Source organism: Nicotiana sylvestris, chromosome 7, assembly GCF_000393655.2.
Source record: "Nicotiana sylvestris chromosome 7, ASM39365v2, whole genome shotgun sequence".
NCBI classification, from domain to species: Eukaryota; Viridiplantae; Streptophyta; class Magnoliopsida; order Solanales; family Solanaceae; genus Nicotiana; species Nicotiana sylvestris.
The window spans coordinates 151244527-151316615 of NC_091063.1; the positions used below are offsets into that span (position 1 = coordinate 151244527).

The 72089-nt window shown below is 40.4% G+C and overlaps 3 protein-coding genes across 3 annotated transcripts; all 3 read left to right on the plus strand.

The window, feature by feature from the left end:
• The first annotated feature begins 5219 nt into the window (after positions 1 to 5219).
• On the plus strand, positions 5220 to 17024 carry LOC138873961 (uncharacterized). Its single transcript, XM_070152453.1, has 6 exons — positions 5220 to 5307; positions 5368 to 5897; positions 6018 to 6194; positions 6294 to 6592; positions 16304 to 16359; positions 16933 to 17024. Exons 1-6 carry the CDS (start codon positions 5220 to 5222, stop codon positions 17022 to 17024), a joined length of 1242 nt encoding a protein of 413 aa, XP_070008554.1.
• A 935-nt stretch (positions 17025 to 17959) lies between these two features.
• LOC138873962 (uncharacterized) lies at positions 17960 to 18532 on the plus strand. The gene has a single exon (XM_070152455.1). The coding sequence runs from the start codon at positions 17960 to 17962 to the stop codon at positions 18530 to 18532; it is 573 nt and encodes a 190-aa protein (XP_070008556.1).
• Positions 18533 to 34643: 16111 nt separating this feature from the next.
• Positions 34644 to 34982, plus strand: LOC104232944 (uncharacterized). Its single transcript, XM_070152456.1, has one exon. It carries the CDS (start codon positions 34644 to 34646, stop codon positions 34980 to 34982), a length of 339 nt encoding a protein of 112 aa, XP_070008557.1.
• Positions 34983 to 72089: the final 37107 nt, after the last annotated feature.

Below are 72089 nucleotides of genomic sequence, written 5' to 3' on the forward strand. Positions count from 1 at the left end.
ATCACACAAGCAATTGGTGGCTTGCCCAGCTGGGACCACAGATACTGTCAGAGTCTCGCAGAAGCGGTGAGGAAGCGCAAAAGCGAAAGTGGCTGTCCAAGCCTAGGGTCGCAGCAGCGGAAAATTATCCGCATGAGCGCACTCATGGGTGCGAGATTTTATCCGCAGAAGTGGAATCCCCTGAGCTTGAGTGGAATCTGCAACTGTGATGGTTTTTCCACAGGTGCGGCATGCAGAAATGACACAAAGGCCGTAGAAGTAGTTTTGCTGGGCAGGAAAGAGGGATTTTTGGGGGTTTAATTCATAATCCATTTTTGGACTTAGAGAGCTCGGGGAAAGGTGAATTTTCAAAGGTTTTACAGAGAGATCATTGGGGTAAGCAATCCTAAATCATATTTGGTTAATTTACATGAATCTGTTGTTAATTTCATCATTTAATTAGTGAATTGAGTTGGAAAATTGGGGGAAAATAGTAGAAACTTCCTAGGCTAAAATTTTGAGTTTTGAAAGGTGATTTTTGGTCGGATTTGAGTAATTCTTGTATGGTTGGACTCACTATCGAATAGGTATTCAGATTTTGTAATTTTGGTCGGGTTCCGAGATGCTGGCACGGGTTGACTTTTTAAGTTTACTTTTTAATTCTTTGTAAAGACCATAATTTTATTGTTCGAATTAGGTTCCTATAGTTATATTTATAGTATATAGTTGTTTTGGCTAGATTCGAGCCGTTCAAAGTTGGATAATCGAGGGAAAGACCTACTAGTTATTTGAGTTAGCATTATTTGAGGTAAGTGACTTGCCTATGTTTGTGTGGGGGAGTTACCCCTTAGGATTGGTGCTGTTTGTGATATTTGTGATGTGTGGAAGCTGTGTACGCAAGGTGACGAGTGTGTATACGGGATAAATGTGGAAATTACCGATTTTAACTCTATAGATTCCTTCCATGTCTTATTTGAGTTGTCTTAATATGTTATCTTCATTATCAATAGTATAATTTCACATGCTCTACTTGTCTTATCCCTTACTTGGTATTTGCTCTACATGTTTTGTTGAAGTTCTTTTTTCCTTTATTCCGTATTCATTATTTAACTTTTGAAGTCTTTACTTGAAGTTACCATTCTCGAAATATCTTATTGCTGAAATTGGTATTGAGTTACAAAGATTGAGGCAAAGTGTTTAGTTGTGCAATATCATTCTGTTAAGTTATTCACTTTCTGTTGTTATTGTTGTTACTTTGTGTATATTGTGGCTGAGTCGTGGTCCCCTTATTATGAAAAATACTATATTTCTTAGTTTCTTTTGGCAAGTTGTGATATTGGGCACTTGAGATATGATTTGTGATACGTTGTGATATTGATACGCATGAGGTGGTATCAGGTTTTAGGGTTGAAACGCATACGGTGAGATAAGATGAGCTTGATACGTATGGCTAGTAGGGGAACTACTAGAAGCCATGCGACGTGATAAAGTGAGCTAAAATGCGGGATGCTATTTCCGAAAAAGGATTTTCAAAACTAAATGTAAAGGCTCCCCCGGTGATATAAGGAACGATTGTGACTTATTCTATGATTTGAGACTACGAGGTGATACCTCGGTAGTGACTCTTATTGGCATTTTCTCCATTGTTGCACTTGTCTTTGGTTGTTATTTCTTTAGCGTATTATATTTATTTTCTTCGTATTGCACTAATTGCTTAGTTCCGTTTAGCTAATCCTGATATGCTATTTGTTATTTCAATTTCATTACTGTCATTATTACACAGTCTTACACTTGCTCGGTCTTTTTATTTATTCCAGTAGGACCATGACCTGACCTCGTCACTACTTTACCGAGGTTAGGCTTGCACTTACTGGGTACTATTTTGGTGCACTCATGCTACTCTTCTGCACATCTTTTTATGCAAATCCAGGTACTTCCTATCATCCCAGGCATTAGCTAGGATTCTGTTGTGCAGACTTCAAGGTATACCTGTGTAATACCCTATATTCTTAAATAAGGGTGTATTGGTCATAATAATAATAATAATAATAATAATAATAATAATAATAATAATAATAATAATAATAATAATAATAATAATAATAATAATAATAATAATATAAAGTAACTACAAAAGAAGGGATAAGTAAGGTAAAAAGAGCCGAAGCCTAATTGCCAAAAGAAAAGAAAGGGCAAAGGAGGGCTACCGATTACATTGAAGCAGAAGCTTCAGAATGCCGAGAAAACAAAATTCCAAAAGGAAGAAGAAGAAGAAGAAGAAGGTTGGAACCAAACCTTGAGAAATTTTAAATACGCACTGGTTCTTACAGGTAATACTTGAATTTCTCATCTAGGTTCTTTTCTCCTGGTAATTGTTTTTAATCTCAGTTCATATATTTGAAGGGTTTCACAAGGTATAAGAAATTTAATACCAATTAGAGTTATTCTGGGCAAATTATGCAATTGCAAGTTGGTCAATATTATTGCAGGATAAATTCACTTGGAAAAAGAAGGGTATTGATGTATTTGTACTTAAACTAGTCTCATTATATATGATCTTTGTTAGGTGTAAATTAAGTTAGGGTACAAGGATTGAGTTTTGGTGTTTAACTGTATTGCAATGACAATATTGAATTTGGGATTGAATGTTATAAGTCTAGTATTAAGTAGAAAAGATAGGTACTAATTAAGAAGGAATATTATGGACAATAAAGTTATTTCAGTTTCAATTTATGCACACGATTAAAGAAATTGAACAGTAAAGGAAATAAACCATATAAATACCTTTTTATTTAAAAGATTTTGGACTAATTTAAATTACTCATAGCATAGGTAAATATAATTCGGCGAATTGATGATAAAGTATAAAACTCGGAGGATTGGGGTATTCTAAAATAGCTATGAATTAGCCTAAAAAGGGAAATTAACATGAGATCGATATTATGTAATTATAGATTGATGGGAGGAATTTGTACGAGTTACTTGAGGTGAAGCAGTTGGTATTTCGGTACGAGTACTGTGAGTAGTAATCTTACCGCAATTTGTGTTTTCATAACTTGCATGATTTACACATGATTTTAATATGAATATGGTACCGATTATTTTGAGTTACATGTGGGACAAGTCTTTTACTCGATATGATACCGAAATAGTTATTTGAGATGAATACCGTGGTTTTAAATATTTTCGTTGTCAGTAGATCTATTTTATCATTACTTGAATTTACTGTTATCGAAAAGAAATTATATGATTTGATAAGAACCGAAATTCCCTATATTAATTTAAAAACGTTTCTACTACGGATTACAGAGATAAGTATAAATGGGAGTAGACACTGAAGGATCTTGTAGCTAATGATGGGTTCTTTAGACCTGGTGCACCTTGTAATTACCGATTACTGTTATAGCTCTCGCTAGTGGGAAGGTAGAACTAGCATACCGTTACCGATTTCCCTCGAGTAGGGACTACCGTTACATATGACTTCTTACAAAGAAGTCTACAGTTATACTGATTACATGATCTGTTCATTGAAACTTCCCAAAATGTGAATATTGATATTATACAGTGGTTACCGAGCTTATTACTGAATTGTTAATTATATTATACTACAAGAAAAGTGTGATGAGACTGAAAATTATTTATTGTTTCTGAAAGGGCATTTTATGTTATTTTTGTTTGAGATACTAGCATGTTTCTGACTTGTCCCTAATAAAAACGGTTGTGGTTAAGTATTATTACCCACTGAGCTAGCGACTCATTCCCCGCTAATTTTTTTTACAGAGACAACAGTTAACGCGGGCGAGGATTTTGTTAATTAGAGCGCACATGTTGATAGTTCTTGGTGAGCCTTGCACTTGTTCGCGTAGACGGAGATTTTATTTATTGTTATGGTCTTTATTTGAACTCTTAGGGTCGCTCCATAGTCAATATTTTAGTGTCATGAGTATTATTTTGTTATTATAGTTTTATGTTAGTATCGTTCTTTAGTATCAAAGTTGGAGATAATTTGTATTTCTGGTTTTTAGTGGGTTGATTAGTAATGGTGGAGACTTGTTTTGATATATTTATAAGTTGTCAATTGTTTGGTATGATATTAAGATGTTTAGTTACTAATTTGAGATAGAAACTTTTTGGGATAGTCCAAAACAGGGGAAACTCTATCCGATTTTCTATAAAATACTGATGAGTCTTACTTGGGGGCACTTGATCCTAAGTGTCGGTCATGATCCTAAATTGGGTTGTGACAAAAATTGGTAACAGCTTAGGCTTTAAGTCCCGAGTCATGGAGCAATGTTTAGTAGAGTCTTGTTCATGGGTATGTAGGCGCCATACTTATGGTCTCGAGGCTACTGAACATTTAGGAATGTTTTCCCTTCTTTATTCTTTGATCGTGCGTTGAGATAACTTGCGATTGACTTTGAAATATTTCTTTCGTAGATGGCTAGGACACGCACACCCTCATCTGCTGGACGTGGTACTACCTGGGGTGGAGGTCAAGTTGGGATTCATCGAACTAGAAGACAGACTACTCCTCAACTTGATGTTAGGAACATGGCTCAACCCCAAGCTGTTATGCCAGATCAAGTGCAAGGGCATGGAGTTCAGGATGCTCCACCACCAGTGCCAACTATTGTACCTACTGTTGCCTTACCTGTAGATGCAGTGGCAAGGTTATTGAATGTGTTAGAGGCATTGGTGCCTACTCAGGGAGGAAGTTCAGCTCCTTAGACTACTTTACAAACACAAGCACCTGCACAGACTCAAACTTTTGAGAGTAAGGAAGTATTCCTACATTCCTGAAATTGAAATGACCAAAATTCACAAGTTCCAATAATTCAGCAGATCCTCAAAGTTTCTTGGATGGGACACTCAAAGCATTGCGTGCCCTAGGATGTTCTAGTGAGAGAGATATGGAGCTCGCAATATACAAACTAGAGGATATGGCCAACACATGGTATGAAACTGTATTGCTAGGAAGGCCAGCAGGAGCAGCACCACTAACATAGGACGAGTTCACTAAGTTGTTCAAGAATCATTTCCTTCCCGACAGCCTGATGCAAAAATATGCTAGAGACTTTGCGAGATTGGTTTAGACTCCAGATATTGATGCGTCACCATATAACACTAAGTTTTGTAAGCTGGATATATATGCTTCTTACTTAGTGCGTACTGAAGAAGCTTGAGTTCAAAGATGTGTTGATGGATTGGTTGGTCACCTATACACTGCAGTAGCCCCACAGATGAAAACTTTATCCTACTCTGATGTAGTTGACCTTGCTAGAAAGATTGAAAACAAGGGGCATGATGAGCGTGCAGCTAGTGATTTACGTAAGAAGGCCAAGATAGGAGGGTCTTTCAGTGGCAGTTTTAGTGAAAATTGAAGATCAGGAAATCAGGGTCAACAACAACAGGGTTCTCAGACAGGAACACACCTGTCTTCGCAGTCCATATACATACCACATTATAGACAGGGTACTAGGGGACCATCAGCATCTGGACATCGTAATTCTGGGCAGATATATGCCATTACTCCAGCCTGCCAGACCTGTGGTAGATCACATTTGGGCCAATGTCATGTTCTAACTAGAGAGTGCTTTCGGTGTGGCCAGTTGGGACATCACTTGAGGGATTGCCCTCAGCCTCCGAGAAGTTTCAACCAGGCTTCTATTAAGTCATCTGCACCGATTCAGACTACTCGTAATACTTCAGGTGCTACAAGTACAGGAAATAGAGGTCGAGGTGCTAGAGACCGTGCTATTATGAATCAAGGACAAGGGAATGCTAGTAGAGGTCAGGCGAGAGGTTTTGCATTTACTAGACAGGATGCTCAGGCCTCGAATGCGGTGGTTACAGGTATTCTTTCTATCTGTTCATTTGGTGCACTTGCGTTGATTGATCCGGGATCTACTCATGCCTATGTGTACTTGTACTTTGCTTTGAGGTTTAGTAGATAGCCTGAGCTATTGAATGATCATTTTCTAGTAGCTACTCATGTTGGATAGTCTCTATTAGCTGAATACATGTATCGTGCTTGTTAGATTCGGGTTGAGGGTAGAGATACTCTAGCTGACCTTATTGTACTTGATATGATTGACTTTGACATGTTGATGGAAATGGATTGGTTATCTTCTTTCTATGCTATAGTCGATTTTCATGCAAAGATAGTAAAGTTTGAGATACCAAATGAACCTAGTTTTATTTTAAGAGGGAGTCAGGTTCCAAAGACTTGCAAAATTGTATCTTTTATGAAGGCTCAACGACTTCTGAAGAAAGGTTTCTTGGGTCTCTGAGCTATTGTAAATGACACAATAAAGGAAACAGTTAGTATAGAAAATGTACCAGTAGTGAGAGAATTTTCTGATGTATTTCCTGAGGATTTACCAGGATTACCTCCAGTACAAGAACTAGATTTTGGTATTGATTTGCTACCTGACACGCAGCCCATATCGATACCCCCATATCGAATGGCACCAGTAGAGTTGAGGGAGCTAAAGCAACAATTACAAGATTTGTTAGATAAGGGTTTTATAAGACCTATTGTATCAACATGGGGTGCACCAGTACTGTTCGTAAAGAAGAAAGATGGATCCCTGAGAATGTGCATTAACTACAGGCAATTGAACAAGATAACAATACGCAATAAATATCCTTTGCCTCGTATACATGACATGTTTGATCAGTTACAAGGAGATGCCCACTTTTCAAAGATTGACCTCTGTTCTGGTTATCATCAACTTAGAATCAAAGATAAAGATATTTCTAAGACTGCTTTCAGAACTCGATACGGGCACTATGAGTTTCTTGTGATGCCTTTCGGACTGACAAATGCTCCAGCTGCATTCATGGATTTAATGAATAGGGTGTTCAAGTCGTTTCTGGATAGATTTGTAGTAGTATTTATTGATGCTATCCTGATATGTTCTTATAGCCAAGGAGAACACGAGAATCATCTCAGTACTTATCACGACCCCGGTTCGCCCTCCGTGAACCATCGTGACGACACCTAGTATCTATGACTAGATAAGCCTAACAATGCGGTAATATAAACCAACTCGCGAAAGAAATAATTAAAAACTGAAATAGTAAAATAAAACAACATTTAAAAGCGCCACTCGGGATACACAATATCAACTCTCAAAAACTAATACATTTCCCAAAACCCGAAATCTCATGATCACAAGCCTTTGAATGTCTACAAGCATCTAACTCCAGAATGTCTAACAAAGAAACAAAAAATACAGAAGGGCTAATACAATAGGGAGAGTAGAAAAAGACTCTTCGGTCTGCGAACACGAAAGATATACCTCGGAGTCTCTTCCAGTGCCTCGCAAGCGTGATAAGTCTGAGTAGAAGTACCTAGATCTACACATGAAAAACATGCACAAAAATGGCATGAGTACACCACAGCGGTACTTAGTAAGTGCCAAGCCTAACCTCGGTCGGGTAGTGACGAGGAAGGTCAGGGCCCTATTGAGGTTAAATAAAATATAAGGTTCAATAGTGTAGAATAAAACAATATAATTAAGTACAACAGTAAAAGTAACACATGATATAAAGGACAACAACAACTACTACAGAGGCAAAGTAAACACAGAAAGGAATACAACTCAACATAAAGATAACAACCGGGGATCTCCCAAGATACCGTCCTGTAGTCCCAAATGTAAATATCCAGTAGATCTCCCAGAATACAGTCCTATAGTCCAACTCATAATACAAGGGGATCTCCAGGAATACCGATTTGTAGTCCTAAATATAAATACTCAGTACAATGGGAATCTACCAGGTGCAATCCCGTAGTTCCAATGTAAATGTGCAAAGGGTTCTCCCGGAATACCGTTCCGTAGTCCCAAAGTAAACATACAGGGGGATCTCCCAGGATACCGTCCTATAGTCCAAAAGTAAATGCACAATAACATCAAGAAGAGTACACAGTTCAATTCAAGTTCCATACCAAGGTAAAACAGGTATTTCTATCCTAGCATGTTGCACATAATCCAAATAAGGCAGTTTGAACAAGTGAGGTAATTAAGTCAATTAGACATGCTTCCCTGAGCTAACAACATGCTTAAATTGCAAGTAATATAAACAGGAAAGGAGACATACTAGTAATTACTTAATGAAAACCGAATTTTTCAATAATTAGCACAAGTACACACTTGTCACCTCACGTACAAGGCATTTCAATTATCAATAATACCAAATCCTAAGGGGAAGGTCTCCCCCCCCCCATGGTTAGGCAAGCCACTTACCTCGAACCGGCTCAAAGTCAACCCGAAACCACGTTCTTGCCACGAGTACTCGACTCCAAATGGCCCAAATCTATTCAATTCAATTGCATAATATAAATAACTCTTCAAATAACTGATTCCACAAAGAAATTCTAAGCTAATACGTGAAATTAGGTAAATTGACCAAAATTCCCCGGGGCCCACATTTCGGAATTGGGTAAAATTTATATTTTCAGAATCCTCATACTCTCCCGAGTCTATACATAACAAGAACATTGAAATCGGAGTTCAATTGACCCCTCAAATACTCATTTTATGGTCTCTTAATCTCAAGCCCTAATTACCCATTTTGCACTGATTTTCCCTAATTTTCACTATTAATTAGACCTTTAATCACATATAAACGAGTTATGAAGTCAAAAATGTTACCTCCAAGTGATTCCCCTTTGGTTTCCTTAAATATCTCCCTCAAAAGTTTCAATCCCGTTCAAAAATGGTGGAAAAATGAAGAAGGATCGCGGATGAGCTATTTAAATACTGCCCAAATTTAACCCTATGCGATCGAAGAAATACCTATGCGATCACATAAGACAACTTCCTCAAAACAATGCGATCGCGACCAGTTTTATGCGATCGAATAGAGCAATTCCATCACCCCACTGTCATTCCAAGTCCTTCTACGCGAACGCAGAGGTCTCTATGCGAATGCAGTGACCAACACTGCTCACCCTATGTGATCGCACTCCTATATTCGCGATCGCGATTCCCAAAAATCACCTGACCTCAACTTACTCTACGCGATCGTGGGTGGACTCACGCGATCGCAATGAACAAATCACTGCTGCTAAAATACCAGAAAACCAACAATCTCCCAAAGACCAAAAGTGCCCGTTTGGGCATCCGAAATACACCCGAGGCCCCCCGGGACCTCAACCAAACCTATCAACATATCCCATAACATCATTCAAACTTGATACAACCTTCAGAAGGCCCAAAACAACATCAAAATACCAATTTAGCATCAGATTCAAGCCTAAGAACTTCAAAAACTATCAAAATATGCTTTCGATCAGAAAGTCTATCAAACCTCGTCCGAATGACCTGACATTTTGCACACACGTCACATTCAACACTACCGAGCTACTACAACTTCCGGAATTCCATTATGACCCCCGGATCAAAATCTCACTATCGAACCGAAAACTTCAAAAATTCAACTTTTGACATTTCAAGTCTAAATTAGCTACGGACCTCCAAAACACAATCCGAACACGCTCCTAAACCCAAAATCACACAACGGAGCTAACAGAACCATCGAAATTCCATTCTAAGACCGTCTTCACACTGTTCCCACTACTGTCAAATTTCCAAAACTTAAGCTCTCATTTAGGGAATAAGTGTCCCAAAACTCTCCGAAACTCCAATAAACCCTCCCAGCAACTCGCAATAGTAGAAACAAACACGGGGAAAGAAGTTAATAGGGGATCAGGGTGTAAATTCTTAAAATGACCGGCCGGGTCATTACATCCTCCCGCACTTAAACATCCGTCGTCCTCGAACGAGCATAGAGACATACCTGAAGTAGTGAAAAGATGAGGGTAACGGCTACACATATCCTGCTCGGTCTCCCAGGTCGCCTCCTCGACCGGCTGACCCCGCCACTGAACCTTTACTTATGCAATATTCTTTGACTTCAACTTTCTAACCTCCCTATCCAATATTGCCACCGGCTCCTCAACATAAGATAGATCTTTGTCCAACTAGACTGAACTGAAATCCAACACGTACGACAGATCCCCCTGATACCTCCGAAGCATCGAAACATGAAATACCGAATGAACTCCTGCCAAGCTGGGAGGTAGGGCAAGCTCATAAGCAACCTCCCCAATATGCCTCAATATCTCAAAAGGGCCAATAAACCTCGGGCTCAACTTCCCCTTCCTCCCAAATCTCATAACGCCATTCATAGGCGAAACCCGAAGTAGAACCCGCTCTCCAACCATATAGGAAACATCACGAACCTTCCGATCCGCGTAACTCTTCTGTCTGGACTGGGCTGTACGGAGTCTATCTTGAATCACCTTGACCTTCTCCAAAGCATCCTGAACCAAGTTTGTGCCCAATAATCTCACCTTACTCGGCTCAAACCAACACATCGGGGATCTACGCTGCCTACTATATAAAGCCTCATACAGTGCCATCTAAATGCTGGACTGATAGCTGTTGTTGTATGCAAAATCTACCAATGTAAAGAACTAATCCCAAGACCATCCAAACTCAATCACACACGCATAGAGCATATCCTCAAGAATTTGAATAGTACGCTCGGATTGTCCGTCTGATGGTGAAATGTTGTACTCAACTCCACCCGAGTACCCAACTCATGCTGAACGACCCTCTAGAATCATGATGTGAACTCAGTACCTCTATCTGAAATGATGGAAACTGGAATACCATGTAGATGAACAATCTCCCAAATATAAATCTCCGCCAACCGCTCCGAAGAGTAAGTAGTACACACAGGAATGAAGTGTGCGGACTTGGTTAGCCGATCCACAATCACCCAAATAGCATCGAACTTTTTCAAAGTTCATGGGAGCCTAACTACAAAGTCCATGGTGATCCTCTCCCACTTCCACTTCGGAATATCTATCTACTGAAGCAACCCACCCGGTCTCTGGTGCTCATACTTCACATGCTGACAGTTGAGGCACCGAGCTACAAATCCAACTATATCTTTATTCATCTGCCTCCACCAATAATGTTGTCTCAAATACTAATACATCTTCGTGGCACCTGAATGAATGGAATACCGCAAACTATGGGCCTCCTCTAGAATCAACTCCTGAAGCCTATCTACGTTGGGTACGCAAATTCGACCTTGCATCTTTAATACCCCATCATCACCAATAGTCACATCTTTGGTATCACCATGCTGAACCTTGTCCTTGAGGACAAGCAAATAAGGGTCATTATACTGACGCTCCCTGATACGATCAAATAAGGAAGACAGAGAAACCACGCAAGCTAGAACCCGAGTGGTGTAACACCCCATAAAATTCGGCTTAGGTATGAATGAGTTAACGGAGTAGTAAGGATATATTTTGAACATGTGAAGTCCCATCGGGATGATTATGGGTGAAAATAGTTGTTTCAAAATCAAGATGGAAAGTGAGGTGCATAAGATTTGACAAAATCGACTAAGTTTACAGAAGGTCTGTCTTCTAGTAGGGTTTAATGCAAATGTGTAAGGAATTTGGAAACACACAAGCATGAGAGTTGTAGGCCATTTAAATAGTTTTCCAACGATATATTATGGAGTCGAAACGGAGCTCTGTGCAAAATGTTATGCACGTTTAAAAGAATGGTGTGTAACCACCACGGTCCTGCCGCGTTTTTACCGCGACCGCGGTGGTGAGGTAGTGTCCCAGCGATTTACCATGGTCGGGCCAACTGGGATGCGGTGGATGACTTGGAAAGTCATTGTTTTAGCCTTATTTCGTCCCCCAAAACATAAAAACTTGCTCTAGAAAGGAAGATTCTCAAAAACCTAACTCCTTAAGGGTCCCTCCACGACCCAAGGTAAGTTTTAATGGTGATTCTATGTTAATTTCAATTTCCCAACATCTTACTGACATGGGTAAACCCTCCATATCATTATATATTCGATTGGGACATCATTGTTGAGAGAAGGAAGCCTAGAACTCGAATTCAAAGGGTTTGAACTTCAAAAAGGTAATGTCTTTCCCTCTAATCGATTCTAGCATTGGTTTAATGATTATAAACCCTAGTTCATGAGATATGAGTTGATAGGTGTCACACCTCCTTTTTCCTACACCCCCGTAAAGGGTGTATAAGGGAGTGTTTTCCAATTTAAGTGACAATCGAAACGGGATTATTTATTTAAAATTCAGAGTCGCCACTTGGGATAATTTATGGTGTCCCAAGTCATCGGTTCAAATCCCGAATCGAGGAAAAGATTGACACTGTTTAACAGTCCGCGAATCGGAAATCCGAGTAAGGAATTCTGTTAACCTGTGAGAAAGTGTTAGGCATTCCCGAGTTCCGTGGTTCTAGCACGGTTGCTTAACTGTTATATTCGGCTTAATTATCTGATTTTAAACAATTTTGAACCTATGTGCAGATTTTAGTTTTAACCTCTTCTAATTATTTTTAAAGAAGATTGAACGTCGTTTAAAATACGTCTTTGGATCGCGCCACATGAAATGCACCCGCAATCCTAAACATATTTTACTCAATGTTTTAAGATTTTATTCGGGTCACATGAAATGCACACCCGAGTTTAGGAGGGTAATATGATTAAAATATGCGCCTAAAGCAACTACGCATTTTACTTGGCGAGGGTCATGGAAATTTGCTAAATGGCACGCCTCAGATTCTAGGTATTTTAAGGAATAATTAAGCGAGGGCCACGCAATTGTCATTTTTGTTTGGCATGGCGCGCCTCAATTCCAAAGTTAAGAAAAGGAATTCAACTGCATCTAGAGGGCCTTAACTATAGGTTTGGCTAATATGGCACACTTCGAACTATTTTTAAGAATCTAATTAATTGGTCATGGAAGCTTGAAACATTCTAAGGATTTTAAACAAAAGCTTATTGCAAAACTGCATCTGGCAAGTCACAACAGGTCCAAGTAGCAAAAGGGGAAAACAGTCTATTAATAGACGCCCTCAGGTTTGGGCCAAATAAGCCCGAGTCGGTGAAACAACGAACACCTCGTGGGGGTGCGAAATCAAATTTGAGTTCGACTGCTCTTCAGCTGGGCTAGTATTAGGCCCAGTTCTTATGATCCAAATGATCCATGTCCAAATCAAATAATGCAAATCAATTGACACCAACACTGAGCATGAAATCGAATTAACAAGCTTCAATTCTGATTTTTAAACAATCAATACAAATCAACTAGACTAGATTTTTATTTTTTATCTTTCATGCATTTTGGGGTCAACTCTGCTACCAAAGCAGTCCAACAGCCAAACGAAGGAGCTACTGGGCTCAAGAAAACGAGCCCAAATAGCAATAGCAGGCCACCCTCCCTTGAAATGACCCCTGAATCCAAAGCTCAATGAGGCTAACACCTATAAAGGACTAGGCTGATGATCTTAGACTCAGTATCGAGTCCATACTGAAGCAAATCAGCCCTTTACACTCAACATAAACTGATAAATTTCATCGCTACCCAATAGCTAATACACCAAGAAACTTCGAATACTACTAAAGCACATGTCCAGAAATAACTTGTAAAAAGAAAACTGACCATAACTTGAAACCCAGTCAATTAGTTAGCCTATGAAATCTAAGGTTGTTGAAACACAACAAACATGCCACGACACATCATATGAATCACATAATAGGAAGACAACTCTAATGTAATCCTCATCATATTACTTGACATGATTGCATGCGAACCTAGCTATTGATATGATTAAGCAAGTTGTTAATCCAACTCTCGCGACAATTTAGGATCAAAGATGATAATGAGAGCTCAAATTGTCAAAATCAGCATTCAGCTATGGGACATTTGTGAGAAAATTGAATCCCTTGCTAAGTACAGACCAAACCCAGCCCTTAGAAGGGTGCAGCACATAGCTGGCAGAATACGATGCACTCAAAACAAATCAAAACAAAGGGATTCATGGAGAAGGAAAGAAAATAAGACTAAACTACAAGTAAATGGTTTGATGCTATGCTTTGAAAGTGTTGTTCCCCTTTCATTCCTCAATTCGAGCCTCATATCAATAGGGATCCAAGGACATGTACTTGAATATAGCAAGACAAAACCAGAAACTTAGTTTTGAGATCAGGAATAAACGAACAACAGCAGTAGATCAATCAACGAGAAGCATCAGCAGAAATCAGATCCAACCTAGCAATGGAACAGTAAACCAAACAACAAAAAAAACTCAAACCAAAACTTTTGCAGCTCCAGAATTCAATTCAATTCAACCCAGGTGTAAGACCTTATCATTTTGATAGTTTTAACCAAGTGCTGAAGATTAGAAGCCTAAGACCAGGCAAATTTGAGCAATTTTTAGGAAGGCGATGCAAAGAATTCAGAAATATTTCCCCAGTTTCCACCGTTTCAATTTTTCTAATTTTGTATCTCTGAAATTCTGACTTGAGTATCAAGTTAGGATGCCTTTATAGGCAAGCTTTTAGGGTAGCTTAAAGAAAATCAGATTTTGCCTTTTGCCCCTTTTTCAATTTTTGTTTTAGCTCATCTACCCCTAATGTAAAATTCGGAATTTCAGAATAGTCCCAAACCCCAGCTTCCTAGAAGCTTCCCATTCAGTTACAACAATATTCCCTACCATAGAATCCCTAAACTACCCTCTACACCCCTGTTAATTACCTCAAAAACCACCATTATAAATGGGTCAAAGTTGACCCTGGGTTGAGTTAATTCAAAGCCCAATCCAACCCAACGAGCCTAAAACCTAAAGGTACAAACCCCAGGCCCAAATCAAAACCAAATTATCTGAGGCGAAAAAGAACAGTAGCAATTCGAACAATTTCCAAACCCAATTGATGAACTAAAATTAACAAATCTAATTAATAGATTAATTGTACTGATTAAAGAAAAGAGTTTTCTTAAAACTAACATGCATCACAAAACTACCCTTCAGAAACTAAACAGAATGGAAAGGAGTTCAGAAGAAGAGACTGAAGTAGAAGAAGAAAAACAATCGAAGGAAAACTGGAGAACAAATAACAAAAGAAAAATGGAAATACCTAAACATGCCTCGGACCGTAAAAGGTGGTGATGGATCTTTGAACCCTTAGATTCTTTGCTCAATCTGAAACTAACTGTGAGTTTTCCATCAAAACACACGGATACCATCAGAATGAACCTAAAACTTTGAGGAAATCCCGAATTGGATTGGAATTTTTAGGGTCAAGCTCTGATTCAAGATTCAAGAAGCTCGGGCAACATTCGAGGGGAATTGATCCAGGATTTGGGAAGAGGGGGTCAGGGTGGTTCAGTGGTGTGATTTTGAGGCGGTTTGGGCCGGCGCCGCCGGGCTGAGACGGTGGGGAAATAAGGGCGGCCGATTAGGGTTACTTTTGACCTCTGAAGCTGAAGGGTGAGAGAGACGATGGGGGGTAGGCTCGTTTAGGACAGTTATATACAGGGGGGAATCAGTTCCGATCCGTTGGATTAGGAACTCTCAACAGCTCAGATCAAGCCTAACGAAACGACGTTGTTTGGCTTTAGGATGGGGCGGACCAGGTTAGTGGACGGGTATAGGCTAGGTTAAGGTGTGTTTAACACTTGGTCCTGGGACAAACTCAATTGTAACAGCCCAAAAATCGGTTTTTCCTTTTATTTCAATTATTTTTCTTTTTCAATTTCAAATCCTTTCTTTTCAAATTAAAAATAAAATCCTAAATTAATTTTTTAAACTAAATTAACCTACCCAATTAGATTAATCACTCATCATAGTATTTATAATAATTAATTAAATCCTAAATTTAAAGAAAACCATAAAATTCAAAATTAAAGAGTAAAAATTCAAAAATGAACTAATTTTTTTTTGTGATTTTCATATTTTATAAAACAAACTAATTTACTAATTAATCTAAATAATATAAAATTAAACCCTAAATGAAATGCGTGATATTTTGTATTTTCATTAATTAAACAAAAATAAAAATGCACAGACAAATGCAAACAATTATCAGAAAATGCCACAAAATTCACAAAAATTGCAAATAATGAAAAGAAATTATTTTGTTTTGAATTTATGGGAGTAATTCATATAGGGAAAAAATCACGTGCTCACAATGGGTTTGATAGAAAAGCATGAACGATTATAGGGTTGGGGTGTTGAGTGTTGATTATCGGTTAAGGGTGTTGTTTACCTTATGGGTGATGAAGAATAATGTTGATTATAATTATTTGAGACTTTAGAATTTATCTAGGAACAAGAGATTGGGTTGTTGGGCGTAGAGACACCATTAATAAGGACTATGAAGCTTTATTTTCACCAAGTGTTTGATAAAATGCTTAAGTGACCAAAACATGAGCACCATAGCTAATATGGAAACCCTTTGACTTGTATTGCTATAGATTAAAGTTGAAAGGGTTGACAAATGTTGCATTACGCTCAAGGGCAGGAAGTAAAGGTATGTAAGGCTAACTCTTTACGTTGGGAATGTCTATGATTCTCCCTACGTCCCATTCATCATGACCATTACCAGTTTCTTCAGAAAGTAACTATGTCTTAGTTCCCTGAATAGTAGTAGAACTTCAATTCTCTAGATGGCATAGTCTCATAATCATTCGATATTCTATGAGTTTCAGTTATGACAAATCAACTTATTATGAATACTCATCTCAGACTAATCCTATTCACTATTCCAGTATCATGTAACTCGGTATGGCTCATTATTTCAGTATCATGTATTGTAATATGGTTCTCAAATCCTGATTTTATATTCTTGAATGTTGAACACCTGTATTTGGGCCTGAGTCTGTAGTTTATGCTTTATGAATCTTTGGGCCAGAGGTCGCAGTTATGTATACGTATACTTGGGCCCGAGGCTGCAGTTTCATATTTAGAGAAATAGGTTGTTCATTATTCGGAAGAGAGAGTATTCATATCCTTACTTCCTTGTTCAGTTATCAGTTTATCAGCTAGCAGTTCAGTTTCAATTTCAGTATTTATAGTTCTTTTCTTTAGCTGTTTTACATAGCAGTGCAATTCAAAGGTACTGACGTCCCTTTTTGCCCAAGGCCAGCATCTCGAAATGCAGGTAACGATTTTCAGGTTGACGATTCTGCTTGCTAGGACATCTCGTATCAGCTATTGGTGAGCCCCAGTCTTTCGGGGTCTTATCTCTCTTTTGTTTTAGTCATTATAGTATTTTAGTTAATAAGGTATACCGGGGACCTTGTCCTGGTAAACAGTTAGCATTTTCAGTATTTTTTAGAGGCTTCGTAGCCTATAACCCAGTCAGTCAAATATTAGTACGTTGTCATGTGTTAGCCTTGTCGGCTACTTGTTTATACTTGCAGACCTTTTTAGTATTTTCCGCATCTATGATAGTTCAGCCACACATGTAAATAGTTGACCACCGAGACATCTAGGATTGTTCCATTTCTTTCATACTCTAGATCGTGCAGTTAGAGCTATGCTTTCAGGAATCTTTCTAAGCCGTGCGAATTGCGTATTTCAGAAGAATGCCTACAAAAAGAAAGTACACCAGCAAGGCCTCAGCTACTAGCCAGGAGGCCAAAACTAACGCTGCTCAGGAGGAGGACACTTCGGCCTAGGGGGTTGCACCGGGCTCAATGGCTAGTGCTTTAGACATGGATGTCAGGGGAGCTATCCAGTTGCTCACCCAGATTGTTGCTACTCAGGCTCAAAGGCAGGGAACAAGTGATGTTCATGGGATGGGTAGTTCCAGGTCTAGGGAATTCCTTAACATGAAACCTCCCGTCTTCACAGGCTCCAAAAAGGATGAGGATCCGCAAAACTTCATTGATGAGGTTCAGAAGATATTTCGAGTGATGCATACTAGGGACAGTGAGGTAGTAGAGCTTGCTGCATACCAGCTGAAGGATGTTGCCAACACTTGGTATGATATATAGGAAGAGTCCCGAGGGGAGGATGCGGATCCTGCGACTTAGAAAGAGTTTGCAGATGCGTTCCTTGAGCACTTTCTACCCATTGAGGTCTTGGAAGCTAAGGCTTTGGAGTTTGAGAGACTTAGACAAAATGATATGAGTGTGAATGAGTATTACCTCAAGTTCATCTCTTTGGCCAAGTATGCTCCGGAAATGGTACGTGATATGAGGGCCAGAGTTAGGCGATTTGTGTTGGGGATTTCAGATAATTTGCTTGTTGATGCTAATATAGCTGCTCAGAATAATAACATGACCATCACTAAGATGGTTGCCTTTGTTCAAGGGAATGAATACAGGTTGAAGGAAGTAGAGCGGCTACGGAGAGAGAAGGAGAGGAAATTCAGCAAGAGAGCTAAGTCTGCAGGAAATTTCAACTATGGGGGATCTCAAACAAGAGGCAATCGCCAGTTTTTCAAGAAATCAAAATCAGGACCTGCCCCATCTTCAGCTAGTGCACCGGTTCAGAGGTCAAAGTTTAACAAGAAAAACCAGAATTTCAGAAGAGCAGACTCACAGTCACAGGCTAGTGTTGGCTACAGAATCCCTGGTTGCCCTATTTGCAGCATGTGTGGTAAGAGTCACCCAAGGTTGTGTCATTTGAGCACAAATGGTTGCTTTGGGTGCGGTCAGCAGGGCCACTTCTTGAGGGATTGTCCATCGGCAAAGTAGAATAATGGAGGCAATGCAACTCAGTCCACTAATTCAGCAGCCCATTATAACTCTCAAGCCCAACAAGGGCGCGGTGCAACAAAGTCTAATAATGCAGGCGGTGGTCAAAACTGTCTGTATGCACTGGCAGACCGTCAGGATACAGAGGCTCGTGGAGATGTTGTCATAGGTATGCTAACAATATTCACTTTTGATGTCTATGCTCTTATAGATCCGGGGTCCACCCTATCTTATGTAACCCCATATATTGCAAAGAAATTTGGGATAGAACCAGAAAAGTTGTGTGAACCCTTTGAAGTGTCCACTCCAGTTAGAGAATAAGTTATAGCAAGGTGTATCTATAGGGGATGTCCAGTCAAAGTGCATCATCATATTATTGCAGCAGACTTAGTAGAATTGGAGATGGTAGACTTCGATGTAATCATGAGCATGGATTGGTTAGAGTCCTGTTATACCATAGTGGGTTGTAGAACCAAAATAGTAAGTTTTGAATTTCCTGAACCAGTCTTAGAATCGAAGGGTGATGTAGTAACACCTAAGAGTAGGTTTATTTCCTATCTTAAAGCCAGAAAAATGATCTCCAAGGGATATATCTATCACTTGGTTCGAGTTAAGGATGCAGATCTCCAATCGGTACCAATTGTAAATGAGTTTCCAGAAGTGTTTCCCGAAAATATTCCTAGAATCCCTCCCGATAGAGAGATTGACTTTGGAATTGATCTATTTCAAGGCACTAAGCCGATATCTATTCTGCCTTACAAAATGGCTCTAGCAGAGTTAAAAGAGTTAAAAGTCCAGTTAAAAGATCTTCTAGATAAGGGATTTATAAGGCCAAGTGTCTCACCTTAGGGCGCACTGGTCTTGTTTGTCTGAAAGAAGGATGGGTCTTTGCGTATGTGCATTAACTATCGTCAATTGAATAAAGTCACCATCAAGAACAAGTACCATCTTCCCAGAATAGATGATTTATTTGATCAACTTTAGGGTGCCCAGTGTTATTCCAAGACTAACCTCAGATCGGGATACCATCAGTTAAAGTTAAGGAAGTTGATATTCCTAAAACAGCTATTAGGACTCGATATGGGCATTTCGAATTTTTGTTAATGTCATTCGGTTTAACGAATGCACCAGCAGCTTTCATGGACCTTATGAATAGGGTCTTCAAGCCTTATCTTGATTTGTTTGTTATCGTGTTTATTGATGACATCTTCTAAGTGTGAATTCTGGTTGAAATCAGTAGCATTTTTGGGCCATGTCATCTCAGGGGAAGGAGTGAAGGTGGACTCTCAGAAAATAGAGGCAGTGAAGAATTGGCCTAGACCCACCTCAGTATCCGATATAAGAAGTTTCTTGGGTATAGCAGTGTCACGACCCAAACCGATAGGCCGTGACGGGCACCCGGTACCTTACTCGACTGAGTACCAACGTAACGTATCTTTCTTATTACATCATTATATACACATGACATACGGGCCTAGTAGGCCAACATAAGCATTTATAAACTCAAACATAGGCCAACAAGGCCGTACAATCTTTCACGTATAGGACATATGCCTACAAGCCTCTAGACATAAATGTCATAAAGGTCGGGACAGAGTCCCGCCATACCAAACAATACACGTCTAAATCATACTAACCAAACAAGCAATTCCTAAGCAGATGGAGCGCACCAACATCTTTCGCTGAGCTGATAGCCTAATTAGAGGGCTCTCGACCTGTCTATCGGGACCTACGGGCATGAAACACAGCGTCCCCAGGAAAAAGGGACGTCAGTACGAATAATGTACCGAGTATGTAAGGCACATAAATAAATACATAAGATACATGGAAGACATATAGAGTACATGACTCAACCTGTAAGTCTGAATAATTTTGTAAATCATAAATTACTTTTAACGTCATGCATATGCATATGAATGTCATGTCGTACATAGGTACATGTTTCATAACATCATCAGCCTATGAGGGCATCCCATCATATCATAACGGCCATTGTGGGCAAAATCATCATCGTATACCAACTGATCAGGTAGTGGTGTATATATAATGCTATAACCTTTCTCATATCCCATATATATATATATATACATACATATATACGCGTATATAACGCCTATTGAATCATATTTACATAAGACGCGTATATAACGTTGTTTGAATCATATTTCAGCCACTGTGGCAACATCATCATCATATACCAGCTGATCAGGTGGTGGTGCGTATATAACGCCATAACATTTTCCCATATCCCATATACATATATTTACATATATATATGCGTATATAATGCCTTTTGAATCATATTTACATATATACGTGTATATAACGCCGTTTGAATCATATTTCAGCTACTGTGGGCAACATCATCATCATATACCAGCTGATCAGGTGGTGGTGCGTATATAATGCCATAACCTTTTCCCATATCCTATATACATATATTTACATATATACGCGTATATAACGCCATCTGGTCATGGGTCAATGCACATGTATGAAATGCATGAAAAATACGTAATAATCTCAATATTCCTTCCGGATAAATTTTTCCAACTGCGTATTATTCTGAGACCCATGAATAGAAGATAATATATTATGACACATGGAAATTCAAGAACATAGATATCTCTAATACTTCTATGAATAGAGTTATTTATGGAATTTGTGCATTTGCATGTTTCGTTCGTATCATATGGATCATGCCAAAAGAATAGAAGGGATAGCCTTAACATACCTGGTCTTGTCCCAGTTGCTCAAGAGCTCAACTCGTTCAATATACCTCCACACAGAAGTCTTTTCAACGAAATCTTACATTCTCCCTTGATATACAACAATATATCTACATTTGTATCATATTATCACTTGGGAATTTACACTGTTGTTGTGTGTATATACATTCATAGTTTCAGAAAGTATGTAACTTCAAATGGAAAGTTAGGGAGGTCATATAAATTTTTGTAAGAAACAACTTAACCCTTGCATGAGACAATCATGTCTTTCTTTATAATCTGATGCCAACACATTTTTTTAATACACTTGTAGCATGCATAGATAATGAATGAAATACGTGTTTCCCCCCAACTTTTGCATTCACTTCTTTACCCTTCTTAGCTGCCACGTAATCTTTTTGTTGGGCAATTTAAACTTTATCCAATAATCAACTAGGTAGTCTCCCGCTACCCGCATAATTAGTAATAATCCCAAATTACTTAAAATTTTACTTATTTTTAATACATATTATATATCCCACTATCATGGTTATATGGTACCTTGTAAGGTACTACTCCGTAAATATCGGGTATTAACGTTTGGCTCGTATTTTATCTCAACATGCCAAACTTGGACAAAAAATCATTTTCTTTGACTTGCTTCATCTCTCTCCTTCACGAATTTACTCATCACTTGTTTGAAATAGCATAAGCCTTATAATCTCCAAATGATCTTTTCTTTTGATTGATGTCAATTACCTTACGACAAATTCAACGTACAATACTATAGGGTGAAACATCATCGTAATGAAATACCGCAGGACGTAATATTGATGTAATATTGCGGGGCGTAACAAGCAGGATATTATAGGCATTTCGTAGAGGTATTTTCTTCTATCTCGTACCCTTTGACTAGATTAACTCAGAAGAAAGTCAAGTTTCAATGGTCGGACGCGTGCGAGAAACGTTTTGAGGATTTAAAGAAGAGGTTGACTTCAGATCCAGTCCTGACACTACTGGAAGGAACAAAATTAGCAGATGTGATGTTTGCGCTTAAGATCTGGCACCATTATTTGTATGGGGTACATGTTAACATTTTTATAGATCACAAGAGTCTTCATACATCTTCAATTAAAGAGAATTAAATCTACGTTAGAGGAGGTGGCTCGAATTACTTAAAAATTATGATATTGATATCCTCTATCATCCGGGGAAGGCAAATGTTGTAGCTGATGCTCTCAATCGGCATTCTATGGGAAGCTTAGATCATGTTGAGGTAGACAAGCGAACTATGATGAAGGAATCCCACCGCTTAGCAAGTCTAGGAGTTCGACTTTTGGACTCCGAAGATGGTGGCGTTGTTCTCCAGAATATGGTTGAATCCTCCTTAGTAACTGAAGTAAAAGAAAAATAGTTAAGTGATCCCTACTTATTGCAGCTGAAGGAAGGAATTCACAAACACAAGACTATGGCTTTTGAACAAGGGGCGATGATAGTACTTTGAGATATAGAGGAAGATTATGCATTCCAGACGTAGATGGGCTCAAAGAGCGGATTAAGTCAGAAGCCCACAATTCCAGGTATTCTATTCACCCCACAAAGATGTATCATGATCTTAAGGAGGTATATTGGTGGAACGATATGAAAAAGAATATAGCAGACTTCGTGGCTAAGTGTCCAAATTGACAGCAGGTGAAAGTCAAACACTAGAGACCTGTCGGTTTAACTCAAAATATAGAAATTCTCATTTGGAAATGGGAAATGATAAACATGGACTTCATAACATGTCTACCTCGCTCGTTCCAGAAGCATGATTCGATTTGGGTGATTGTAGACCGACTTACCAAGTCAGCTCACTTCTTGCCAATAAAGACTACAGATTCGGTCGGGGATTATGCCAAGTTATATATCAAAGAAATTGTCCAATTGCATGGGACTCCTTTGTCCATTATCTCAGATCGTGGTGCTCAGTTCACAGCAAACTTTTGGAAATCCTTTCAGAAGGGATTGGGCACAAGGGTGAACCTCAGCACCGCTTTTCATCCTTAGACAGATGGCCAGGAAAAGCGCGCCATTTAGACTCTTGAGGATATATTGAGGGCGTGTGTTATTGGTTTTAAAGGTAATTGGGACGATCATCTACCTCTCCTTAAGTTTGCTTATAATAACAACTATCACTCTAGTATCAAGATGGCACCGTATGAAGCTCTGCATGGGCGAAGGTGTTGGTTGGTTCGAAGTCAGAGAAGTGGAGTTGTTAGGAACCGATTTGGTCTATCAGGCTATGGAGAAAGTCAACTTGATACAGAGGCATTTGAAGACGGCTCAAAGTCGCCAAAAGTCTTATTCGGACATGCGGCGTAGAGACTTAGAGTTCCAAGTTGATGATTGAGTGTTTCTGAAAGTATCGCCCATGAAAGGCATTATGAGATTTGGGAAGGAGGGGAAACTTAGTCCCCGCTATATTAGTCCATATAGAATCCTATGAAGGATCAGACAGGTGGCTTATAAGTTAGAATTGCCACAAGAACTAGTTGTTGTACCCTCAGTGTTTCATGTGTCCATGTTGAATAAATTCATGGGAGCCCGTCACTTGTGGTTCCTACAGAGGTTATAGGGGTTAAAGACAGCATGTCTTACGAAGAAATTCCAGTGGCTATTCTTGATCGTCAAATCCGCAAGTTCAGAACTAAGGAAATTGCTTCAATAAAAGTACTTTGGAGGAATTAAAAGGTTGAAGAGGCTACATGGGAAGTCGAGGAGGACATGAAGTCCAGATATCCCCATCTCTTTGAAGAGCAAAAGAAAAATGTGGAAGGTAATTAACCTTTCCGTTCAGGTCTTATATTATAATTTCCATGTCCTTCAGTATTTACTCAGCTTAGTATTTAGTGATCACGTGCTCGTCCAGTTTGATATATATGTATTCATGATATTTCAGTATTCTCATATCTCCATCACACCCGTTTAATGTCCATAGATAGTCGTAGTTGCAGCCAGGACCATTATTCAAGGACGAATGATTCCAAGGGAAGATAATGTAACACCCCGTAAAATTCGGCTTAGGTATGAATGAGTTAAAGGAGTAGTAAGGATATATTTTGAACATGTGAAGTCCCATCGGGATGATTATGGGTGAAAATAGTTGTTTCAAAATCAAGATGGAAAGTGAGGTGCATAAGATTAGACAAAATCGACTAAGTTTGCAGAAGGTCTGTCTTCCAGTAGGGTTTAGTGAAAATGTGTAAGGAATTTGGAAACACTCAAAGCATAAAAGTTGTGGGCCTTTGAAATAGCTTTCGAACGATATATTATGGAGCCCAAATAGAGGTCTATGCAAATGGTTATGCCCGTTTTATAGAATGGTGTGTAATCACCACGGTCCTGCCGCATTTTTACCGCGACCGTGGTGGTGAGGCAGTGTCCCAGCGATTTACCGCGGTCGGGACCACAGTCGCGCCAACTGGGATGCGGTAGATGACTTGGGAAGTCATTCTTTTAGCCTTATTTTTTCCCCCATAGCCCTAAAAAATAAAAACTTGTTCTAGAAAGGAAGGCTCTCAAGAACCTAACTCCTTAAGGTCCCTCCACCACCCAAGGTAAGTTTTAATAGCGATTCTAAGTTAGTTGTAATTTACCAACATCTTACTAACATGGTTAAACCCTCCATATCATTAGATATTCGATTGGGACATCATTGTTGAGAGAAGGAAGCCCAGAACTCGAATTTAAAAGGTTTGAACTTCAAAAAGGTAATGTCTTCACCCTCTAATTGATTCTAGCATTGGTTTAATGATTATAAACCCTAGTTCATGAGATATGAGTTGATGGGTTTGATAGAAAAGCATGAACGATTATAGGGTTGGGGTGTTGAGTGTTGATTATTGGTTAAATGTATTGTTTACCTTATGGGTGATGAAGAATAATGTTGATTATAATCATTTGAGACTTTAGAATTTATCTAGGAACAAGAGAATGGGTTGTTGGGTGTAGAGACACCATTAATAAGGACAATGAAGCTTTTTTCTCACCAAGTGTTTGATAAAATACTTAAGTGACCAAAACATGGGCACCATAGCTAATATGGAAACCCTTTGACTTGTATTGCTATAGATTAAAGTTGAAAGGGTTGACAAACATTGCATTACGCTCAAGGGAAGGAAGTTAAGGTATGTAAGGCTAAGTCTTTTCATTGGGAATGTCTATGATTCTCCCTACGTCCCATTCATCATGATCATTACCAGTTTCCTCAGAAAGTATTTATGCCTTAGTTCCCTGAATAGTAGTAGAACTTCGATTCTCTAGATGGAATAGTCTCATAATCATTCGATATTCTATGAGTTTCAGTTATGACAAATCAACTTATTATGAATACTCATCTCAGTCTAATCCTATTCACTATTCCAGTATCATGTATCTCGGTATGGCTCATTATTTTAGTATCATGTATTGTAATATGATTCTCAGTTCTTGATTTTACATTCTTGAATGTTGAACACATGTATTTGGTCCTAAGGCTGCAGTTTATGCTTTATGCAACTTTGGGCCTGAGGCCGCAGTTATGTATACGTATACTTGGTCCCGAGGCCGCAGTTGTGCATATATATATATATATATATATATATATATATTGGTCTTGAGGCCGCAATTTCATATTCAGAGAAACAGGTTGTTCATCATTCGAAAGAGGGAGTATTCATATCCTTACTTCCTTGTTTAGTTATCAGTTTATCAGCTAGCAGTTTAGTTTAAGTTTCAGTATTTACAATTTTTTTTCTTCAGCTATTTTACATACCAGTGCAATTCAAATGTACTGACGTCCCTTTTGATCGGGCCTGCATATCGCGATGCAGGTAACGATTTTCAGGTTGACGATTCTACTTGCTAAGACATCTCGTATCAGCTATTGGTGAGCCCCAGTCTTTCGGGGCCTTATCTGTCTTTAGTTTTAGTCATTATAGTATTTCAGTTAATAAGGTATACCGAGGACCTTGTCCCGGTAAACAGTTAGCACTTCCAGTGTTCTTTAGAGGCTTCGTAGACTATAACCCAGTCAGTCAGATATTAGCAGGCTTTCATGTGTTAGCCTTGTCGACTACTTGTTTATACTTGCAGACCTTTTTAGTATTTTCCGTATCTATGATATTTCAGTCAGACCCTTTAGTAGATTTTCATGTTTTATATTTACCTCTAGCTCATAGTTATACCGCATGTTGATCCAGCCATACAGTTGGTTCGCTCGATCACATGTAGTCAGGCACCGAGTGTCGTGTTACACCCAAACCATGGTTCAGGGCGTGACAAAGCTTGGTATCAGAGCCCTAGGTTCAAGAGTCCTAGGGAGTCTATGAAGCCATGGTCAGTGGGGTCTCTTTTATGTGTGTGTGCGGGCGCACACATGTAAATAGTTGACCACCAAGACATCTAAGATTGTTCCATTTATTTCATACTCTAGATCGTGCAGTTAGATATGTTTTCAGGAATATTTCTAAGCTGTGCAAATTGCGTATTTCAGAAGAATGCCAGCAAAAGGAAAGTACACCAGCAGGGCCTCAGCTACTAGCCAGGAGGCCAAAACTAACGCTACTCAGGAGGAGGACACTTCGGCCTAGGGGGTTGCACCGGGCTCAGTGACTAGTGCTTTAGACATGGATGTCAGGGGAGCTATCCAATTGCTCACCCAGATTGTTGCTACTCAGGCTCAAAGGCAGGGAACAAGTGATGTTCATGGGACGGGTAGTTCCAGGTCTAGAGAATTCCTCAACATGAAACCTCTCGTCTTCACAGGCTCCAAAAAGGATGAGGATCCGCAAAACTTCATTGATGAGGTTCAGAAGATATTTCGAGTGATGCATGTTATGGACAGTGAGGTAGTAGAGCTTGCTGCATACCAGCTGAAGGATGTTGCCAACACTTGGTATGATATATGGGAAGAGTCCCGAGGGGAGGATGCGGATCATGCAACTTGGAAAGAGTTTGCTGATGCATTCTTGAGCACTTTATACCCATTGAGGTCTTGGAAGCTAAGGCTTTGGAGTTTGAGAGACTCAGACAGAATAATATGAGTGTGAATGAGTCCTACCTCAAGTTCATCTCTCTGGCCAAGTATGCTCTGGAAATGGTACGTGATATGAGGGCCAGAGTTAGGCGGTTTGTGTTGGGGCTTTCAGATGATTTGCTTGCTAATGCTAATATAGCTACTCAGAATAATGACATGACCATCACTAGGATGGTTGCCTTTGCTCAAGGGAATGAAGATAGGTTGAAGGAAGAATAACGGCTATGGAGAGAGAAGGAGAGGGAATTCAGCAAGAGAGCTAAGTCTGTAGGAAATTTCAACCATGGGGGATCTCAAACATGAGGCAATCACCAGTTTTTCAAGAAATCAAAATCAGGACCTATCCCATCTTCAGCTAGTACACCGGTTCAGAGGTCAAAGTTTAACAAGAAAAACTATTATTTCAGAACGGCAGACTTACAGTCATAGGCTAGTGTGGGCTACATAGTCCCTGGTTACCCTATTTGTAACACATGTGGTAAGAGGCACCCAGGGTTGTGTCGTTTGGGCATAAATGGTTGCTTTGGGTGCGGTCAGCAGGGCCACTTCTTGAGGGATTGTCCAACGGCAAAGCAGAATAATGGAGGCAAGGCAGCTCAGTCCACTAATTCAGCAACCCATCATAACTCTCAAGCACAACAAGGGCGCGGTGCAGCAAAGTCTAATAATGCAGGCAGTAGTCGAAACCGCTTGTATGCGCTAGCAGACCATCAGGATACAGAGGCTCGTGGAGATGTTGTCACAGGTATGCTAACAATATTCACTTTTGATGTTTATGCTCTTATAGATCCGGGGTACACCCTATCTTATGTAACCCCATATATTGCAAAGAAATTTGGGATAGAACCAGAAACATTATGTGAACCCTTTGAAGTGTCCACTCCAGTTGGAGAATCAGTTACAGCAAGGTGTATCTATAGGGGATGTCCAGTCAAAGTGCATCATCATCTTATTGCAGCAGACTTAATAGAATTGGAGATGGTAGACTTCGATGTAATCATGGGCATGGATTGATTAGAGTCCTGTTATACCACAGTGGGTTGTAGAACCAAAATAGTAAGTTTTGAATTTCCTGGTGAACCGGTCTTAGAATGGAAGGGTGATGTAGTAACACCTAGGGGTAGGTTTATTTCCTATCTTAAATCCAGAAAAATGATCTCCAAGGGATATATCTATCACCTGGTTCGAGTTAATGATGTAGATCTCCAATCGGTACCAATTGTAAATGAGTTTCCAGAAGTGTTTCCCGAAGATCTCCCTGGAATCCCTCCCGATAGAGAGATTGACTTTGGAATTGATCTATTTCAAGGCACTAAGCCGATATCTATTCTGCCTTACAGAATGGCTCTAGCAGAGTTGAAAGAGTTATAAGTCCAGTTAAAAGATCTTCTAGATAAGGGATTTATAAGGCCAAGTGTCTCACCTTGGGGTGCACCGGTCTTGTTTGTCTGAAAGAAGGATGGGTCTTTGCGTATGTGCATTGACTATCGTCAGTTGAATAAAGTCACCATCAAGAACAAGTACCCTCTTCCCAGAATAGATGATTTATTTGATCAACTTCAGGGTGCCCAGTGTTATTCCAAGATTGACCTCAGATCGGGATACCATCAGTTAAAGTTAAGGAAGTTGATATTCCTAAAACATCTTTTAGGACTCGATATGGGCATTTCGAATTTTTGTTAATGTCATTCGGTTTAACAAATGCACCAGCAGCTTTCATGGACCTTATGAATAGGGTCTTCAAGCCTTATCTTGATTTGTTTGTTATCGTGTTTATTGATGACATCTTCTAAGTGTGATTTCTGGTTGAAATCAGTAGCATTTTTGGGCCATGTCATCTCAGGGGAAGGAGTGAAGGTGGACTCTCAGAAAATAGAGGTAATGAAGAATTGGCCTAGACCCACCTCAGTATCCGATATAAGAAGTTTCTTGGGTAAAGCAGTGTCACGACCCAAACCGATGGGCCGTAACGGGCACCCGGTACCTTACTCGACTGAGTACTAACGTAACGTATCTTTCTTATTACATCATTATATACACATGACATACGGGCCTAGTAGGCTAACATAATCATTTATAAACTCAAATATAGGCAAACAAGGCTGTAGAATATTTCACATATTGGACATATGTCTACAAGCCTCTAAGAGACATAAATGTCATAAAGGTCGGGACAGAGTCCCGCCATACCAAACAATACACGTCTAAATCATACAAACCAAACAAGCAATTCCTAAGCAGATGGAGCGCACCAACATCTTCCGCTGAGCTGATAGACTAATTAGAGGGCTCTCGACCTGTCTATCGGGACCTGCGGGCATGAAACACAGTGTCCCCAGGCAAAAGGGACGTCAGTACGAATAATGTACCGAGTATGTAAGGCATATAAATAAATACATAAGAGACATGGAAGACATATAGAGTACATGACTCAACCTGTAAGTCTGAATAATTTTGTAAATCATAAATTACTTTTAACGTCATGCATATGCGTATGAATGTCATGTCGTACATAGGTACATGTTTCATAACATCATCAGCCTATGAGGGCATCTCATCATATCATATCGGCCATTGTGGGCAAAATCATCATCGTATACCAACTGATCAGGTAGGGGTGTATATATAATGCTATAACCTTTCTCATATCCCATATATATATATATATATATTTCTCATATCCCATATATATATATATATACATACATATATACGCGTATATAACGCCTATTGAATCATATTTACATAAGACGCGTATATAACGCTGTTTGAATCATATTTCAGCCACTGTGGCAACATCATCATCATATACCAGCTGATCAGGTGGTGGTTCGTATATAACACCATAACATTTTCCCATATCCCATATACATATATTTACATATATATGCGTATATAATGCTTTTTGAATCATATTTACATATATACGCGTATATAACGCCGTTTGAATCATATTTCAGCTACTGTGGGCAACATCATCATCATATACCAGCTGATAATATATTATGACACATGCAAATTCAAGAACATAGATATCTCTAATACTTCTATGAATAGAGTCATTTATGGAATTTGTGCATTTGCACGTTTCGTTCGTATCATATGGATCATGCCAAAAGGATAGAAGGGATAGTGTTAACATACCTGGTCTTGTCCCAGTTGCTCAAGAGCTCAACTCGTTCAATATACCTCTACACAGAAGTCTTTTCAACGAAATCTTACATTCTCCCTTGATATACAACAATATATCTATGTTTGTATCATATTATCACTTGGGAATTTACGCTGTTGTTGTGTGTATATACATTCATAGTTTCAGAAAGTATGTAACTTCAAATGGAAAGTTAGGGAAGTCATATAAATTTTTGTAAGAAACAACTTAATCCTTGCATGAGTCAATCATGTCTTTCTTTATAATCTGATGCCAACACATTTTTTAATACACTTGTAGCATGTATAGATAATGAATGAAATACGTGTTTCCCCCCAACTTTTGCATTCACTTCTTTACCCTCCTTAGCTGCCACGTAATCCTTTTATTGGGCAATTTAAACTTTATCCAATAATCAACTAGGTAGTCTCCCGCTACCCGCATAATTATTAATAATCCCAAATTACTTAAAATTCTACTTATTTTTAATACACATTATATATCCCACTATCATGGTCATATGGTACCTTGTAAGGTACTAGTCCGTAAATATCGGGTATTGACGTTCGGCTCGTATTTTATCTCAACATGCCAAACTTGGACAAAAAATCATTTTCTTTGACTTGCTTCATCTCTCTCCTTCACGAATTTACTCATCACTTGTTTGAAATAGCATGAGCCTTATAATCTCCAAATGATCTTTTCTTTTGATTGATGTCAATTACCTTACGACAAATTCAACGTACAATACTATAAGGTGCAACATCATCGTAATGAAATACCGCAGGACGTAATATTGATGTAATATTGTGGGGTGTAACAAGTAGGATATTATAGGCATTTCGTAGAGGTATTTTCTTCTATCTCGTACCCTTTGACTAGATTAACTCAAAAGAAATTCAAGTTTCAATGGTCGAACGCATGCGAGAAAAGTTTTGAGGAGTTAAAGAAGAGGTTGACTTCAGCTCCAGTCCTGACACTACCGAAAGGAACCGAAGGGTTCGTTGTTTATTGTGATGCTTCAGGGGTTGGTCTTAGGTGTGTATTAATGCAACATGGTAAAGTCATAGCCTACGCGTCAAGGCAACTCAAGGCTCACGAGAAGAATTATCCGACTCATGATCTTGAATTAGCAGCTGTGATGTTTGCGCTTAAGATCTGGCGCCATTATTTGTATGGGGTAAATGTTAACATTTTTACAGATCACAAGAGTCTCCATACATCTTCAATTAAAGAGAATTAAATCTACGTTAGAGGAGGTGGCTCGAATTACTTAAAGATTATGATGTTGATATCCTCTATCATCCGGGGAAGGCAAATGTTGTAGCCGATGCTCTCAATCGGCATTCTATGGGAAGCTTAACTCATGTTGAGGCAGACAAGCGAACTATGATGAATGAATCCCGCCACTTAGCAAGTCTAGGAGTTCGACTTTTGGACTTCTAAGATGGTGGTGTTGTCCTCCAGAACAGGGTTGAATCCTCCTTAGTAACTGAAGTTAAAGAAAAATAGTTAAGTGATCCCTACTTATTGCAGCTGAAGGAAGGAATTCACAAACACAAGACTATGGCTTTTGAACAAGGGGCGATGATAGTACTTTGAGATACAGAGGAAGATTATGCATTCCAGACGTAGATGGGCTCAGAGAGCGAATAATGTCAAAAGCCCACAATTCCAGGTATTCTATTCACCCCACAAAGATGTATCATGATCTTAAGGAGGTTTATTGGTGGAATGTTATGAAAAAGAATATAGCAGACTTCGTGGCTAAGTGTCCAAATTGACAGTAGGTGAAAGTCGAACACCAGAGACCTGTCGGTTTAACTCAAAATATAGAAATTCTCGTTTGGAAATGGGAAATGATAAACATGGACTTCATAACATGTCTACCTCGCTCGTTCCAGAAGCATGATTCGATTTGGGTGATTGTAGACCTACTTACCAAGTCAGCTCACTTCTTGCCAATAAAGACTACAGATTCGGCCGAGGATTATGCCAAGTTATATATCAAAGAAATTGTCCAATTGCATGGGACTCCTTTGTCCATTATCTCAGATCGTGGTGCTCAGTTCACAACAAACTTTTGGAAATCCTTTCAGAAGGGATTGGGCACAAGGGTGAACCTCAGCACCGCTTTTCATCCTTAGACAGATGGCCAGGCAGAGCGCGTCATTCAGACTCTTGAGGATATAGTGAGGGCGTATGTTATTGGTTTTAAAGGTAATTGGGACGATCATCTACCTCTCATTGAGTTTGCTTATAATAACAACTATCACTCTAGTATCAAGATGGCACCGTACGAAGCTCTGTATGGATCACAAGCTATATGTAAAATTTTCTAAGTGTGAATTCTGGTTGAAATCAGTAGAGTTTTTGGGCCATGTCATCTCAGGGGAAGGAGTGAAGGTGGACTCTCAGAAAATAGAGGCAGTGAAGAATTGGCCTAGACCCACCTCAGTATCTGATATAAGAAGTTTCTTGGGTCTAGCAGGCTATTATTGGCATTTCGTAGAGGGATTTTCATCTATCTCGTCCCCTTTGACTAGATTAACTTAGAAGAAAGTCAAGTTTCAATGGTCGGATGCGTGCGAGAAATGTTTTTAGGAGTTAAAGAAGAGGTTGAATTCAGCTCCATTCCTGACACTACCGAAATGAACCGAAGGTTTCGTTGTTTATTGTGATGCTTCAGGGGTTGGTCTTGGGTGTGTATTAATGCAGCATGGTAAAGTCATAGCCTACGCGTCAAGGCAACTCAAGGCTCACGAGAAGAATTATCCGACTCATGATCTTGAATTAGCAGCTGTGATGTTTGCGCTTAAGATCTGGCGCCATTATTTGTATGGGGTACATGTTGACATTTTTACAGATCACAAGAGTCTCCAGTACATCTTCAATCAAAGATAATTAAATCTACGTCAGAGGAGGTGGCTCGAAATACTTACAGATTATGATGTTGATATCCTCTATCATCTGGGGAAGGCAAACGTTGTAGTCGATTCTCTCAATCGGCGTTCTATGGGAAGCTTAGCTCATGTTTAGGCAGACGAGCAAACTATGATGAAGGAAGTCCACCGCTTAGCAAATTTAGGAGTTTGACTTTTGGACTCCAAAGATGGCGGCGTTGTTCTCCAGAATAGGGCTGAATCCTCTTTAGTAGCCGAAGTAAAAGAAAAACAGTTAAGTGATCCCTACTTATTGCAGGTGAAGGAAGGAATTCACAAACACAAGACTATGACTTTTGACCAAGGGGGAGATGATGTTACTTTGAGATACAGAGGTAGACTATGCGTTCCAGACGTAGATGGGCTCAGAGAGCGAATAATGTCAAAAGCCCACAATTCCAGGTATTCTATTCACCCAGGTTCCATAAAGATGTATCATGATCTTAAGGAAGTTTATTGGTGGAACGATATGAAAAAGAATATAGCAGACTTCGTGGCTAAGTGTCCAAATTGTTAGCAGGTGTAAGTCGAACACCAGAGACCTGGGGTTTTAACTCAGAATCTAGAAATTCCCGTTTGGAAATGGGAAATGATAAACATGGACTTCATAACAGGTCTACCTCACTCGCTCCAGAAGCATGATTTGAGTTGGGTGATTGTAGACCGACTTACCAAGTCAGCTCACTTCTTGCCAGTGAAGACTATAGATACGGCCGAGGATTATGCCAAGTTGTATATCAAAGAAATTGTCCGATTGCATGGGACTCCTTTGTCCATTATCTCAGATCGTGGTGCTCAGTTCACAACAAACTTTTGGAAATCCTTTTAGAAGGGAATGGGCACAAGGGTGAACCTCAGCACCACTTTTCATCCTCGGATAGATGGTCAGGCGGAGCGCACCATTCAAACTTTTGTGGATATGTTGAGGGCGTGTGTTATTGATTTTAAAGGTAATAGGGACGATCATCTACCTCTTATTGAGTTTGCTTATAATAACAGATATCACTCTAGTATCAAGATGGCACCGTACGACGCTCTGTATGGGCGAAGGTGTAGATCACCAATTGGTTGGTTTGAAGTCGGAGAAGCGAAGTTGTTAGGACCCGATTTGGTCTATCAGGCTATGGAGAAAGTCAACTTGATATAGAGGCATTTGAAGACGGCTCAAAGTCGCCAAAAGTCCTATTCGGACGTGTGGCGTAGAGACATAGAGTTCCAAGTTGATGATTGGGTTTTTCTGAAAGTATCGCCCATGAAAGGCATTATGAGATTTGGGAAGAAGGGGAAACTTAGTCCCCGCTTTATTGGTCCATATAGAATCCTGCGAAGGATCGGACATGTGGCTTATGAGTTAGAATTACTGCAAGAACTAGCTGCTGTACACCCAGTGTTTCATGTGTCCTTGTTGAAGAAATTCCTGGGAGACCCGTCACTTGTGGTTCCTACAGAGGTTATAGGGGTTAAAGACAGCCTGTCTTACGAAGAAATTCCAATGGCTATTCTTGATCATCAAATGCGCAAGCTCAGAACTAAGGAAATTGCTTTAGTAAAAGTGCTTTGGAGGAATCAAAAGGTTGAAAAGGCTACATAGGAAGTCGAGGAGGACATGAAGTCCAGATATCCCTATCTCTTTGAAGAGCAAAAGAAAAATGTGGAAGGTAATTAACCTTTCCGTTCAGGTCTTATATTATAATCTTCATGTCCTTCAGTATTTACTCAGCTTAGTATTTAGTGATCACGTGCTCGTCCAGTTTGATATACATGTATTCATGATATTTCAGTATTCTCATATCTTCATCGCACCCGTTTAATGTCCATAGATAGTCGTAGTTGCAGCCAGGACCATCATTCGAGGACGAATAATTCCAATGGGGAGATAATATAACACCCCATAAAATTCGGCTTAGGTATGAATGAGTTAAAGGAGTAGTAAGGATATATTTTGAACATGTGAAATCCCATTGAGATGATTATGGGTGAAAATAGTTGTTTCAAAATCAAGATGGAAAGTGAGGTTCATAATATTTGACAAAATCGACTAAGTTTGCAGAAGGTCTATCTTCCAGTAGGGTTTAGTGAAAATGTGTAAGGAGTTTCGAAACACTAAAAGTAGGAAAGTTGTAGGCCTTTGAAATAGCTTTCGAATGATATATTGTGGAGCCCAAATAGAGCTCTATGCAAAAGGTTATGCCCGTTTTACAGAATGGTGTGTAACCACCAGGGTCCTGCCGCATTTTTACCGCGACCGCGGTGATGAGGCAGTGTCCCAGCGATTTACCGTAGTTGGGATCACGTTCGCGCCAACTGGGATGCGGTGGAAGACTTGGGAAGTCGTTGTTTTAGCCTTATTTCGTCCCCCACATCCCCAAAACATAAAAACTTGGTCTAGAAAGGAAGGCTCTCAAAAACCTAACTTCTTAAGGGTACCTCCACCACCCAAGGTAAGTTTTAATGGTGATTCTAAGTTAATTGCAATTTCTAAACATCTTACTAACATGGGTAATCCCTCCATATCATCAGATATTCGATTGGGACATCATTGTTGAGAGAAGAAAGCCTAGAACTCAAATTCAAAGGGTTTGAGCTTCAAAAAGGTAATATCTTCACCTCTAATTGATTCTAGCATTGGTTTAACGATTACAAACCCTTGTTCATGAGATATGAGTTGATGGGTCTGATAGAAAAGCATGAACGATTATAGGGTTGGGGTGTTGAGTATTGATTATTGGTTAAGGGTGTTGTTTACCTTATGGGTGATGAAGAATAATATTGATTATAATCATTTGAGACTTTAGAATTTATCTAGGAATAAGAGAATAGGTTGTTGGGTGTAGAGACACCATTAATAAGGACTATGAAGCTTTATTTTCACCAAGTATTTGATAAAATGCTTAAGTGACCAAAACATGAGCACCATAGCTAATATGGAAACCCTTTGACTTGTATTGCTATAAATTAAAGTTGAAAGGCTTGACAAACGTCGGATTACGCTCAAGGGCAGGAAGTTAAGGTATGTAAGGCTAACTCTTTACGTTGGGAATGTCTATGATTCTCCCTACGTCCCATTCATCGTGACCATTACCAGTTTCCTCAGAAAGTAACTATGCCTTAGTTCCCTGAATAGTAGTAGAACTTCGATTCTCTAGATGGCATAGTCTCATAATCATTCGATATTCTATGAGTTTCAGTTATGACAAATCAAATTATTATGAATACTCATCTCAGTCTAATCCTATTCACTATTCCAATATCATGTAACTCGGTATGGATCATTATTTCAGTATCATGTATTGTAATATGATTCTCAGTTCCTGATTTTATATTCTTGAATGTTGAACACCTGTATTTTGGCCTAAGGCCGCAGTTTATGCATTATGTATCATTGGGCCTGAGGCCACAGTTATGTATACGTATACTTGGGCCCGAGGCTACAGTTGTGCATATATATATATATATATGGCCTAAGGCCGCAGTTTCATATTCCGAGAAACAGGTTGTTCATCATTCGGAAGAGGGAGTATTCATATCCTTACTTCCTTTTCAGTTATCAGTTTATCAGCTAGCAGTTCAGTTTTAGTTTCAGTATTTACAGTTCTTTTCTTCAACTGTTTTACATACTAGTTCAACTCAAATGTACTGATTTCCCTTTTTGCCCGGGGCCTGTATCTCGCGATGCAGGTAACGATTTTCAGGTTGACGACTCTGTTTGCTAGGACATCTCGTATCAGCTATTAGTGAGCCCCAGTCTTTCGGGGCCTTATATCTCTTTTGTTTTAGTCATTATAGTATTTCAGTTAATAAGGTATACTGGGGACCTTGTCCCGGTAAACAGTTAGCATTTTCAGTGTTCTTTAGATGCTTCGTATACTATAACCCAGTCAGTCAGATATTAGCAGGCTTTCATGTGTTAGCCTTGTCGACTACTTGTTTATACTTGCAAACCTTTTAGTATTTTCCTCACCTATGATATTTCAGTCAGACTCTTTAGTAGATTTTCATGTTTATATTTACCTCTAGCTCATAGTTATACCACATGTTGATCCAGCCATACAGTTGGTTCGCTCGGTCATATACACTCAGGCACTGAGTGTCGTGTTATGCCTAGACCATGGTTCAGGGCATGACAACTGGGATCCGAAAGATCAAATCTCACAAACTGGCTGGCTACGGCCTGAACATCCATCACCATAGGTCTCTCCGATGCTGGTAAATAAGCCAAACTGCCCAAACTCTCTGCCCGGCGACTCAAGGCACCGGCTACCATTGGCCTTGCCCTGGTGGTACAAATAGTGATATCATAGTCCTTTAGCAATTCTAACCACCTCCTCTGGTACAAATTAATATTCTTCTGCTTGAACAGATGTTGTAAACTTCGATGGTCGGTGTAAATCTCATAAGGCACACCGTACAAATAATGACGCCAGATCTTCTAGGCGTGAACAATGGCAGCTAACTCAAGGTCATGGACAGGATAATTCTTCTCGTACACCTTCAACTGTCTGGACACGTACGCAATCCCCCTACCGCCCTGCATCAATACCACTCCAAAGCCAATCCTCTAGGCATCACAATAGATAGTATAATACCCCAAATTTTTAGGCAATATCAAAACTGGGGTTGTAGTCAAAGTTGTCTTGAGCTTCTGAAATCTCGCCTCACACTCTTCCGTCCACTAGTACGGAGCACCCTTCTGGGTCAGCCCGGTCATAGGGGCTGCAATCGATGAAAACCCCTCCATAAAATGACGATAGTAACCTGCCAAGCCAAGAAAACTACGGATTTATGTAGTTGAGGATGGGCAGGGCCAACTCTGCACTGCCTCTACTTTCTTTGGATCTACCTGAATACCCTCACTCGACACCACGTGGCCTAAGAATGCCACGAAATCCAACCAAAACTCACATTTTGAGAACTTAGCATATAATTTCTTTTCTCTCAAGGTCTGAAGCATTGTCCTCAGGTGTTGCTCATGATCTTCCCGACTCCGGGAATACATCATAATATCATCAATAATGACAATGACGAACGAGTCAAGGTACGACCGGAACACACTATGCATCAAATGCATGAAGGCTGTTGGGCATTGGTCAGCCCAAATGACATAACAAGGAACTTGTAAGGACCATACCGAGTCTTGAAAGCAGTATTCGGGATATCTGGCTCTCGAATCTTCAACTGATGGTAACCTGAGCGCAAGTCAATCTTAGAAAACACTCGTGCGCCCTGAGGCTGGTCAAACAGATTATCAATATGAGGCAAAGGATAACGGTTCTTCACTGTAACTTTGTTCAACTGGCAATAATCAATGCACATATGCATAGAACCATCCTTCTTCTTCACAAACAAGACAGGAGTATCCCAAGGTGATACACTTGGCCTAATAAACCCCTTATCAAGCAATTCATGTAACTGATCCTTCAACTCCTTCAACTCAGGAGGAGCCATACGATACGGAGGAACAGAAATAGGTTGAGTTCCTAGAAACAGGTCAATGTCAAAATCAATATCTCTATCGGGCGGCATGCCCGGAAGATCAGCTAGAACACATCAGTAAAATCCCGTACTACTAGGACTGAATCAACTGAAGGGGTATCAATACTAGCATCTCTCACATAATCTAGATATGCGTCACACCCCTTCTCAACCATACGCTAAGCCTTAAGGTAAGAAATAACTCTACTGGGAGTGTGATCTAAAGTACCACTCTACTCAACACGTTGTACACCTAGCATAGCTAGCATCACCATTTTGGCGTGACAATCAAGAATAGCATAATGGGGCGACAACCAGCACATGCCCAAGATAATATCAAAATCTACCATGCTAAGCAACAATAAATTGGCTCTGGTCTCAAAACCACAAAGAGCAACCAAACACGACCGATAAACACGGTCCACAACAAGAAAATCTCCTACAGGTGTAGAAACATAAATAGGGGAACTCAAAGAATCACGAGGTACACCCAAATGCAGAGCAAAATAAGAAGACACATAAGAGTAATTAGAGCCTGGATCAAATAGAACCGATGCATATCTATGACAAACTAGTATAATACATGTAATGATAGAATCAGAGGCAACAGCCTCGGTACGTGCAGGAAGGACAGAATCAAGAGGCGCACTAGATACTGGAGGTGCATAATAAGGCTCTTGGGGTCTAGGAGGAGCTGGAATACCACTGGCTGCTGGAAGAGTTGAATGAACGGGGCGACTCATATAACCCCTACTATAATGACCTGCTGTTGGGGCACGGGCACCAGAATAATGGCCCGACTCTCGAGACCTCTTGGCCTCCCTCTCCTCTCTTTCCCTAGCATGCATACCCTCAATCCCCCTAGCAATGCTCACCACCTGCTGATAAGAACATCTCCAACTCACGAGCCATGCTAGACCTAATGCTGGGAATAACCCCCTCAATAAACCGGCGAACCCTCTCGCTAACAGTAGAAACCAAGGCTGGGGCATGTCTAGCTGAGCTAGTGTAATGGACAACATACTCCGAGATAGTCATAGCACCCTAGTGCAAATGCTCAAACTTTGTGTGCCATATGTCCCTAAGGCTCTGAGGAACAAACTCTCTCAAGAACATATCTGAAAACTGAGTCCAAGTCAGTGAAGCTACCTCGTCCGGACTGTCTAACTCATAGGTGCTCCACCACTCATAGGCGGCTCCTCAAAACTGGAAGGCAGTGAAAGAAAACTTACTCGATCCTGATATACCCATAGTATGGAGGATACGGTGACACTCGTCTAGAAATTCCAAGGCATCATCGGACGCTAACCTACTGAATACAGGAGGATCATACTTCTTAAACCTCTTAAGTCTCTGCTGCTCATTCTCTAAAGCCGCTGCCCTGTCCTCGGGCTGACCCAGGGCTACAGGTTGTACAGGAATAATCTCTAGGACCTGATCAACATGCACTCGCTGCTCAGGAGTGCGGACGGCGGGAGTTTGTGCTCCTGCCCTAGCCTGAGATGTGGATGCAACAAGGGGGAGCAACCCTACCTGAGCAAAAGTGGTGTACATGCTCATGAATTGCACAAGAGTCTCTTGGAGAGCTGGAGTAGTAGTAGTAGTAGGCGTATCAGGTGCCTGGACTCTGGCTAGAACTGCTGGTCGTACCTAGATGGCCGCTCGTGCGGGTGCTCTGGCTGCATTACGTGCACGTCTTCAACCTCTACCCCGGCCTCGGCCTCTGACGGCTGCAGTAGGGGGTGCGGGTGCCTGATCATCTCGGGTAGCACGTGTCCTCACCATTTGTGAGAGAATAAAAGACAGAAGTTTAGAATTGTGATATCAAAATCTCGTACGACAAGGAAATCAAATGAAGTGGAATTTTCCTAACAGTTACATAGCCTCTCGTAGATAAGTATAGACGTCTCTGTACCGATCAACGAGACTCTAATAAACCGGTTTGTGATTCATGACTCCTATGAACCTAGAGCTCTGATACCAACTTGTCACAACCCCGATTCACTCTATGAACCATCGTGATGACACCTAGTCTATGCAACTAGGTAAGCCTAACAATGTGGAAAAATAAACCAACTCGCGAAAGAAATAATTAAAAACTGAAATAGTGAAATAAAACAATGTTTAAAAGTGCCGCTCGGCATACACAATATCAACTCTCAAAAACTAATACATTTCCCAAAACCCAGAATCTCATGATCACAAGCCTTTGAATGTCTACAAGCATCTAACTCCAGAATGTCTAACAAAGAAATGAAAAATACAGAAGGGCTAATACAAAAGGGAGAGTAGAAAGGGACTCTTCGGTCTACGGACGCGGCAGATATACCTCGGAGTCTCTTCCAGCGCCTCGCCTCAAGCGTGATAAGTCTGAGTAGAAGTACTTGGATATGCACATGAAAAACATGCGCAGAAAGGGCATGAGTACACCACAACGGTACTCAATAAGTGTCAAGCCTAACCTCGGTCGGGTAGTGACGAGGAAAGTCAGGGCCCTACTGAGGTTAAATAAAATATAAGGTTCAACAGTGTAGAATAAAATAGTATAATTAAGTACAACAGTAAAAGTAACATAGGATATAAAGGACAACAACAACAACTACAGAGGCAAAGTAAACACAGAAAGGAATACAACTCAACCCAAAGATAATAATCGGGGATCTCCCAGGATACCGTCCTGTAGTCCCAAATGTAAATATCCAGTGAATCTCCCGGGATACCGTCTCGTAGTCCAACTTATAATACGAGGGGATCTCCCGGAATACCGATCTATAGTCCCAAATGAAAATACTCAGTACAGGGGAATCTACCGGGTGCAGTCCCGTAGTTCCAAAGTAAATGTGTGGGAGGATCTCCCGGAATACCGTTCCGTAGTCCCAAAGTAAATATACAGGGGGATCTCCCGGGATACCGTCCCGTAGTCCCAAAGTAAATGCACAGCAACAGCAAGAAGAGTACACAGTTCAATTCAAGTTTCATACCAAGGTAAAATAGCTATTTCTAACCTAGCATGCTGCACGTAATCCAAATAAGGCAGTTTGAATAAGTAAGGCGATTAAGTCAATTAGACATGTTTCCCTAAGCTACCAACAGGCTTAAATTGCAAGTAATATAAACAGGAAAGGAAACATACTAGTAATTACTTAATAAAAATCGGATTTTTCAACAATTAGCACAAGTACACACTCGTCACCTCATGTACAAGGCATTTCAATTATCAATAATACCAAATCCTAAGGGGAAGGTCCCCCACACAAGGATAGGCAAGCCACTTACCTTGAATCGGCTCAAAGTATTGAAGAAGGTAAAATCTCCCTCAAAAGCTTCAATCCCGTTCAAAAATGGTAAAATATTGAAGAAGGATCGATGATGGGCTAGTTAAATACTGCCCAGATTTAACCCTATGCGATTGCAGAAATACCTATGCGATTGCATAGGACAACTTCCTCAAAACAATGCGAGCGCGACCAGCTCTATGCGATCGCATAGAGCAATTCCATCACCCAACTTCCACTCCAAGTCCTTCTACGCGAACGCAGAGGTCTTTATGTGAATGCAGTGACCAACACTGCTCACCCTATGCGATCAAACTCCTATCTCCGGGATCGTGATTCCCAAAAATCGCATGGCTTCAACTTACTCTACGTGATCGCCGGTGGACTCACGCGATTGCAATGAACAAATCACTGCTGCTAAAATGCCAGAAAACCAGCAATCTCCCAAAGACCAAAAGTGCCCATTTGAGCACCCGAAATACACCCGAGGCCCCCGGGACCTCAACCAAACCTATCAACATATCCCATAACATCATTCAAACTTATTCCAACCTTCATAATGCTCAAAACAACATCAAAATACCAATTTAGCATCGGATTCAAGCCTAAGAACTTCAAAAACTCTCGAAATACGCTTTCAACCAAAAGGTCTATCAAACCTCATCTGAATGACCTGAAATTTTGCACATACGTCACATTAAACACTACGGAGCTACTCCAACTTCCATAATTCCATTCCGATCCTCGGATCAAAATCTCACTATCGAACCAGAAACTTCAAAATTTCGACTTTCGGCATTTCAAGCCTAAATTAACTACGGACCTCCAAAACACAATTCGAACATGCTCCTAAACCCAAAATCACCCAATGAAGCTAACAAAACCATATAAATTCCATTCCAAGTCCATCTTCACATTGTTCCGACTACGGTCAAATTTCCAAAACTTAAGCTCTCATTTAGGGACTAAGTATCCCAAAACTTTCCAAAACTCCAATAAACCCTCCCGGCATCTCACAATTGCAGAAAAAACACGGGGAAAGTATTTAATAGGGGATCAGGGCGTAAATTCTTAAAATGACCGGTCATGTCGTTATAGCACTGTATTGCAGACATTGCAAAAACATCGACTTTATGCTAAGTTCTCGAAGTGTGAATTCTGGCTAGACTCGGTAGCATTTCTAGGGCATGTTGTATCCAAAGATGGAATTATGGTAGATCCTAAGAAGACCGAAACTGTGAAGAAATGGCCCAGACCTACTTCTCCTATAGAGATTCGCAGCTTTTTAGGCTTAGCAGGCTATTACAAGTATTTTGTGCAGGATTTCTCCAGAATAGCAGCGCCGCTGACCAAGCTAATACAGAAAAATACAAAGTTCCAGTGGACGGAGGAATGTGAGTAGAGCTTTCAAAAACTCAAAACATATTTGACAACTGCACCAATATTAGCCTTACCATCAGGTTTTTGGACGATTTACAGTATTCTGTGATGCCTCGAGGGTGGGATTAGGATGTGTTCTTATGTAAATGGTCGTGTTATAGCTTATGCTTCGAGACAATTGAAAAAACACAAGCAAAACTATCCTACACATGATTTGGAAATGGCTGCAGTGGTATTTGCTCTAAAAATTTGGAGGCATTATCTATACAACGAAACTTGTGAGTTTTATACTGACTATAAAAGTTTGAAGTATATCTTTCAGTAGAGAGATATGAATCTTCGACAGCATCGTTAGATGGAACTACTCAAAGACTATGATTGTTCTATTCTGTATCATCCTGGAAAAGCTAATGTGGTGGCTGATGCATTGAGCAAAAAATCTATGGGGAGTTTGGAACATATAGCTTCTGCAAAGAGACTTTTGGCCAAAGATATTCAGAGACTAGAAGATACAAGTATCTGATTAAGTATCGGAGATTCAGAGGCATTGTTGGCTTATGCTCAGGCTAAGTCTTCATTAGTTGAATGCATTAAGGCCACCCAATATGAGGATGAACAATTATGTAAATATAGAGATGAGGTCTTAGCTAGTAAAAGCAAGGATATGATTGTTGAAAGTGATGGTGTTCTTTGAATGGGTGACAAGCTATGTGTAGCAGACGTAGATGGGTTGAGACATGCTATTCTTGAAGAATCTCACAACTCTAAATACACTATACATCCTGGATCCACAAAAATGTACCATGACCTGAAGTAATTTTATTGGTGGGAAGGTATGAAGAAAGATGTTGCTAACTTTGTTTCTAGTTGTTTGACATGTCAGCAGGTCAAGGCTGAGCATCAGCGACCCGCAGGACTACTACAACAAATTGAGATTCCAGAGTGGAAATGGGAAATAATTACTATGGATTTTATCACCGGGCTACCACGAACACTTAGAGTTTATGACTCTGTATGGGTGATTGTAGATCGACTGACAAAGTCATCACACTTTTTGCCAGTGAAGAATACCTATGGTGGAGTGAGGTATGCACATATAATTATTAATGAAATTTTCCGACTTCACGGAGTTCCACTATCCATCATCTCTAATAGAGGATCACAATTTACCTCACACTTTTGGAAATCTTTTCAAGAAGCATTGGGTACACGAGTAGATCTTAGCACTGCATTTTATCCACAGACAGACGGGCAGTCTGAACGTACTATACAAATCTTGGAGGATATGTTGAGAGCTTGCATTCTTGAGTTTAGAGGTAGTTGGGACGCTTATCTACCTTTAGCTGAATTTGCTTACAATAATAGCTTCCACTCCAGTATTCAATTGGCATCGTACAAAGTATGTATGGTAGAAGATGTCGTTCTCCTATTGGATGGTTTGAAGCTAGGGAGACTAACTTATTGGGACCCGACCTAGTACAAGAAGCTATGGACAAGGTCCAATTGATCAGACAGAGATTTCTTGCAGCTAAAGTAGACAAAATTCTTATGCTGATAAGAGAAGAAGAGATTTAGTGTTCACAATTAGGGACAAAGTGTTCCTACGAGTCTCCCCTATGAAAGGTGTGATGCGGTTTGGGAAAAGAGGCAAGTTGAGCCCCTGGTTTATAGGACCGTATGAGATATTAGACCGAGTGGGAGTGGTGGCTTGTCGTTTAGGACTTCCTCCTAAGTTGTCTTTTATTCATCCAGCATTTCACGTCTCAATACTAAGAAAATGTATATCAGACTCATCTCAGGTGATTGAAGCACCGACTATACCATTCAATGAGAAGTTGTCTTACGATGAGGAGCCAATGACTATTGTTGATAGACACATAAGAAAACTACGGCCAAAAGAAATCGTGTTCGTTAAAGTCTTATGGAGAAATCATACAGTTGAAGAAGCTACTTGGGATATAGAAGACACTATGCGAGTCAAGTACCCCCATTAGTTTCAGTCAATAGGTACGTACTTGAGTTAAATTTGGGGACCGAATTTCTTAAGGTGGGGAGGATATAATACCCTATATTTTTAAATAAGGGTGTATAAGTCATAATAATAATAATAATAATAATAATAATAATAATAATAATAATAATAATAATAATAATAATAATAATAATAATAATAATAATAATAAAGTAACTACAAAAAAGGGATAAGTAAGGCAAAAAGGAGTGAAGCCCAATTGCCAAAAGAAAAGAAAGGGCAAAGGAGGGCTGCTGATTACATTGAAGCAGAAGCTTCAGAATGCCGAGAAAACAAAATTTCAGAAGGGAGAAGAAGAAGAAGAAGAAGAAGAAGAAGAAGAAGAAGAAGAAGAAGAAGAAGAAGAAGAAGAAGAAGGCTGGAACCAAACCTTGAGAAATTTTAAATCTGCACTGATTCTTACGGGTAATACTCGAATTTGTCATTTAGGTTCTTTTCTCCTGGTATATATTTAAAGGGTTTCACAAGGTATAAAAATTTAATACCAACTAGAGTTATTCTGGGCAAATTATGCAATTGAAAGTTGGTCAATATTATTGTAGGATAAATTCACTTGGAAAAAGAAGGGTATTGATGTATTTGTACTTAAACTAGTCTCATTATATATGATCTTTGTTAGGTGTAATTTAAGTTAGGGTACAAGAACTGAGTTTTGGTGTTTAACTGTATTGTAATGACAATATTGAATTTGGGTTTGAATCTTATGAGTCTAGTATTAAGTACTAAAGATAGGTACTAATTAAGAAGGAATATTATGGATAGTAAAGTTATTTCTGTTTCAATTTATGCACACGATTAAGGAAATTGAACAATAAAGGGAATAAACCATATAATTACCTATTTATTTAAAAAAAATTGGACTAATTTAAATTACTCATAGCATGGATAAATATAATTCGGCAAATTGATGATAAAGTATAAAACTCGGAGGATTGGGGTATTTTAAAATAGCTATGAATTAACCTAAAAAGAAAATTAACATGAGATCGATATTATGTAATTATAGATTGATTGGAGGAATTTGTACGAGTTGCTTGAGGTGAAGCAGTTGGTATTTCGTCACGAGTACTGTAAGTATCTTACCGGGATTTGTGTTTTCATAACTTGCATGATTTACACATGATTTTTAAGATGAATATGTTACCGATTATTTTGAGTTGCATGTGGGACAAGTCTTTTACTCGATATGATACCGAAATAGTTATTTAAGATAAATATCATGGTTTTAAATATTTTTGTTGTCATTAGATCTGTTTTACTGTTACTTGAATTTACTGTTATCAAAAAGAAATTATATGATTTTATAAGAACTGAAATGCCCTATATTGTTTTAAAATAGTTTCTACGAGTATATACGGATTACAAAGACAAGTATAAATAGGAGTAGATATTGAAGGATCCCGTAGCTAACGACGGGTTCGTTAGACCTGGTGCACCTTGTAATTATCGATTACCGTTATAGCCCTCGCTAGTGGGAAGGTAGAACTAGCATACTGTTACCGATTTCCCTCGAGTAGGGACTACCGTTATATATGACTTCTTGCAAAGAAGTCCACGGCTATACCGATTACATGATCCGTTCATTGAAACCTCCCAAAATGTGAATACTGATATTATACAGTGGTTACCGAGTTTATTACTGAATTGTTAATTATATTATACTATAAGAAAAGCGTGATGAGACTGAAAATTATTTATTATTTCTGAAAGGGCATTTTTATATTATTTTCTGTTTGAGATACTAGCATGTTTCTGACTTGTCCCCAATAAAAATGATTGTGGTTAAGTGTTATTACCCACTGAGCTAGTGGTTCATTCCCCACTAATTATTTTTTACAGAGACAGCAGTTGACGCGGGCAAAAATTTCGTTAATTAGAGCGCACAGGTTGATAGTTCTTGGTGAGCCTCACACTTGTTCGCGTGGGCGGAGATTTTAATTATTGTTATGGTTTTTCTTTGAACTCTTATAGTTGCTCCATAGTCAATATTTTAGTGTCATGAGTATTATTTTGTTATTATAGTTTTATGTTGAGTATCGTTCTTTAGTATCAAAGTTGGAGATAATTAGTATTTCTGGTTGTTAGTGGGTTGATTAGTAATGGTGGAGACTTGTTTTGGTAAATTGATAAGTTGTCAATTTTTTGGTATGATATTAGGATGTTTGGTTGTTGATTTGAGATAGGAAATTTTTGTGATAGTCCAAAAATAGGAAAAGCTCTGTCTGATTTTCTGTAAAATACCGATGAGGCTTACTTGGGGCACTTGCTCCTAAGTGTCGGTCATGATCCTACATTGGGTCTTGAAAACTCACTGGCGTCTGTAGGACTCAGAGTCTCCTCCTCTGTAGATCTCTTTATTCATTATCTTTTGTATATAGACATTGATGTATAGGATTATCCAGTATTTCTACTTAGAGCTTGTGACTTGTATTTCCCCGGGTCTCGGGCGTTGTATATAATGAGCTGCAAAGTTTGTTTTATATTGTTACTGAGTTTGAGACTTAATTATTAATTCAGTTATTCTGCATGTTTGTTAGGTTTATCTAATCTTAGAGACTAGGTGTCGTCACGATATCCTACATAGGGAAATTGGGGTCGTGACATCCCAATTGAGAGAGTGCCAAAAAATTTTTTTGCAATGTAACAGTGAAGAAAGATATGTTATAAGTCCTCCTCACCTGCTCTACAGATGGTACATACTTTATCGACATTCATGCCAATGAGATTTAGATAGGATCGGCAGGGTAATCTATTATGGTAGCACTTCCAAAGAAAGAACTTTATTTTATTAGGACTGGGTGATTCCCAAATCTATTTGAAACATCTAGGAGAGGGGTATCTTGGTGTATTAGTTTATAGCAAAAGGCCGTTGAAAATAAACCATCACTGTTAGGTTCTCATAGGGGCAATCATAAGGTATATTTATCGGGATAGTAATAGAGAGAATGTTGTTAATAATGTTATGGGGTAACTCGAAGGAAATTTTGTCCAAGGACCAAGAATTGTTATTAATTAATTAAATCGCCATTTATTGTTGAAGAGCCATTTATATTTGTATAATTTGTGTGGGGTAGCCACTTTTTAAAGTGGTATTTACTTTTTATCCAGCATTTTTAATGCTGAGCAAAAGTAGCCACTAGTCTATTAAAATTAATATGAAAAGATGGTGTTACCCTTTCTTCTATCTATTTTCCTTTCCAAACCCTAAATGGCGAGAGCCCTCACATGAACCCATAGATGGCCAGATATAAACAGTAACCAATATGAAAAAATTCAGATGAAAACTAAGAAGTGAGGCGTAGAAGAAGCATGAGATCATTAAACAAAGAAAAGAATGCATAAAACTCATACAATGTGAGAAATCAATAGCGACAACTTGGAACAATATCTGAGAGGAAAGTATTAAATGTTAATATTAAATTCACAGATAGCCCTGAACTTAGAGTTCCAAGTTCAAAAAATAAGGAAATGTAGTCCTGAACTTAGAGTTACAAGTTCAAAAGTTAAGGACAGGTAGTCCTAAACTTAGAGTTACAAGCTCAAAACTAAGGACAGGTAGTCTTTAACTTAGACTTACAAGCTCATAAATTAAGGACAGCTAGTCCTAAACTTAGAATAACAAGCTCATAAGTTAAGATATTTGGTCCTTAACTTAGAATTGGAAATTCAAAAATTAAGGACACTTGGTCCTTAACTTAGAGTTACAAGCATAGAAATTAAGGACAGGTAGTACCAAACTTCGAGTTCCAAGTTCAAAAGTTAATGACGTTTAGTCCTGAACTTAGAGTTACAAGTTCAAAAGTTAAGTATATGTAGTCATAAACTTAGACTTACAAGCTTATGTGCATTTTGCCTTTAAAATGAATTTAAGTTGACTTCGGTTAACATTTTGGGTAAACAAACCCGGACCTTTGATTTGACGGTCCCCGAGGGTCCGTATGAATATATGGGACTTAGGCGTATGCCCCGGAATTGAATTCCGAAGTCCCAAGCCCGAGAAATGAATTTTTAAAGAAAATTATTTTCTGAAATATATATGAGTTTTTAGAAAAGAAAAATATTTGGAAGTTGATGGTATCGGGCCCGTATTTTGGTTCTGTTGCCCGGTAAAAGTCTTATATATGGTTTAAGTCAAGCCTGTAAAATTTCGTAAGAAATGGAAGACGTTTGATGTGATTTGGAGTCGTAGTTGTGAAAATTGATACTTTGAAAGTTTTGAGATTTTTCTTAGATTTCTATGCTAAATTCGTTGTTTAAGATGTTATTTTGGTGATTTGATCGCACGGATTAGTTCATATGATGTTTTTGATTTAGTATACATGGGTAGTTTGGAGCCCCGAGGGCTCAGGTGAATTTCGGGTAGGTTCTGGAGTGTTTAGGCTTAGGAAAATACTGTTGTTGCATTAGTTCTAGTGTAACCGCACCTGCGAGTCAAGCACTGCAGGTGCGAATAGTGGTCGCAGGTGCGGTCCAGCCTCTCGCAGATGCGGACAAGCTTCCACAAAAGCGGTTCCGCAGGAGCGGGTCTCCCCTCGTAGATGCGGCCCCAGCGGGCCTAATCATTTCCGCATAAGCGGTCTATTTTCCGCACGTGCGACTGCGCAGGTGTGACCCAAGCAACACAGGTGCGAGTGTCGGGCAGTGGAGTCTTCTAAAACAAAACTTCAACGTTTTCTCTTTCAAAATTTCATAAAAATAGAAGGCCTGGGGCGATTTTCTCAAGAGATTTTCTTCCCAATTTATAAGTGTTCATTAACTGATTTTTTCAACTTTCTAATGCTTTTAATCAACTTTTATCTAAAATCCTAGGGTTTTAATGGTAGAAAATTGGGGATTTGGGTAGAGTTAGGGCTTTTGATTAATTGGGATTTAGACCTCGTTTTGGGGTCAAATCTTGAAACTTATTGCATATTTGGGTTCGTGGGTGAATGGGTGATCGGGTTTTGGTCCGAACCTCGAGTTTCGACCAAGCGGTCCTGGGGCTGATTTTTGACTTTTTGGGAAAAATGATAGAAAACCTACAATTAAGAAATGGGTATGAATTCTTTAGCATTTATTGATGTTGTGAAATCAATTTGGACTAGATACGATTTGTTTGGAGGCAAATTCTAAAGGAAAAACGGTGTTTGAGGCTTGAGTTGGCCGTGGAAGTTCAAGGTAAGTGTTTGGTCTAACCCTAGCTTGAGGGATTAGGAGTCAAGTCCTATTTGCTATGTGTTATTTGTTGAGTACGACGTATAGGCATGGTGACGAGTATCTATACGTTGGAGTCAAGCATTCCCGTGAGTCTTAAATTGACATTGTTGTGTTTTTAATAAGTACTATGAATGCCTAAGTTGTTGATTTTTCGTGTTGGGCAAGAATTATGGTTATTCTCGTGGAAGTTGCTTATGGTTGAGTATTGGTGCTAGTTGAGGTTTCTTTGTGAAGTTAAATTTTGGGACAAGTTTGGTTATAGCTGACTCCCCTGCCGGGTCATACTTACTTATATGGTCAATTTCCTTGCGGTAGTGTTGTTTCCTTATTATTCCCTTGTCGGGACTCTTTTCTTGTGATTTGTGTTGAAATATATATTGGGATCGGATTGCACAACAACATCATATTTGGATCGGGTTGCACGCCGCAAAAATATTATATTTGGATCGAGTTGCACGTCGCAACAATAGTATAACTGGATCGGGTTGCACGCCGCAACAACATTATAATTGGATCAGGTTGCACGCCGCAACAATGTTTTTATGATCTGGATCGGGTTGTGCGCCGCAAAAATAAATGATAAAAGTGGTTATTGTTTGGTCACAGTTTCCTTGTTCTTTCTGCCGCAAATTTTTGATTGTTCTTTACGCTTTTCTCCTGAGTTACTGTTGGTAAATGATACTTCCCCGCAGCAAGCCCCCTCCCATCCTTAGTTGTATATTTCTGTTTTATTTTACGATGTACATGATATAACTGCACATGTTTATTTGGTAGTCTGGTCCTAGCCTCGTCACTACTTCACCAGGGTTAGGTCAGGCACTTACCAGCACATGGGGTCGGTTGTGCTAATACTATACTCTGCACTGTGTGCAGATCCTGGAGCAGCAACATTCGGACCTTAGCTTGGGTGGCTGCCTTTAATCCAGTCAGAGATTCCGAGATAGTCCTGCAGGCGACCGTAGGCCCCGGCGTCTCCCCCTATCCCTTCATCCTATTTCATTTACCTATTTTAGAAACAGTGTATCATTTATTTTTTAGACCTTGTTTGTAGTAAATTCTAGACTGTCTGTGAAGCGTGATACCAGTTCTAGGCAGATTTTGTTTAAGAATCATGTTAGAACTATTTAAACGGTTTAATTATTTTCTTCCACTTGTTTTTAAATTTCTGTTGTTTATAACTGTTGTTTCACACTTGTTAAAGAATTAAAATAAGAAAAAGGTAAATTGTGCAAATGGTCGGCTTGCCTAACTTTCTCTAGTAGGCGCCATCACAACTCCCGAGGGTAGGAAATCTGGGTCGTGACAAGTTGGTATCAGAGCTCTAGGTTACATGGGTCTCACAATTCACAGACAAGCTTAGTAGAGTCTGAGGGATCGGTATGGAGACGTCTATATTTATCCCCAGAGGCTACAAAATTTGGAAAAACTTCACATTTATTCTTTCTTGTCGTGCAGTTTGGTTTCTCAATGCTAATTGAATTTCTACTATGTTCTTTCGCAGATGGTGAGAATACGCACTTCCTCATCCACCGATCAGCAACCCCAGCCCACAGCAGCAGCTCCCACGAGGGGTAGAGGTCGAGGCTGAGGTCGTGCTAGAGGCCGAGGTAGGAGTAGAGCTCAGCCCAGAGCAGTAGCACCAGCGGCGGATCCTCACGTTGACTTTGATGATGAGGTTCCAGCCCAGATAGTTCTGGTAGGCCCAGCTCAGGTCCCAGAGGGGTTTATTGTTACCCTAGTACTCTAGGATGCTTTGGTCCATCTAGTGGTCCTTATGGAAAGTGTCACCCGGGCAGGCTTGCTTCTTGTAGCACCAGCCATCTCTCAAGCTGGAGGAGGAGCCTAGACTCCTACTACTCACACTTTGGAGCAGATGGCTCCCCAGTTTCAGACTCCAGCAACTTAGCTAGTTGGAGCAGTTCAGCCGGGTGTGGTAGCTCAAACTAGTGATGGAGCAGTTATGTATGTCGATGCTTTGTGGAGATTGGACAGGTTCATCAAGCTCTTCACTACTACTTTTAGTGGTGCATCTTCTGAGGATCCCCAGGATTATCTAGACAGCTGTCATAATGTTCTTAGGAACATGGGCATAGTGGAGACCAATGGGGTCGACTTTTTTACTTTCCCTTTATCTGGATCTGACAAGACTTGGTGTATAGATTATTGTTTGGCTAGACCAGTCGGATCACCAGCTTTGACTTGGGAGCAGTTTACTCAGCTATTTCTAGAGAAGTTTCTCCTTATCACTCAAAGAGAGATCTATCGGAGGCAGTTGAGTGCCTCCGGCAGGGTTCTACAACTATCAATCGGTATGAGACCAGATTCATCGACTTGTCCCGTCATGCTCTTATCATACTTCCCACCAAGAGATAGATGGTGAGGAGGTTCATTGAGGCACCCATTCAGCCTATTCGACTTAAGATGGCTAAGGAGACGGGGAGTAAGATTTCTTTTCAGGAGGCGGCCAATGTGGTCAGGAGAGTTGAGATGGTTCTGTCATAGGGGGTGGTCAGGGGTCTGACAAGAGGCCTCGTCATTCAGGCAGATTCAGTGGTGCCTCGTCTGGAGGCAGGTATTCGTATAGTAGAGGCCATCCTCCTAGGCCTCTTCAGTCAGCACTTCAAGTTTCTCACGGCGCTTTAGGTGGTCATAGTTCTCATATGTAGTATGCTGATTAGCAGCCCTACAGTGCACCACCAGCTCCTATCAGTACACTGCCACTCCAGAGTTTTCGGGGTATTCATTCAGGTCGCCAGGGTCAGGCTTAGTTTCCTCAGCCACAACACTCAGGTGGATGCTTTAAGCGTGGTGAGTATGGTCATATCTGGAGGGCTTGTCCAAGATTGGTGGGTATTCAGCCGCAGCAGCAAGGTTCCCATGCTATGGTTCATGCGCCAGGTGTTCCACCACCCGCTCCGCTAGCCAGGGGTGGGGGTAGAGATTCTAGAGGTGGAGGTAGAGGTATTAGAGGTGGAGACCAGCCAACTAGAGGTGGAGGCCAGCTAGCAGCAGGTCGTCCCATAGATGTAGTTTAGGGTGGAGGGGCCCAGCCCTGATGTTATGCTTTTCTAGCCAAGCCTGAGGTTGAGGCTTTCGATGTAGTTATCACAGGTACTGTTCTGGTTCGTAGTAGAGATGCTTTAGTTCTATTTGACCTAGAGTCTATATACTTCTATGTGTCATCTTATTTTGCACCGTATCTGTTCATGCCTAGTGATTATTTGAGTGCTTCTGTATATATGTCTACATTGGAGGATGATTCTATTGTGGTAGATCGAGTCCATCATTCGTGTATAGTTGTAATTAGGGGTTTTGAGACTCGTGTAGATTTGTTACTTCTGGACATGGTTGATTTTGATGTCATATTGGAGATGGACTGGTTATCGCCTTACCATGCTATCTTGGACTGTCATGCCAAGACTGTGACCTTAGCCTTGCCGGGTTTACCTTGTTTATAGTGGAGAGGGACTACTGGTCATTCTACTTGTAGTGTCATCTCATATATGAAGGCTCGACGTATGGTCGAAAAGGGGTGTTTGGCCTATTTGGCATATGTTCGTGATTCTAGCACTGAGGTTCCTTCTATTGATTCTATGCTTGTTGTCCGTAAGTTTCCCGAGATATTTCTTTCAGACCTGTCGGGTATACCACCCGATAGAGATATTGACTTCTACATTGATTTGGCTCCGGGCACTCAGCCCATTTCTATTCTGTCATATCGTATGACCCCGCCTGAGTTGAAAGAATTGAAGGAGCAGTTACAAAAATTGCTGGAGAAAGGCTTTATTAGACATAGTGTCTCGCCTTGGGGTTCATCGGTGTTGTTTGTTAAGAAGAAGGATGGATCGATGCGAATGTGTATAGATTACCGGTAGTTGAACAAGGTTACAATCAAGAATAAGTATCAATTTCCGAGGATTGATGATTTGTTTGATCAGCTTCAGGGTACCAAGGTATTTTCGAAGATTGACTTGAGATCTGGCTACCATTAGTTGAGGATTAGGGCATCTGATGTCCCTAAGAAAGCTTTCCGCACTCAGTATAGGCATTATGTGTTCTTGGTGATGTCATTCGGATTGACAAATGCTCCAGTAGCTTTTATGGATATGATGAACCGAGTGTTCAAGCCTTACTTGGACTCATTCGTGATAGTCTTCATTGATAATATTTGATCTATTCCCGCAACCGGCAGGAGCATGAGCAGCATCTGAGAGTGGTTCTTCAGACTTTGAGAGATAGTCAGTTGTATGCTAAGTTTTTGAAGTGCGAGTTCTAGTTGAGTTCAGTTGCATTCCTGGGTCATGTTGTATCAGTAGAGGGTATTCAGGTTGATACGAAGAAGATAGAGGCAGTCAAGAACTGGCCTAGACCCGCATCAGCTACAAAGATCCGGAGTTTCTTGGGTTTGGCAGGCTACTATCGTTGGTTTTAATGGGATTTTCATCTATTGCAACCCCGATGACCAGGTTGACCCAGAAGGGTGCCCAGTTCAGGTGGTCGGACGAGTGTGAGGCGAGCTTTCAAAAACTCAAGACATCTTTGACTATGGCACCGGTGCTGGTTTGCCCATAGGTTCAGGGACATATACAGTTTATTGTAATACATCTCGTATTGGACTTGGTGCGGTGTTGATGCAGGGTGGCAAGGTCATTGTGTATGCTTCGTGGCAGTTGAAGATTCATGAGAAGAACTATCTGGTTCATGATTTGGAGTTAGCAACCATTGTTCATGCATTGAAGATTTGGAGGCATTATCTATCTGTATGGCATGGCTTGTGAGGTGTTCACGGATCACAAGAGTCTGCAGTACTTGTTCAAGCAGAAGGAGCTAAATTTGAGGCAGAGAAGGTGGTTGGAGTTATTTAAGGACTATGATATCACCATCTTATATCATCTGGGAAAGGCCAATATGGTGGCCGATGCTTTAAGTAGGAAGTCAGTCGGTATCGGTAGTCTTGCTTATATTCCGGTCAGTGAGAGACCGCTTGCTTTGGATGTTCAAGCTTCGGCCAATCAGTTCGTGAGGTTGGATGTTTCTGAGCCCAGCCGTGTGTTAGCTTGCATAGTGACTCGTTCTTCATTACCGGAGCGTATCCGTGATCGACAGTATGATAATCCTTATTTGTGTGTCCTTAGAGACACGGTGCAGCACGGAGGTGCCAAACAGGTTACCTTAGGAGATGATGGAGTTTTGAGATTGCAGGGTCGAGTTTGTGTGCCTAATGTGGATGGACTCTAGGAGTTGATTTTACAGGAGGCCCATAGTTCCCGGTACTCTATTCATCCGGGCGCCGCTAATATGTATTAGGATTTGCGGCAACATTATTGGTGGAGGAGAATGAAGGACATTTTTGCATATGTGGCTTGGTGTTTGAACTGTCAACAGGTTAAGTACGAGCATCAGAGGCCCAGTGGTTTGTTCCAGAAGATTGAGATTCCTGAGTGGAAGTGGGAGCATATCACTATGGACTTCATTGTTGGACTCCCACGGACTCAGAGGAAGTTCGATGTAGTGTGGGTTATTGTTGATAGGCTGACCAAGTCAGCACATTTCATTCCTGTAGCAGTCTCTTATTCTTTCGAGAGGTTAGCTGAGATCTATATTCGGGAGATTGTTCGTTTTCATTGTGTGCCCATGTCTATCATTTCGGATCGAGGTACGCAGTTTACCTCACATTTCTGGAGAGCATTTCAGTGAGAGTTGGTCATACGGGTTGAGTTGAGCACAGCGTTTCATCCTCGGACGGACGGGCAGTCCGAGCGGACCATTCAGATTTTGGAGGATATGCTCCGAGCTTATGTCATTGACTTTCGAGGCTCGTGGGATCAGTTTTTGCCTTTAGTAGAGTTTGCCTACAACAACAGCTACCAGTCGAGTATCCAGATGGCTCCTTATGAGGCTTTGTATGGTAGGTAGTGTCGGTCGCCGGTTGGATGGTTTGAGCCGGGAGAGGCTCGGTTGTTGGGTACGGATCTAGTACAAGATGCCTTGGACAAGTTCAGGATCATTCAGGATAGGCTTCGTATAGCTCAGTCCAGGTAAAAGATTTATGCCGACTATAAGGTTTGTGATTTGGAATTCATGGTCGGTGAGCGGGTATTACTTCGGGTATCGCCTATGAAGGGCGTGATAAGATTTGGAAAGAAGGGCAAGCTTAGCCCTAGGTTCATTGGCCCGTTTGAAATTCTTGATAGAGTGGGAGAGGTGGCTTATAGACTTGCATTGCCACCAAGCTTATCAGTCGTGCATCCAGTGTTTCATGTGTCCATGCATTGGAAGTATCACGGTGATCCATCCCACGTGTTAGATTTTAGCATTGTCCAATTGGACAAGGACTTGTCTTATGAGGAGGAGTCGGTAGCTATCCTAGACTGGCAGGTTCATCAGTTGAGATCGAAGAGTTTCCCTTAAGTTCGTGTTCAGTGGAGAGGCTAGCTTGCTGAGGCATCGACCTGGGAGTCCGAGTTCAATATGCGGAGTTGTTATCCCCATCTTTTCCCCGACTCAGGTACTTCCTTCTTATGTTCGTTCGAGGACGAACGGTTGTTTTAGAGGTGGAGAATGTGATGACCCAAAAGTTCATCACTTGTTTTAGAATAAATTATGTGTTCCAAGGCCTTAAAAACCTCTTTCTACATCACCTCGATTTGTGTGCATAGTCCGGGCACATAGCCGGAAAGCCATTATGTGAAAATCTGTGAAAAATGATGAATTTTGCCCTTAATATGAATTTAAGTTGACTTCGGTTAACATTTTGGGTAAACGGACCCGGACCCATAATTTGATGGTCATGGAGGGTCCGTAGGAAAATATGGGACTTGGGCGTATGCCCGGAATCGAATTCCGAGGTCCCAAGCCCGAGAAATGAATTTTTTAAAGAAAATTATTTTCTGAAATATATATGAGTTTTTAGAAATGAAAAATATTTGGAAGTTGATAATATTGGGCCCATATTTTGGTTGCGGAGCCCGATACACGTCTTATATATGATTTAAGTCGAGCCTGTAAAATTTGGTAAGAAATGGATGCCGTTTGATGTGATTCGGACCCGTAGTTGTAAAACTTGATACTTTGAAAGTTTTGAGATTTTTCTTAGATTTCTATGCTAAATTCATTCTTTAAGATGTTATTTGGCGATTTGATCGCACGGATAAGTTCATATGATATTTTTGAGTTAGTATGCATGTTTGGTTTGGAGCCCCGAGGGCTCGGGTGAGTTTCGGGTAAGTTCCGGGGTGTTTAGGTTTAGGAAAATACTGTTGTTGCACCAGTTCTGGTGTAACCGCACCTGCGAGTCAAGCGCCGCAAGTGCGAATAGTGGATCGCAGGTGCGGTCCAGCCTCTCGCAGATGCGGACAAGCTTCCACAAAAGCGGTTCCGCAGGAGCGGGTCTCCCCTCGTAGATGCGGCCCCAGCGGGCCTAATCATTTCCGCATAAGCGGTCAACTTTCCACAAGTGCGACTACGCAGGTGTGACCCAAGCAACACAGGTGCGAGTGTCGGGCAGTGGAGTCTTCTAAAATAAAACTTCAGCGTTTTCTCTTTCAAAATTTCATAAAAATAGAAGGCCTGGGGCGATTTTCTCAAGAGATTTTCTTCCCAATTTATAAGTGTTCATTAACTGATTTTTTCAACTTTCTAATGCTTTTAATCAACTTTTATCTAAAATCCTAGGGTTTTAATGGTAGAAAATTGGGGATTTGGGTAGAGTTAGGGCTTTTGATTAATTGGGATTTAGACCTCGTTTTGGGGTCTAATCTTGAAACTTATTGCATATTTGGGTTCGTGGGTGAATGGGTGATCGGGTTTTGGTCCGAACCTCGAGTTTCGACCAAGCGGTCCTGGGGCTGATTTTTGACTTTTTGGGAAAAATGATAGAAAACCTACAATTAAGAAATGGGTATGAATTCTTTAGCATTTATTGATGTTGTGAAATCAATTTGGACTAGATACGAGTTGTTTGGAGGCAAATTCTAAAGGAAAAACGGTGTTTGAGGCTTGAGTTGGCCGTGGAAGTTCAAGGTAAGTGTTTGGTCTAACCCTAGCTTGAGGGATTAGGAGTCAAGTCCTATTTGCTATGTGTTATTTGTTGAGTACGACGTATAGGCATGGTGACGAGTATCTATACGTTGGAGTCAAGCATTCCCGTGAGTCTTAAATTGACATTGTTGTGTTTTTAATAAGTACTATGAATGCCTAAGTTGTTGATTTTTCGTGTTGGGCAAGAATTACTGTTATTCTCGTGGAAGTTGCTTATGGTTGAGTATTGGTGCTAGTTGAGGTTTCTTTGTGAAGTTAAATTTTGGGACAAGTTTGGTTATAGCTGACTCCCCTGCCGGGTCATACTTACTTATATGGTCAATTTCCTTGCGGTAGTGTTGTTTCCTTATTATTCCCTTGCCGGGACTCTTTTCTTGTGATTTGTGTTGAAATATATATTAGGATCGGATTGCACGCCGCAACAACATCATATTTGGATCGGGTTGCACGCCGCAAAAATATTATATTTGGATCGAGTTGCACGTCGCAACAATAGTATAATTGGATCGGGTTGCACGCCGCAACAACATTATAATTGGATCAGGTTGCACGCCGCAACAATGTTTTTATGATCTGGATCGGGTTGTGCGCCGCAAAAATAAATGATAAAAGTGGTTATTGTTTGGTCACAGTTTCCTTGTTCTTTCTGCCGCAAATTTTTGATTGTTCTTTACGCTTTTCTCCTGAGTTACTGTTGGTAAATGATACTTCCCCGCAGCAAGCCCCCTCCCATCCTTAGTTGTATATTTCTGTTTTATTTTACTATGTACATGATATAATTGCACATGTTTATTTGGTAGTCTGGTCCTAGCCTCGTCACTACTTCACCAGGGTTAGGTCAGGCACTTACCAGCACATGGGGTCGGTTGTGCTAATACTACACTCTGCACTGTGTGCAGATCCTGGAGCAGCAACATTCGGACCTTAGCTTGGGTGGCTGCCTTTAGTCCAGTCAGAGATTCCGAGATAGTCCTGCAGGCGACCGTAGGCCCCGGCGTCTCCCCCTATCCCTTCATCCTATTTCATTTACCTATTTTAGAAACAGTGTATCATTTATTTTTTAGACCTTGTTTGTAGTAAATTCTAGACTGTCTGTGAAGCGTGATACCAGTTCTGGGCAGTTTTTGTTTAAGAATCATGTTAGAACTATTTAAACGGTTTAATTATTTTCTTCCACTTGTTTTTAAATTTCTGTTGTTTATAACTGTTGTTTCACACTTGTTAAAGAATTAAAATAAGAAAAAGGTAAATTGTGCAAATGGTCGGCTTGCCTAACTTTCTCTAGTAGGCGCCATCACAACTCCCGAGGGTAGGAAATCTGGGTCGTGACAAGCTGGTATCAGAGCTCTAGGTTACATGGGTCTCACAATTCACAGACAAGCTTAGTAGAGTCTGAGGGATCGGTATGGAGACGTCTATATTTATCCCCAGAGGCTACAAAATTTGGAAAAACTTCACATTTATTCTTTCTTGTCGTGCAGTTTGGTTTCTCAATGCTAATTGAATTTCTACTATGTTCTTTCGCAGATGGTGAGAACACGCACTTCCTCATCCACCGATCAGCAACCCCAGCCCACAGCAGCAGCTCCCACGAGGGGTAGAGGTCGAAGCTGAGGTCGTGCTAGAGGCCGAGGTAGGAGTAGAGCTCAGCCCAGAGCAGTAGCACCAGCGGCGGATCCTCACGTTGACTTTGATGATGAGGTTCCGGCCCAGATAGTTCTGGTAGGCCCAGCTCAGGTCCCAGAGGGGTTTATTGTTACCCTAGTACTCTAGGATGCTTTGGTCCATCTAGTGGTCCTTATGGAAAGTGTCACCCGGGCAGGCTTGCTTCTTGTAGCACCAGCCATCTCTCAAGCTGGAGTAGGAGCCTAGACTCCTACTACTCACACTTTGGAGCAGATGGCTCCCCAGTTTCAGACTCCAGCAACTTAGCTAGTTGGAGTAGTTCAGCCGGGTGTGGTAGCTCAAACTGGTGATGGAGCAGTTATGTATGTCGATGCTTTGTGGAGATTGGACAGGTTCATCAAGCTCTTCACTACTACTTTTAGTGGTGCATCTTCTGAGGATCCCCAGGATTATCTAGACAGCTGTCATAATGTTCTTAGGAACATGGGCATAGTGGAGACCAATGGGGTCGACTTTTTTACTTTCCCTTTATCTGGATCTGACAAGACTTGGTGTACAGATTATTGTTTGGCTAGACCAGTCGGATCACCAGCTTTGACTTGGGAGCAGTTTACTCAGCTATTTCTAGAGAAGTTTCTCCCTATCACTCAAAGAGAGATCTATCGGAGGCAGTTGAGTGCCTCCGGTAGGGTTCTACAACTATCAATCGGTATGAGACCAGATTCATCGACTTGTCCCGTCATGCTCTTATCATACTTCCCACCAAGAGATAGATGGTGAGGAGGTTCATTGAGGCACCCATTCAGCCTATTCGACTTAAGATGGCTAAGGAGACGGGGAGTAAGATTTCTTTTCAGGAGGCGGCCAATGTGGTCAGGAGAGTTGAGATGGTTCTGTCATAGGGGGTGGTCAGGGGTCTGACAAGAGGCCTCGTCATTCAGGCAGATTCAGTGGTGCCTCTTCTGGAGGCAGGTATTCGTATAGTAGAGGCCATCCTCCTAGGCCTCTTCAGTCAGCACTTCAAGTTTCTCACGGCGCTTTAGGTGGTCATAGTTCTCATATGCAGTATGCTGATTAGCAACCCTACAGTGCACCACCAGCTCCTATCAGTACACTGCCACTCCAGAGTTTTCGGGGTATTCATTCAGGTCGCCAGGGTCAGGCTCAGTTTCCTCAGCCACAACACTCAGGTGGATGCTTTAAGCATGGTGAGTATGGTCATATCTGGAGGGCTTGTCCAAGATTGGTGGGTATTCAGTCGCAGCAGTAAGGTTCCCATGCTATGGTTCATGCGCCAGGTGTTCCACCACCCGCTCCGCTAGCCAGGGGTGGGGGTAGAAATTCTAGAGGTGGAGGTAGAGGTATTAGAGGTGGAGACCAGGCAACTAGAGGTGGAGGCCAGCTAGCAGCAGGTCGCCCCATAGATGTAGTTTAGGGTGGAGGGGCCCAGCCCTGATGTTATGCTTTTCTAGCCAAGCCTGAGGTTGAGGCTTTCGATGTAGTTATCACAGGTACTGTTCTGGTTCGTAGTAGAGATGCTTTAGTTCTATTTGACCTAGAGTCTATATACTTCTATGTGTCATCTTATTTTGCACCGTATCTGTTCATGCCTACTGATTATTTGAGTGCTTCTGTATATATGTCTACATTGGAGGATGATACTATTGTGGTAGATCGAGTCCATCATTCGTGTATAGTTGTAATTAGGGGTTTTGAGACTCATGTAGATTTGTTACTTCTGGACATGGTTGATTTTGATGTCATATTGGAGATGGACTGGTTATCGCCTTACCATGCTATCTTGGACTGTCATGCCAAGACTGTGACCTTAGCCTTGCCGGGTTTACCTTATTTATAGTGGAGAGGGACTACTGGTCATTCTACTTGCAGTGTCATCTCATATATGAAGGCTCGACGTATGGTCGAAAAGGGGTGTTTGGCCTATTTGTCATATGTTCGTGATTCTAGCGCTGAGGTTCCTTCTATTGATTCTATGCTTGTTGTCCGTAAGTTTCCCGAGATATTTCTTTCAGACCTGTCGGGTATACCACCCGATAGAGATATTGACTTCTACATTGATTTGGCTCCGGGCAATCAGCCCATTTCTATTCTGTCATATCGTATGACCCCGCCTGAGTTGAAAGAATTGAAGGAGCAGTTACAAAAATTGCTGGAGAAAGGCTTTATTAGACATAGTGTCTCGCCTTGGGGTTCACCGGTGTTGTTTGTTAAGAAGAAGGATGGATCGATGCGAATGTGTATAGATTACCAGTAGTTGAACAAGGTTACAATCAAGAATAAGTATCCATTTCCAAGGATTGATGATTTGTTTGATCAGCTTCAGGGTACCAAGGTATTTTCGAAGATTGACTTGAGATCTGGCTACCATTAGTTGTGGATTAGGGCATCTGATGTCCCTAAGAAAGCTTTCCGCACTCAGTATAGGCATTATGTGTTCTTGGTGATGTCATTCGGATTGACAAATGCCCCAGTAGCTTTTATGGATATGATGAACCGAGTGTTCAAGCCTTACTTGGACTCATTCGTGATAGTCTTCATTGATGATATTTGATCTATTCCCGCAACCGGGAGGAGCATGAGCAGCATCTGAGAGTGGTTCTTCAGACTTTGAGAGATAGTCAGTTGTATGCTAAGTTTTTGAAGTGCGAGTTCTAGTTGAGTTCAGTTGCATTCCTGGGTCATGTTGTATCAGTAGAGGGTATTCAGGTTGATACGAAGAAGATAGAGGCAGTCAAGAACTGGCCTAGACCCGCATCAGCTACAAAGATCCGGAGTTTCTTGGGTTTGGCAGGCTACTATCGTTGGTTTTAATGGGATTTTCATCTATTGCAGCCCCGATGACCAGGTTGACCCAGAAGGGTGCCCAGTTCAGGTGGTCGGACGAGTGTGAGGCGAGCTTTCAAAAACTCAAGACATCTTTGACTACGGCACCGGTGCTGGTTTGCCCATAGGTTCAGGGACATATACAGTTTATTGTAATACATCTCGTATTGGACTTGGTGCGGTGTTGATGCAGGGTGGCAAGGTCATTGTGTATGCTTCGTGGCAGTTGAAGATTCATGAGAAGAACTATCTGGTTCATGATTTGGAGTTAGCAATCATTGTTCATGCATTGAAGATTTGGAGGCATTATCTATCTGTATGGCATGGCTTGTGAGGTGTTCACAGATCACAAGAGTCTGCAGTACTTGTTCAAGCAGAAGGAGCTAAATTTGAGGTAGAGAAGGTGGTTGGAGTTATTTAAGGACTATGATATCACCATCTTATATCATCTGGGAAAGGCCAATATGGTGGCCGATGCTTTAAGTAGGAAGTCAGCCGTTATCGGTAGTCTTGCTTATATTTCGGTCAGTGAGAGACCGCTTGCTTTGGATGTTCATGCTTCGGCCAATCAGTTTGTGAGGTTGGATGTTTCTGAGCCCAGCCGTGTGTTAGCTTGCATAGTGACTCGTTCTTCATTACCGGAGCGTATCCGAGATCGACAGTATGATAATCCTCATTTGTGTGTCCTTAGAGACACGGTGCAGCACGGAGGTGCCAAATAGGTTACCTTAGGAGATGATGGAGTTTTGAGGTTGCAGGGTCGAGTTTGTGTGCCTAATGTGGATGGACTCTAGGAGTTGATTTTACAGGAGGCCCATAGTTCCCGGTACTCTATTCATCCGGGCGCCGCTAATATGTATCAGGATTTGCGGCAACATTATTGGTGGAGGAGAATGAAGAAGGACATTTTTGCATATGTGGCTTGGTGTTTGAACTGTCAACAGGTTAAGTACGAGCATCAGAGGCCCAGTGGTTTGTTCCAGAAGATTGAGATTCCTGAGTGGAAGTGGGAGCATATCACTATGGACTTCGTTGTTGGACTCCCACAGACTCAGAGGAAGTTCGATGTAGTGTGGGTTATTGTTGAGAGGCTGACCAAGTTAGCACATTTCATTCCTGTAGCAGTCTCTTATTCTTTCGAGAGGTTAGCTGAGATCTATATTCGGGAGATTGTTCGTTTTCATTGTGTGCCCATGTCTATCATTTCGGATCGAGGTACGCAGTTTACCTCACATTTCTGGAGAGCATTTCAGCGAGAGTTGGTCATACGGGTTGAGTTGAGCACAGCGTTTCATCCTCGGACGGACGGGCAGTCCGAGCGGACCATTCAGATTTTGGAGGATATGCTCCGAGCTTGTGTCATTGACTTTCGAGGCTCGTGGGATCAGTTTTTGCCTTTAGTAGAGTTTGCCTACAACAACAGCTACCAGTCGAGTATCCAGATGGCTCCTTATGAGGCTTTGTATGGTAGGTAGTGTCGGTCGCCGATTGGATGGTTTGAGCCGGGAGAGGCTCGGTTGTTGGGTACGGATCTAGTACAAGATGCCTTGGACAAGGTCAGGATCATTCAGGATAGGCTTCGTATAGCTCAGTCCAGGTAAAAGATTTATGCCGACTATAAGGTTTGTGATTTGGAATTCATGGTCGGTGAGCGGGTATTACTTCGGGTATCGCCTATGAAGGGCGTGATAAGATTTGGAAAGAAGGGCAAGCTTAGCCCTAGGTTCATTGGCCCGTTTGAAATTCTTGATAGAGTGGGAGAGGTGGCTTACAGACTTGCATTGCCACCAAGCTTATCAGTCGTGCATCCAGTGTTTCATGTGTCCATGCATTGGAAGTATCACGGTGATCCATCCCACGTGTTAGATTTTAGCATTGTCCAATTGGACAAGGACTTGTCTTATGAGGAGGAGTCGGTAGCTATCCTAGACTGGCAGGTTCATCAGTTGAGATCGAAGAGTTTCCCTTAAGTTCGTGTTCAGTGGAGAGGCTAGCTTGCTGAGGCATCGACCTGGGAGTCCGAGTTCGATATGCGGAGTTGTTATCCCCATCTTTTCCCCGACTCAGGTACTTCCTTCTTATGTTCTTTCGAGGACGAACGGTTGTTTTAGAGGTGGAGAATGTGATGACCCAAAAGTTCATCACTTGTTTTAGAATAAATTATGTGTTCCAAGGCCTTAAAAACCTCTTTCTACATCACCTCGATTTGTGTGCATAGTCCGGACACATAGCCGGAAAGCCATTATGTGAAAATCTGTGAAAAATGATGAATTTTGCCCTTAATATGAATTTAAGTTGACTTCGGTTAATATTTTGGGTAAACGGACCCGGACCCATAATTTGATGGTCATGGAGGGTCCGTAGGAAAATATGGGACTTGGGCGTATGCCCGGAATCGAATTCCGAGGTCCCAAGCCCGAGAAATGAATTTTTTAAAGAAAATTATTTTCTGAAATATATATGAGTTTTTAGAAATGAAAAATATTTGGAAGTTGATAATATTGGGCCCATATTTTGGTTGCGGAGCCCGGTACACATCTTATATATGATTTAAGTCGAGCTTGTAAAATTTGGTAAGAAATGGATGCCGTTTGATGTGATTCGGACCCGTAGTTGTAAAACTTGATACTTTGAAAGTTTTGAGATTTTTCTTAGATTTCTATGCTAAATTCATTCTTTAAGATGTTATTTGGCGATTTGATCGCACGGATAAGTTCATATGATATTTTTGAGTTAGTATGCATGTTTGGTTTGGAGCCCCGAGGGCTCGGGTGAGTTTCGGGTAAGTTCCGGGGTGTTTAGGTTTAGGAAAATACTGTTGTTGCACCAGTTCTGGTGTAACCGCACCTGCGAGTCAAGCGCCGCAAGTGCGAATAGTGGATCGCAGGTGCGGTCCAGCCTCTCTCAGATGCGGACAAGCTTCCGCAGGAGCGGGTCTTCCCTCGCGGATGCGGCCCCAGCGGGCCTAATCATTTCCGCAAAAGCGGTCTATTTTCCGCACGTACGATTGCGCAGGTGCGAGAGTCGGGCAGTAGAGTCTTTTAAAACAAAACTTCAGTGTTTTCTCTTTCAAAATTTCATAAAAATAGAAGGCCTAGGACGATTTTCTCAATAGATTTTCTTCCCAATTCATAAGTAAGTGTTCATTAAGTGATTTCTTTCAACTCTCTAATGTTTTTCATCAACCTTTATCTAAAATCCTATGGTTTTAATGGTAGAAAATTGGGGATTTGGGTAGAGTTAGGGCTTTTGATTAATTGGGATTTAGACCTCGTTTTTGGGTCAAATCTTGAAACTTATTGCATATTTGGGCTCGTGGGTAAATGGGTGATCGGGTTTTGGTCCGAACCTCGAATTTCGACCAAGTGGGCATGGGGCCGATTTTTGACTTTTTCGGAAAAATGATAGAAAACGTATAATTAAGCATTTAGTATGAATTCTTTAGCATTTATTGATGTTGGAAAATCAATTTGGACTAAATATGAGTTGTTTGGAGGCGAATTCTAAAAGAAAAGCGGTGTTTGAGGCTCTAGTTGGCCGTGAAAGTTTGAGGTAAGTGTTTGGTCTAACCTTAGCTTGAGGGATTAGGAGTCGAGTCATATTTGATACGTGTTATTTGTTGAGTACGATGTATAGGCATGGTGACGAGTATCTATAAGTTGGAGTCAAGCATGCACGTGAGTCTTAAATTGACATTGTTGTGTTTTTAATAAGTACTACGAATGCCTAAGTTGTTGATTTTCTGTATTGGGCAAGAATTATGATTATTCTAGTAGAAGTTGCTTATGGTTGAGTATTGGTGCTAGTTGAGGTTTCTTAGTGAAGTTAAATGTTGGGACAGGTTTGGTTATAGCTGACTCCCTTGCCGGGTCGTATTTACTCCTATGGTTGATTCCCTTGCCGGGATAGTGTTGTTTCCTTATTATTCCCTCGCCGGGACTCTTTTCTTGTGATTTGTGTTGAATTGTATATTGGGATCGGGTTGCACGCCACAACAACATCGTATTTGGATCGGGTTGCACGCAATAACAATATTATATTTGGATCGGGTTGCACGCCGCAACAACATTATAATTGGATCGGGTTGCACGCTGCAACAACATTATAATTGAATCGGGTTGCACGCCCAACAGTATTTTTATGATCTAGATCGCGTTGCGCACCGCAACAATAAATGATAAAAGTGGTTATTGATTGGTCATAGTTTCCTTATTCTTTCTGTCGCAAATTTTAGATTGTTCTTTACGCTTTTCTCCTGAGTTACTGTCGGTAAATGATACTTCCCCGCAGCTTGCCCCCTCCCATCCTTAATTGTATATTTCTGTTTTATTTTTCGTTGTATATGATATTACTGCACAGGTTTATTTGGTAGTCTGGTCCTAGCTTTGTCACTACTTCGTCGGGGTTAGGCCAGGCATTTACCAGCACATGGGGTCGGTTGTGCTGATATTACACTCTGCACTGTGTGCAGATCCCGGAGCAGCAGCATTCGGACCTTAGCTTGGGTGGCTGCCTTCAGTCCAGTCGGAGATTCCGAGGTAGTCCTGCAGGCGTCCGCAGGTCCTGGCGTCTCCCCTATCCCTTCATCCTGTTTCATTTACCTATTTCAGAAATAGTATATCATTTATTTTTCAGACCATGTTTGTAGTAAATTCTAGACTGACTGTGAAGCGTGACACCAGTTCTCGGCAGATTTTGTTTCAGAATCATGTTAGCACTATTTAAACGGTTTAATTATTTTCTTCCGCTTGTTTTTAAATTTATGTTGTTTATAATTGTTGTTTCACACTTGTTAAAGAATTAAAATGAAAAAAAGGTAATTTGTGCAAATGGTTAGCTTGCCTAGCTTTCTCTAGTAGACGCCATCACGACTCCCGAGGGTGAGAAATATCTATAACTAGGCTTTTTAGTGCTAATTATGTGGGTAAGTTGTTACAAATTGCCAAAATCCTAATCCTATATCCCTAGCAGTTAAGTACAATTTCCATGTGGTGCCCAGTTTTACGTTACCCGTTGAATTTATACCCATTTTTAGAAAAAGTTTACAGATACTTAATTTTTAGACAATTTCATACGTATATACATACACACACTTATACTTCTTCTTTATTGTCGTTTTCTTCATCTTTGTGCTTAGAGTTTCTTCTTCTTATTAGTTGCAAAATGGACTTATTAATAAATTTATTGTCGTTCTTTATGTTATTTGAAATTTATGTTTCAGATTTGAGTTTATTCTAAGTAGATTTGGACATTGAACTGTCTATTGGATTGTTGAAATTCGAAGAAAGTTTATATTTGTCATTCAATACATTGAACTATTTAAGATCGAATTTCTGAAGTTCCTCTTGGATGATAGAAGAACTCCAAATTTGATTTTTGAAATTGCATTGAAGAGATTGAACTACTTTATAACTGAACGGGTACATTTTACAAAATTTTGTGTAATACGGATATAACTTAGATGGTGGCTCCAACAATGGCTCTATATGAAATGTCACGTAAATTAGCCCAATATGCAATTATTGTAATTTCTTGTATCACCTTACGATGTTTGATTGACGATAGTTGTTCAAACATACGTTCTCTGCATTCATTGCAAATGAAATCTTGCAAAATTTAATTATGATATTTATTTATTTTTCAATAAAATATAATTCTGCCATTGGTCATTTCTGCAGAAAATAAGTACTGTATATGAGATATTTTGGGTCACAATTTCATTATGTTTGTTCCACCCACTAATTCACTTTTCACAAAACTAGAAAGTCACTTTTCCATGTGGACGTCTACTAATGCAGGGCTTTACCTTTTAGTTTTACTATATCAGTCATCTATTTCGTATTTCGTATTCTATATTTCATATCTCTTATATATTGCTGTTATTTTATTATGTATTTTTATGGTACCAATATATCGGCTCCTATTGCTTTTTTGAGCTGAGGGTCTCCTGGAAACAGCCTCTTTACCCTTCGGGACAGAGGTAAGGTCTACGTACATATTACCCTCCCCAAACCCCACTTGTAGGATTATACTGGGTAGTTGTTGTTGTTGTAGAAAGTCAACGAACTTAATGACAAAGGCATGTCTAGTGGTTTCCATTATTAAATGTCATCTTCAAATATTTACTAGTATATAGATTTTAGATATTCTAGGCAGTAAATATTAAATTATTCAGTTTGTGCTTCTTTTTCTGCTTTTCTTTCTTCTGCTTTATTTCTCCTAATTCATTCTCTTTATTTATTAATTTGGGTAAGAGCACTATCGTCTAATCATCAGTTTTATTTTTTTATTCTTTGACAATTATGTAAATTTAAGGTTTTTGCGAACTCCTCAAAAAATACATTTAATATATAACTATAATCATAAAATTATTCTTAAAGTGTCATTTGTTTCTTCCTAACTTAATTAACGCTCTACGAATTAGAGCATTAATAATAGATTTGAAAAAGGTAATAAATGAATTCTTATTTCTCTCAAATTTTACATATTTCAAATAAATCCAATTTGTCAAAACAATAAATATTCGAAACAAGTGGGAATATATAAATTCTTTTCTTCCTCTCTTCTCTCTTAACCTTTATTTAGTTCTCTCTGCTTGATTGTTTCATTTCTGCCCACAACTCCTTTTATATTTTTGAAATCTATTATTAGCAATCATTTATTATTGCAAGTTACAACTGAGACCAATTATTATTCTTTGCTGAAATAAAAGAAAAATCAGAGGGTGGAAAAGCAATGCTATGGTGTGATGATACAAAAGGTCATCACTTGTTTTTAAAATGAATTCTGCATTCCGAGGCCTTAAAGACCTCTTTCAGCATCACCTCGATTTGTGTGCGCAATCCGGGCGCGTAGCCGGAAAGCTATTATGTGAAACTCTGTGAAAATGTTGAAATTTTGACTTAAAATGCATTTAAGTTAACTTCGGTCAACATTTTAGGTAAGCGGACCTGGACAGGAAAAATATGGAACTTAGGCGTATGCCCGAAATCGAATTCCGAGGTCCCAAGCCCGAGAAATGAATTTTTAAAGAAAATTATTTTCTCAAAATTTCTATGAGTTTTGGAAATGAAATGCATTCAGAATTTGAGGGTATTGGGCCCGTATTCTAGTTCCGGAGACCGTACAGGTCTTATATGTGAAATAAGATAAGTCTGTAAAATTTGGTAAGAAACGGATGTCATTTGACGTGATTCGGACCTTAAATGCAAATTTTGATGTTTTAAAAAGTTTTAAAATATTTCATTGATTTTAAGGTTTAATTCGTTGTTTAAGGGGTTATTTTGGCGATTTGATCGCACGGATAAGTTCATATGATGTTTTTGGAGTTATTGTACCGGTTTGGGTTGGAGCCCCGAGGGCTCAGTGAGTTTCGAAAAGTTTTGAACTCATAAAAAGTTGCAGGTTGTTCAGTTTTTGATGTTCTGGTATGTCCTTCTTCGCGTTCGCGGGAGGACCCTCGCAAACGCGATGAGTTAGTCAGGCTGAAGGAGATTTCCTTCTACGCGAACGCGAGACCCATGTCGCGAACGCAAAGCTTTGGGGGTTGAAGCTCCGCGAACGCGAGCCTTGTGTTGCGAACGCGATGGTTTATTAGGCCTGACCCATTGCAAACGCAACAAGCGTGTCGTGAATGCGATGAAGGCCTGTCCAGTGATTTTAAAACATAACCAAAACGGGATTTAGCCAAAATTTCATAACTTCTTCTTCCAAACTCCAAATTAGGTGATTTTTGAAAGTGGATTTCACCACCAATTCATAGGTATGTAATCTTAGACTCATTTTCTTCAATTTCCATTAACACCCATTAGATTTTTAGGCTTAAATCATGTTCTTAAGGATAGAAAATTAGGGATTTGGGTAGAGTTAGTGCTTTTTGTATAATTGTGATTTAGACCTCATTTTGGGGTCGAATTTTGGAACTAATTATATATTCGGGCTCGTGGATGAATGGGTGATCGGATTTTGGTCCAAACCTCGTGTTTTGACCAAGCGGGCCCGGGGTCAATTTTTGACTTTTTGGGAAGAATGCTGGGAACGCTATAATTAAGCATTGGAATTAAATTGTTTAGCGTTTATTGATGTTATTAAGTCGATTATGTCTAGATACAATTGATTTGGAGCCGAATTCAAAAGGAAAAGCGGTGTTTGAGGCTTAAGTTGGCCGTGGAAGTTAGAGGTAAGTGTTTGGTCTAACCTTAGCTTGAGGCATTAGGAGTTGTGTCCTATTTGATACTTGCTTCTTGTTGAGTACGACGTATAGGCATGGTGACGAGTATCTATACGTTGGTGTCGAGCATGACAGTGAGTCTTGAATTATAATTTTTTGTGTTCTTAAATAATACTACGGATGCTTAAGTTGATGACTCTCTATATTGAGCAAGGATCTTGATTATTCTCGTGGAAATTACTTATGATTGAGTATTGGTGTTAGCTGAGTAGTTAGATGTTGGAACAAGTTTGGTTATAGTTGTTTCTCCCTTGCCGGGATGTTGTTACTTATATTGTCGATTCCCTTGCCGGGATAGTGTAGTCCTTTATTGATCCCTAGCTGGAACTCTTGCTATGATTGTTGTGATTGTATATGTGGATCGGGTTGCACGCCGCAACAATAATATATTTGGATCGAGTTGCACGCCGCAACAATATTATATTTGGATGGGGTTGCACGCCGCAACAATATTAAATATGGATCGGGTTGCCTGCCGCAACAGTGATAAATGATATGGATCGGGTTGTGCGCCGTAATAATTTTGATATATATTGGGATCGGGTTGTACGCCGCACCAATTGCTGATACAAAGTGTTTATAGATTGGATACAAATTTCTTAT

Bases quoted from the DNA above. Each gene is read 5' to 3' on its own strand.
- LOC138873961 (XM_070152453.1), top strand. From the start codon at position 5,220: ATGAAAACTTTATCCTACTCTGATGTAGTTGACCTTGCTAGAAAGATT. The intron at 5,898-6,017 runs GTGTACTTGTAC...CGTGCTTGTTAG, and splicing joins CGGGATCTACTCATGCCTAT to ATTCGGGTTGAGGGTAGAGA. The intron at 6,593-16,303 runs GCAATTGAACAA...GTATTGCTATAG, and splicing joins AGAATGTGCATTAACTACAG to ATTAAAGTTGAAAGGGTTGA.
- LOC138873962 (XM_070152455.1), top strand. From the start codon at position 17,960: ATGAGTGTGAATGAGTATTACCTCAAGTTCATCTCTTTGGCCAAGTAT.
- LOC104232944 (XM_070152456.1), top strand. From the start codon at position 34,644: ATGAAAGGCATTATGAGATTTGGGAAGAAGGGGAAACTTAGTCCCCGC.